We start from the raw sequence: 72089 nt of genomic DNA on the forward strand, positions 1-72089 counted from the left end.
AATCCGAGGAGTGACAGAAGACGATGCAGCAGATTATTACTGTCAGCAGAGTAATAGCTATCCTCTCACACAGTGATACAGAGCCGCACAAAAACCTCCTTCCTCATTGTGATTACAGTAGTTGTCCTCGTACATGAAGAATAAAGTTAACGTTGCGTTCAGTGGTTACAGACATTACAGCTTCTTTCTAGTGTGATGATGTTATATAATCTATAAATAACGGCGGGTGAAGGGGATTTATGTTCTTCGGTAAATAAAGCGGAATCATTGTAGGATGAAAAGTTATTGTAATGGTGGGGGTAGGGAAACAGACAGTTGTACCCCTAGGCGACGGGGTACAACTGGGCGACGGTCCCTACGCTCAGTAAGTGCACGACAGACAAAAAGACAAGGGTACACAAGGCTAAGGGAAATGGGGAAGTTGCCAAAGGCAACACTGTGAGCAACAAGAGTGGTGAACGAGTCGAGTCACACCAGGAGTGTACGAGGTACCAAACGCTGAGCGGGAGAGTAGTGAACAAGCCGAGTCAAACCAGGAGTGTACGAGGTACCAAACGCAGAGCAGAAGAGTAGTCAGTAAGCCAGGGTCAGTATGAAGCAGGGTCAAATAGTTCAGAAGCTGCAGCAGGGCCAGGAAACCACATGAGAAGAATCACAAGCAAGGAGGAACCGGAAAGGCAGGTATAAATAGACAGAGGGCGGGAGCTAGCTCCGTCTGGCCAGGCTGTGATAGGCTCTCCCACTCCTAAGCCTGCCATCCTGAGTGGTGGAAGATGGAGTCAGTCTCACAGACATAGAAGCAGGTGCAGACTGATTACCTATGGGCGTATACACAGAAGCTGTGCCTGGCAGATCCTTTACAGTTAGGCAGCTTTCTAACATACTTTGTGCTTCAATTCACCAGGATCACTGTTTGCGGTCTGTGAACGGGAACATTTTTCTGTTTATATCCAGAGGCTTAAATGCTTTTTAGGCAGCACCAGATTTACATTTCAGGAGGTTGTAGGCTCCAAAATATCTTGCGTCTTAAACTCTGCTCAGTCATGTACGGCGTAAAAATGTGCGGTGAGAACATTGATCTGCGCTCCTCATGACATCGAGCACCGTCTACAGCAGGGGTCTCAAGCATGCGGGCCGCATGCGGCCCTTGAGGCTGTCATCTGCGGCCCGCGAGACACAGAGCCGCTAGTATCGGCTCTGCTCCGGGACTCTGTGAAATCCCTGTCATCGCTGTCCATGAATGGACATGCGATGTCAGGGTCTTCCCCAGAGCAGAGTCTCCGGTGGAGCGATAGCATAGGCTCTGCTCCGGGACTCTGGAATCCCCTGACATCGCTGTCCACATATGGACAGCGATGTCTAGGGCTTCCCCAGAGCTGGACAGTGATGTCAGGAGCACAGCTGGAGTCCCAGTAGGAGCGCTACTAGCGCTCTGCTCGGGACTCCAGCTCTGGGGTTGCCCCTGACATCTCTGTCCATATATGAACAGTGATGTCAGGAGCAGAGCTGGAATCCCAGGCAAAGTGCTAGAAGCGGCTCTGCTATGGGACTCCAGCTCTGGGCAAGCCCCTGACATCACTGTCCATATATGAACACTGATGTCAGTTGCTTCCCCAGAGTTCCGGAGCAGAGCCTATAATAGTGCTCCGCTCTGGGACTCCGGCTATAGGGTTGCCCCTGACATCACATTTCGGTCCAGGAGGATACCCTGACGTTACTGTGTATGAACAGTGACATCAGGGGCTAATCCAGCAGAGGAATTCCTGGCCAAAGCGTCGGCAACGCTCTGGCTGGAGATTCCACTCCTAGAGGGAGCCTCAATTGAGCTATCTACTGGGGGTGTCTGTGGCACTATCTACTGGGGGTGTCTGTGGCACTATCTACAAGGGGTGTGTGTGGCATTATCTACAGAGGGCACTGTGACAGCATCTACAGAGGGCACTGTGACAGCATCTACAGAGGACACTGTGACAGCATCTACAGAGGGCACTGTGGCAGCATCTACAGAGGGCACTGTGGCAACATCTACAGAGGGCACTGTGGCAGCTTATTTAGAGGGCATGGTGGCATTATCTACAGAGGGCACTGGCATTATCTACAGAGGGCACTGTGGCATTCTCTACAGAGGGCACTCTGGCATTATCTACAGAGGGCACTGTGGCATTATCTACAGAGGGCACTGTGGCATTATCTACAGAGGGCACTGTGGCAGTATCTACAGAGGGCACTGTAGCATTATCTACAGAGGGCACTGTGGCAGTATCTACAGAGGGTACTGTGGCAGTATCTACAGAGGGCACTGTGGCAGTATCTACAGAGGGCACTGTGGCAGTATCTATGGAGGGCTATGTGGCACGATCTAAAAAGGGGCTGCCTAATTTTGACATTTGTGTGTCTGCCAAACGCTACAAACTGAGCCGCCGGACTGCATTTAGCGACACTTAAACTGTAAAATTGGATTGTTGAAATAAGCACATGGAGAACTCTTGCAAATTTCCGGTAAGTTTAAACCTAGCGCTATTATTATAGTAATATAGTGTTATTATAGTAATGTAGTGTTATAGTAATATAGTGTTATTATAGTAATATAGTGTTATTATAGTAATGTAGTGTTATAGTAATATAGTGTTATTATAGTAATATAGTGTTATTATAGTAATGTAGTGTTATAGCAGTTCAGATAACTAATTAATTAACAATAATTTTGTAATGTATCAAATTTGAAAGTAATGTGGCCCGTCAACTTCACATTTTTTCTATATGTGGCCCACTTACCCGGCCAAGTTTGAGACCCCTGGTCTACAGCCTCTTGCTTATCCCTCCAAGGTGTTCTCCTCTCACTCACAAAGCTCAGTGACTACCCAATTAATACGTTGTAAGGTGGGGGGTGGCTGTGGAACGATGGTGAAGCCGCCGCGGGAATATCCCAGAAAAAGATGAAACTAAGCAGGAATATAGCGTAACCACTTTAACTTTTACTTTCAGATTAACAATATGTACTGTTTGTTTGCAGTCTCTGATTGTGCACTTGGCCAAGATATTATATACACTAGCAATAAAACCCATTGTGTGAAAAAATATAACGGGCTCTAGAAAAGCCTGCCCCCTATAATGTAATTCTCAGTGTGAGGGGTACATCACGTAGTTACAACTGTATACAGGTGGAGCAGGCTGGCGAGAGAGCTGACATGATTTTCTGTGTGAGTAGCAGAGTTAGCATAGATTTCTGCTATAATTTACATCAAGTTTTTTCTGTGTAAATTACGGTTAATTTGCTGGGCATGCGGGTGGCCCAAACCTCTTTCGCTAAGAAACTAGCTACTTTACATTACGGAATGGAACAAGGATACATTTTTGCTGTGGGTGATACCCAAGACCAAAGGCCAATACTCCAATATTTTTGAAGTGTTAGAATCCGGCCAATTACTATCTGGTGCACTGGCAAATGTGCCAACAGCCCGTCATCTACATGACTGTTAGACCTTCCTAAGGTAAAATGCTAGGAAGAAAAAGTTCAATAGAATTCTCGACTTTATGGCATCATTTATGGTTAGAGCAGCTCAAGGATATCTCAGAGCTTCCTCTCCTAAGACAAAAAGGAAGAAGGTGTATACTAGACGTAGTGGAGGAGGGAAAAATTAAATCATGGGAGCAACTTTCAGTGGTTTTTGATCTATCCTCAAAGGAAAAATTTATCTATTGTCAATTAAAACACGCCCTTGATCACTTGGACAATAAAAAGCTTATTTATAAGGATGTTACAAATGGCTTATATTCAAGACTTTTCACCCAAGAAGTCGGGGTTAAGGCCCTATTTATAAAACATTGCTAGAGGTTAATTCAGACCAATTCGAATTTAGGAGTATTGAAAAATGGGAAAATGACCTCAAATGTGTAGGGAAGCTAAAATGGGATATTATATATAAAACTATCAGCAGAGCCTCATTAACAGGGATCACCAATTCATAAATTTTTATAGTTCACAGACTTTCTTACACTCCGGTGTTTCTGAATAGAATCTATAAAAAAAAAGTCATCTAACTGTCCCAGATGTGGGTTGTGGAGGCCGACTATATGCACATCCTTCGGAGCTGCTCGGCAGTTGTAAAATTCTGGGATGCAATTTAAAAAAAATCTTGGACCGTCTGGAAGAGAATTTCTTTTCTCTCCCCAATTAGAATTACTGTGAGATGATTCTGCTTCAAATGTACCTGGGCAGTCCGGCTCCAGGTTTGTGTGGGCCCTTGGGCAACACAGACTTAGAGGGCCCCTTTGCAGGGGAACTCACTTAAAGTTGCAGTAAAATGGCAGTTTGTGCCCCCATATAGAAGTTAGGCCTCCAGTCTGTGCCCCATATAAAAGTTAGGCCTTATTTATGTCCCCATATAGAGGTTAGGCACCCAGTTTATGCCCCGATATATACAGTGCTCTATGTAGATAATGCCATACAGCCCCCTGTAGATAATTCCACACACCCCTCTGTAGATAATGCCACACAGCCCCCTGTAGATAATGCCACACACACACATCCCCTGTAGATAATGCCGCACACACATCCCCTATAGATAATGCCACATACAGCCCCTTGTAGATAATGCCACACACTGCTCCCTGTAGATAATGCCACACCCCCCTGTAGATAATGCCACACACATACTGCCTGCAGATAATGCCACACACACCCTGTAACGAATCGGGGTAGGGAGACGGACAGGTGAGCCGTAATCTACCCGCAACTCAGTCCCTGCCTACTTGCACGGCCTGTCCTAAGTGACGGCGTACAACTGGGTGACGGTCCCTATGCTCAATAAGGGAAAGATAGACAACACAAGAGAAGGGCACACAGAAGCAAAGGGGGAAGTAGGGGCAGTTGCCCACGGAACACCGTGAGCAACAGGCAGTGGTGAATGAGCCGAGTCAAACCAGGAGAGTACGTAGTAACAAAATCAGAGCAGGAGAAGAGTCAGTCAAGCCAGGGTCAAAAAATAACAGCGGTCAATAATGTAAATAGCAGGAATCGCAGAGCCAGGAAACAAGACAATCACAGGCAAGGAACAACTGCAAGTGAGGGTATAAATAGACCAAGGGCGGGAGCAGAACCGTCAGCCCAGGCTGTGATAGGTTCTCCCTCTCCTCAGCCTGCGAGCCTGAGTGGTAACAGATCGCGTCACTCTAGCAGACCCTAGAGCTGATGAAGGCTGATTAAACCTGGGCGTCGACACAGAACCTGTGTCTGGCAAATCCATTACAGTACCCCCCTTTTATGAGGGGCCACTGGACCCTTCCTAGGTGGACCTGGCTTGTTGGGGAACCGAAGAAAGAACTTCCTGAGCAATATACCGGCGGGAACATCCCGGGCGGGTACCCAAGTCCTCTCCTCAGGCCCGTATCCTCTCCAATGGACCTGGTACTGGAGGGAGCCTTGCACCATCCTGCTGTCCACAATCTTGGCTACCTCGAATTCTACCCCATCAGGAGTGAGAACAGGGACCGGAGGTTTCCTCGATGTAGCCAAGGACAGGGAGCAGCTTTTCAAGAGGGAGGCATGGAACACGTTGTGTATCTGAAAAGACGGGGGTAACTCCAGCCGGAAGGAGACAGGGTTGAGGACCTCAATGATTTTGTACGGCCCTATATACCGGGGAGCAAATTTCTTGGACGGAACTTTAAGGCACAAATTTTTAGAAGACAGCCACACCAGATCCCCGACCACAAACAGGGGGTTAGTTAAACGTCTTTTATCTGCCTGAGTCTTTTGGATGCTCTGGGACGCCTCAAGGTTCTTCTGAACCTGGGCCCAGACTGTGCACAGTTCCCGATGAATGACATCTACCTCGGGATTGTTGGAAACACCAGGTGATATGGAGGAGAACCGTGGATTAAACCCAAAATAACAGAAGAAGGGAGAGACCCACAATGAGTTACTGACCCAGTTATTAAGGGAAAATTCGGCAAGGGAAATGAAGGAGACCCAATCATTTTGACAGTCTGAGATAAAACACCTTAAGTATTGTTCTAGAGACTGATTAGTCCTCTCAGTTTGGCCATTAGTTTCAGGATGGAAGGCCGAGTAAAAGGACAGATCAATCTCCAGTTTCTTACAGAAAGCTATCCAAAACAATGAAACTAATTGTAGCCTTCTGTCAGAAACAATATTGACCGGAACCCCATGGAGACGCAGGATGTGTTTGACAAACAAGATAGCTAACATCTTGGCATTGGGTAGTTTCTTGAGGGGTACAAAGTGGCACATCTTACTGAAGCGGTCTACTACAACCCCCACCACCGACTTGCCTTGGGATGGAGGCAGATCGGTGATAAAATCCATGGAGATATGGGTCCAAGGTCTCTGGGGAATGGGCAAAGAACATAGTAAGCCCGCAGGTCGGGACCTGGGAGTTTTGGACCTAGCACAAATTTCACAAGCGGCGACGTAGGCCTTAATGTCTTTAAGCAACCCAGGGCACCAATAGGTTCTAGAAATGAGGTGCTAGGTACCCAGGATGCCTGGATGGCCAGATAGTGTGGAGTCATGATTCTCCCTGAGCAACCTTAGCCGGAATTGCAGGGGAACAAACAGCTTGTTCTCAGGAAGGTTCTCGGGAGCAGAACCTTGATCAGCCGAAATTTCGGAGACTAAGTCTGAATCTACAGAGGATATGATTATACCTGGGGGCAAAATACAAGTGGGATCCACCTCAGGAGGAGGGCTGGCCATGAAGCTACGCGACAGAGCATCAGCTTTAATATTTTTAGACCCAGCCCTATAGGTAACCACAAAGTTGAATCTCATAAAAAACAACGGCCATCGAGCTTGTCTCGGGTTTAGCCTCCGGGCAGATACTAGGAAAACCAGATTCTTGTGATCAGTAAGGACCGTTACCTGGTGCCTAGCCCCCTCCAGGAAGTGGCGCCACTCTTCAAATGCCCATTTAATGGCTAAGAGTTCGCGGTTGCCAACGTCATAGTTTCTCTCAGTGGAGGAGAACTTCCTGGAGAAGTAGGCACAGGGACGGAGATGGGTGAGAGACCTAGTACCCTGGGACAAGACAGCACCCACTCCCACCTCGGAGGCATCAACCTCCACGATGAATGGCTCCATTTGGTTAGGCTGAATCAGCACTGGGGCAGAGACAAAGCACCTCTTAAGGATCTCAAAAGCCTGGACCGCCTCCGGAGGCCAGTGGAGGAGATCAGCACCTTTACGAGTTAGGTCCATAAGAGGCTTAGCGATGACCAAGAAATTAGCAATAAATCTCCTGTAATAATTAGCAAACCCCAGGAAACACTGTAAGGCCTTCAGGGAGGCAGGGCGGACCCATTCTGCCACAGCCTGAACCTTGGCAGGGTCCATGCGGAATTCGTTAGGAGTGAGGATTTGACCCAAAAATGGCATCTCCTGCACCCCAAACACACATTTTTCGGTTTTTGCAAAGAGTTTGTTTTTCCGAATGGCCTGGAGCACCTTCCTGACATGCTCAATGTGGGAGGACCAGTCCTTAGAAAACACTAGGATGTCATCAAGGTACACTACAAGAAATACCCCCAGGTAGTTTCTTAAAATCTCATTTATGAAATTCTGGAAGACCGCGGGAGCATTACACAACCCAAAGGGCATGACGAGATATTCAAAATGACCTTCGGGTGTATTAAACGCAGTCTTCCACTCATCCCCCTCTCTGATCCGGATAAGGTTATAAGCCCCCCGAAGATCGAACTTCGAGAAAAATTGGGCCCCCTGAACCTGATTGAAGAGATCAGGAATCAAAGGAAGGGGATACTGGTTCCTTACAGTGACCTTATTCAAGCTCCGGTAATCGATGCACGGCCTAAGACCACCATCCTTCTTCCCTACGAAGAAGAAGCCAGCACCTACCGGAGAAGTAGAGGGGCGAATGTAACCCTTGGCCAGGCATTCCTGGATATACTCTCTCATGGCTTCACGTTCGGGACAAGAGAGATTAAATATCCTACCCTTAGGGAGCTTAGCTCCTGGTACCAAATCGATTGCGCAATCGTATTCTCTATGAGGAGGTAACTCTTCGGAGGCCTTTTTAGAAAAGACATCAGCGAAGTCCTGAATAAACTCAGGTAGAGTGTTCACCTCCTAAGGGGGAGAAATAGAATTAACAGGAAAACATGACGTCAAGCATTCATTACCCCATTTGGTAAGATCCCCAGTATTCCAGTTAAAAGTGGGATTATGCGCCTACAACCAAGGAAGGCCTAAAACCAAATCGGACGATAATCCCCGCATCACCAGTACAGAACACTGCTCCAAATGCATGGAGCCAACAATGGAGCCAAAAACAGGGGTATGCTGTGTAAAATAACCATTAGCAAGTGGAGTGGAGTCGATACCCACTACCGGGACAGGTTTAGGCAAACCAATTAATGGCATAGCTAGAGACATAGCAAATTCAACAGACATAATATTAGCAGCAGACCCTGAATCCACGAAGGCACTTCCAGTGGCAGACCTACCACCAAACAAGACCTGAAAGGGGAGCAAGATTTTATTAGGCTTTTGACACTTTTACTTAATAAAACTACTTTTCGGGCAAAAAAAGTAGTTTTATTTGATTTTGACTGTAATTTTTTTTTTTTTTTCAGAAAACTTTATTTAACTGATTTACATTTTTTTTTTTAGTCCCACCAGGGGACTTCACTATGCTGGTCACATATATAATGCTTTGGTATGCTTAGTATATCAAAGCATTATTGCCTGTCAGTGTAAAACTGACAGGCAATCTATTAGGTCATGCCTCCGGCATCGCCTAACAGGCATTTGCTGAAGACAGACCTGGGGGTCTTTGTTAGGCCCCCGGCTGCCATGGAAACCCGACGGCGACCCGCGATTTCTTTGCAGGGGCGCCGATGGGTTGACATAGGGAGCTCCCTCCCTCTGTCAAACATATTAGATGTCGCTGTCACTATTGACAGCGGCATATAATGGGTTAAACTGCCGGAATCGGAACGCGCTTCGATTCCGGCAGTTGCAGCAGGAGCCAGGCTGTGTATAACAGCCGTGCTCCTGCCGCTGATCGCGTGGGTACAGTGGCAGTACCCGCACCATCACAGGACGGATATATCCGTCCTCCTGCGCGAACTAGCAGCTGCTGAGGATGGATATATCCGTCCTTCGGCGTTAAGGGGCTAAACTGGTTTCTGCTGGTTCTGCCCTCTGGAACTTCTAACTCCTCCCACAGAGCTAGCTGATTGGCTTCAAGTAGAAACATGTGACCATGTATTTTGCTCCTGTACAAAGTGAGAATATATTAACCCTTGCACGACATCACCTTTAGGTATACATGAGATTTGCAGCAGATAAAAGGAAATGCATATTGTTACACACTTGGAACTCCTGGTCCCCAGAAAATGCACAGGGATTACATAGAGAGAACTCCTCAGCCACCCGACCACTTACATACAGCAGCTGGGAGACTGTACCGGGACACTGCAGGGTGACTGACAGGACGTAAAGACAAATACTTGCCCCATGATCACCACTTTGTCTCATATCTGTACCGAGCACACGTTATACAGCGCAGCTGCGGGGTCTTCTATTATTTACCTAGAAAATCATCAATTCTGCCCCCACAGGTCTTACCCTAAGGCCTCATTTACACGAGCGTGTGCGTTTTGCGCACGCAAAAAAACGCTGCGTTTTGCGTGCGCAAAAGGCAATTGACAGCTCCGTGTGTCATCCGTGTATGATGCGCGGCTGCGTGATTTTCGCGCAGCCGCCATCATAGAGATGAGGTAGTCGACGGCCGTCACTGTCCAAGGTGCTGAAAGAGCTAACTGATCGGCAGTAACTCTTTCAGCACCCTCGACAGTGAATGCCGATCACAATCTACACCAACCTGTGAATAAAAAAAGACGTTCACACTTACCATGAACTGCCTGCTTCCTCCAGTCCGGTCTCCCGGCCGTTGCCTTGGTGACGCGTCCCTCTCTTGTCATCCGGCCCCACCTCCCAGGATGACGCGGCAGGCCATGAGACCGCTGCAGCCTGTGATTGGCTGCAGCCTGTGCTTGGCCTGTGATTGGCTGCAGCTGTCACTTGGCCTGAATTGTCATCCCGGGAGGTCGGACTGGAGGAAGAAGCCGGGAGTTATTGGTAAGTCAGAACTTCTTTTTTTTTTTACACGTATATGTATATTGTGATCGAAAGTCACTGTCCATGGTGCTGAAACAGTTTAAGTCTTTCAGCACCGTGGGCAGTGACTGTCTCCTGACGTCGCGTACCCGAACATTTTTTGCCGGGTTCGGTTAAAACGAGTTCGGCCGAACCCGGTGAAGTTCGGTGCGCTCATCTCTAATTTGACACTCCGTTTGGATGTTTGTAACCAGAAAAGCACGTGGTGCTTTTCTGTTTACATTCATCCTTTTGACAGCTCTTGCGTGATTTTCGCGCATGCAACGCAGGACCGTCAGTGTGGCATGCGTTGTTTTCACGCACCCATTGAAGTCAATGGGTGCGTGTTGCGTGAAAAACGCAAGAATATAGAACATGTCGTGAGTTTTACGCAACGCACTCACGCTGCGCAAAATTCATGCATCGTCTAAACAGCCCCATAGACTATTATAGGTGCGTACGACACGCGTGAAAAGCACGCGCGTCGCACGCGCGTATAATACGCTCGTGTAAATGAGGCCTAAGAGACAGTTCCCCCGTCCTCTAATTTCACTGCTCAGCTGAACACTTCATCCAGATCATCACATTAAAGACTCAAATAAACCACATCCATCAAATCCGAAAATAATGCAGAGTCAACAAACCATTATGTAAATGAGGATAATTTTCTACTTGCCGTCCGTATTTACAGTAAATAGTTCTTGCTTGTGTCACAATATATATAATAGCTTCTACAATCACAGACTTTAATATGCTTGTCTTAAAGGGACAGTACTTTAATGCCATAAATAGATTTAAAGGGTCCAAGCCCTATTTGCCATATTGCCAAGTACAGATCTAAAAAAGTAAAATTTGTCATCAAGAATGTTCTGTGGCGAATCTTCCTCATAAATAAATTAGAAATTAAATACTGAGAACAAAGTAAATAAAATACAACAGGACGGAAGGTCAATTCCCAAAGACAAGCACAATACCTACCCCCCTTACTGCAAACTTTGACCATGGGTCATGAGTAGAGATGAGCAAACTTATCAAAAGTTCGGTTCGGCTAATTCGCCGAATTTCACGAAAAAGTTTGATTCGGACCGAACTAGTTCGGACCGAACCTGTAATTTCCGTGCGCCGAGCATGCTACTGTCCAGGGTGCTGATAGAGTTAATGGGCTGCACTAACTCTTTCAGCAAACTTGACAGTACATGCTCGGCGCACAGAAAATACATTTTTTTTATGTAATAAAAAAATAATAATAATACGTTCGTACTTACTTTCCTCCTGTCCGGCCTCCAGCGATGACGTTTCATCCCTTTCGCCGCTGCAGCCAATCACAGGCTGTAGTGGCGGTCACGCACGTCAAGATGACGTCAGAAGGCCGGCCTCCAGGGATGACGCTTCATCCCACGTGACCGCCTCTGCAGCCAATCACAGGCTGCAGCGGCGACATGGTTGAAACGTCATCGCTGGAGGCCAGACAGGAGGAAAGTAAGTATGAACGTATTATTTTTATTTTTTTGGCATGTATGTATGTTGGCATGTATGTATGTATGTATGTATGTATGTATGTATGTATATATGTGCATGTTTGTATGTATATTTGCATGCATATATTTGCATGTATGTATGTATGTTTGCATTTATGTATGTTTGCATGTATGTATGTTTGCATGTATGTATGTATGTATGTATGTTGTCTTGTATGTATGTATGTATATATGTGCATGTATGCTTGCATGTATGTTGGCATGCATGTATATATGTGCATGTTTGTATGTATATTTGCATGTATATATTTTAATGTATGTATGTATGTATGTATGTATGTTTGCATGTATGTATGTTGTCATGTATGTATGTATGTATGTATGTATGTATGTATATATGTGCATGTATGTTTGCATGTATGTTGGCATGTATGTATGTATGTATGTGCATGTTTGTAATTATATTATAATGAACGTATTATTTTTATTTTTTTGGCATGTATGTATGTTGGCATGTATGTATGTATGTATGTATGTATGTATGTATATATGTGCATGTTTGTAATTATATTTGCATGTATATATTTGCATGTATGTATGTTTGCATGTATGTATGTTTGCATGTATGTATGTTTGCATGTATGTATGTTGTCATGTATGTATGTATGTATGGTGTCATGTATGTATGTATGTATGTATGTATGTATGTTGTCTTGTATGTATGTATGTATGTATGTTTGCATGTATGTATGTTTGCATGTATGTATGTTTGCATGTATGTATGTTGTCATGTATGTATGTATGTATGTATGTATGTATGTATGTATATATGTGCATGTATGTTTGCATGTATGTTGGCATGTATGTATGTATGTATGTGCATGTTTGTAATTATATTTGCATGTATATATTTGCATGTATGTATGTTTGCATGTATGTATGTTTGCATGTATGTATGTTTGCATGTATGTATGTTTGCATGTATGTATGTATTTATGTTGTCATGTATGTATGTATGTATGTATGTATGTATGTATGTATGTATGTTGTCTTGTATGTATGTATGTATATATGTGCATGTATGTTTGCATGTATGTTGACATGTATGTATATATGTGCATGTTTGCATGTATATATTTGCATGTATATATTTGCATGTATGTATGTTTGCATGTATGTATGTTTGTATGTATGTTTGCATGTATGTATGTTTGCATGTATGTATGTTGGCATGTATGTATGTTGGCATGTATGTATGTATATATGTGCATGTATGTATGTTTGCATGTTTTTATTTTTGCATGTATGTTTGCATGTATGTTTATATATATGTGCATATATGTAATTATGTTTGCAAATGCATTTATGTTTGCATGTATATTTGTGCATGCTTGTATATATGTATGTATGTATCTTTGCATGTTTGTATGTATGTATGTTTTCATGTGTGTGTGTATGCATGTATGTATGTATGATAGTTTGCATGTATGTATGTATATGTGTGTATGTTTGCATGTATATATTTGCATGTATGTATGTTTGCATGTATGTATGTTTGCATGTATGTATGTTTGCATGTATGTATGTATGTTTGTATGTATGTTTGCATGTATGTATGTTTGCATGTTTTTATTTTAGCATGTATGTTTGCATGTATGTTTATATATATGTGCATGTATGTAATTATGTTTGCATGTATTTATGTTTGCATGTATATTTGTGCATGCTTGTATATATGTATGTATGTATCTATCTTTGCATGTTTGTTTGTATGTATGTATGTATGTTTTCATGTGTGTGTATGCATGTATGTATGTATGATAGTTTGCATGTATGTATGTATATATGTGTGTATGTTTGCATGTATGTATATTTGCATGTATATATGTGCATGCTTGTATATATGTATGTATGTATGTTTGTATATATGTATGTATGTATGTATGTATGTATGTTTGCATGTATGTTTGTTTGTATATATGTCTGTATGGCCATGTATGATACTGTCTGCTGGCGCCCTGTATCTAAGTCAACTTTGCAGCAGGCTTCTATACATGGTATAACAGTCAGTATCACACATTAAACTGAATCTAAGCCTACAACATGTTTTATTTCATTTTTTTTTTATTTATTTTTTTTACAGGTTTGGTGTTTGGACTACGTCGGTTTCGAGTACTACTTAGATGACGGTTTTTTTTCTACAATAAAATGGTTAATGAGGGTTGTGTTGGGGGTGCTTTATTTCAATAAAATATTTTATCTATATCTTTGTCATTCTTTTCAAATGTTATTACTACCACTTTAGTAATGGCCGCTGTCTGAGTGACAACATCCATTACTAAGGGGAGGCTTAGTGTTAGCCGGTACAGAGGCTAACACTAACCACCATTATTACCGCGGTACCCACCACCACCAGGGGTGCCGGGAAGAGCCAGGTACGATGCAGTACCCGGCCATATATTATGAGGCTGGGAAGGGCCAAAAACAGTGGACCTTCCCACCCTTGTAATGCTAGGCTGCTGCTGCTGCTGTGTTGTATCTGGCTGATTATAAATTGGGGGGGACCCCACGTCATTTTTGTAAATTATTTATTAATTTTTTATTTAAAAAAAAAAAGACATGGGGTTCCACCCAATTTATCATAACCAGCCACATACAACACAGTGTTATTAGCCTGGGAATGGACAAAACCAGTGGCCCTTCCAACCCATGTAATGCCAGGCTGCTGCGGCCTTGTATATGGCTGGTTATTAAAAATGTGGGGGACCCGTCTATTGTTAAATTTGTTCAATTCAAAAAAAAAAAACGACGTGGGGGTCCCCCCCATTTTTATAACCAGCCCGATACAACACAGCAGCAGCAGCTTAGCATTACAAGGGTGGGAAGGTCCACTGTTTTTGGCCCTTCCCAACCTCATAATACCAGCCTACGGCCGCCCCAGTACCCGCCCATCACAACAGATGGTCGGGTACTGGATCGTACCAAGCTCTTCCCGGCACCCCTGGTGGTGGTGGGTACCGGGGTAATAATGGGTGGTTAGTGCTAGCCTCTGCACCGGCTAACACTAAGCCTCGCCTTAATAATGGACGCTGTCAATCAGCCAACTGCCATTATCTAGGCACTAATAAAGTTTGAAAAAAAAAACACAAAAACAATTCTTTTTTATTGAAATAAGAAATCCCCAACAAAACCCTCGTTAACCATTTTACTAAAATTTGAAAAAACGTAGATCTACGCAGTAGTCCAACGAATCGAAGATGTAGTCCAATCGGTACATCAAAATCTGCAACAACATAAAAAAACATTTATCAATGTGAACAATAACAATACTTCTACTCACCTACACACATATATACACGCACACACAAACAAACAACCATACACAAACACACACATATATACACAAACACAACAAGATATACACACACACACACACACACACACACACACACACATAAACAGACAAACACACACACACACACATATACACGAACTCACACATATACAAACAAAAACACACATATCCAAACACACACATATACACGAACACACACACATACACACACACACACACACACATATACACAAACACATATACACAGTTATACACAAACACAACAAGATATACACAAACACACACACAAAGACAAACACACACACACACACACGCGAACTAACACATATACACAAACACATATACAAACAAAAACACACATACCCAAACACACACATATACACAAACACTCACATATACACAAACACACACATATACACAAGCACACACATATACACAAACACACACATATACACAAACACACACATATACACAAACACATGTACACAAATAGACCCATATATACACAAACACACACATATACACACAAACACACACAAACATATACACACACACATATAAACAAACACACCCATATATACACACAAACACACACACACACACATAAACACACAAACACACACCCATATTCACACATATACACAAACACACATATACAAAAACACACACACAAACTGTAATGGCAGGAAGGAGGTGAAGGGAAAGTGAGCCCTAATCTACCCACCGCCCTGTCCCTGCCTACTTGCAACGACCCGCCCTAGGCGACGGGGTACAACTGGGCGGCGGTCCCTACGCTGTCTAAGTGCACGGGAGAACAAACAGGGAACACGCAAGGGAAGGGGCAGTAGCCCACGGAACGGTGAATGAGTTGTCAGGACCAGGATGAAGTGGAGTATACCCAAGTGAGCACGGAGGAGGAAGCAAGCCGGAGGCAAAGCAAAGCGGGTTAAGCAGAACAGCAGCAAGGCAGAAGCACGGCAGAAGCAGGCTGGAGCAAGCAGCAGTGGGGCCAGGAATCCAAAAGAATTACAAGCACTGAGGAGGAGAACACAGCAGGTAATAAAGGACAGGGGGCGGAGCTAACTCTGACTGACCAGGCCGCGATAGGCTCTCCCACTCCTGAGCCTGCCACCCTGGTTGGTGGGAGATGGTGTCAGTCGAACAGGTCTGGCCTCAGGTGTGGATTGATTAATCCCAGGAGTATACCTAGATGTAGTACCTGGCAGATCCCTAACAGTACTCCCCCTTTTATGAGGGGCCACCGGACCCTTACTAAGAGGACCCGGTTTAGTAGGGAAGAGAAGGTGGAACCTCCTGATCAATACCCCAGCGTGAACATCACGGGCAGGTACCCAAGTCCTCTCCTCCGGCCCGTACCCTCTCCAATGGACCAGGTACTGGAGGGAGCCCTGGACCATCCTACTGTCAATAATCTTGGCCACCTCGAATTCCACCCCCTCAGGGGTGAGAACGGGAACAGGAGGTATCCTCGAGGGGGACCAGGACGGGGAGCAGCGTTTAAGGAGGGAGGCATGGAAGACGTCATGTATGCGAAAGGATGGGGGGAGCTCCAGACGGAAGGATACAGGGTTGAGGACTTCAATGATCTTATAAGGTCCAATAAATCGGGGAGCAAACTTCCTGGACGGGACCTTAAGGCGCAAGTTCCTGGACGACAACCAGACCAAATCCCCGACGACAAACCGGGGGTTAGCAGAACGTCTACTATCCGCCTGAATCTTTTGTGCGCTTTGGGATGCCTCTAGGTTCTTCTGAACCTGGGCCCAGACAGTGCACAGTTCCCGATGAACATCCTCTACCTCAGGATTATTGGAACAACCAGGGGAAACAGAGGAGAACCTTGGGTTAAACCCGAAATTACAGAAAAACGGGGAGACCCCTGACGAGTTACTGACCCGGTTATTCAGGGAAAATTCAGCAAGGGGAAGGAATGAGACCCAATCGAATTGACAGTCAGAGATGAAACACCTTAAATATTGTTCCAGGGACTGGTTAGTCCTCTCCGTTTGGCCATTAGTTTCGGGATGGAAGGCGGAGGAGAAGGACAGATCAATCTCCAACTTTTTACAAAAGGCTCTCCAAAATAAGGAAACAAATTGTACCCCTCTGTCAGAAACGATATTGACTCGGGCCCCATGGAGACGCAGGATGTGTTTCACAAACAAAGAAGCTAACGTCTTGGCGTTAGGTAGCTTCTTAAGGGGCACAAAGTGGCACATCTTGCTGAAGCGGTCTACTACCACCCACACCACCGACTTACCCTGAGATGGAGGCAAATCGGTGATAAAATCCATGGAGATATGGGTCCAAGGTCTCTGGGGAATGGGCAAGGAACGTAGTAGGCCCGCAGGTTGGGACCTAGGGGTTTTGGACCTAGCGCAAACCTCACAAGCGGCGACGTAAGCCCTAACGTCTTTAGGCAACCCAGGCCACCAATAGTTTCTGGTAATGAGGTGTTTGGTGCCCAAGATGCCAGGATGACCAGATAGAGCGGAGTCATGGTTTTCCCTGAGTACCCTTAGCCGGTATTGCAGGGGAACAAACAGTTTGTCCCCAGGGACGTTCCCGGGAGCTGCACCCTGATCAGCCGCGATATCAGAAGCTAAATCAGAATCCGTGGCAGAAACGATTATACCAGGGGGTAAAATACAAGCAGGATCCTTCTCGGAAGGAGGATTGGCCATGAAACTACGTGACAGGGCATCAGCCTTAATATTCTTGGACCCAGCCCTATAGGTAACCAAGAAATTAAATCTGGTAAAGAATAGTGCCCACCGAGCTTGTCTAGGATTAAGCCTCCGGCAGATTCTAGGAAAACCAGATTCTTGTGATCTGTAAGGACCGTTACCTGGTGTCTGGCCCCCTCCAGGAAGTGTCGCCACTCTTCAAAAGCACATTTAATGGCTAGAAGTTCGCGGTTGCCAATATCATAGTTACTCTCCGTTGGCGAAAACTTCCTAGAGAAGTAAGCACAGGGGCGGAGATGGGTGAGGGAGCTGGTACCCTGGGACAAGACGGCCCCAACTCCCACCTCGGATGCGTCAACCTCCACAATAAATGGCTCCTCTTGGTTGCGCTCAATCAGCACGGGGGCCGAGATAAAGCACTTCTTGAGGGTCTCAAAGGCCTGGACGGCCTCAGGGGGCCAATGGAGGACATCAGCACCCTTGCGAGTAAGGTCCGTAAGAGGCTTAGCGACGACCAAGAAGTTGGCAATAAATCTCCTGTAATAGTTCGCGAACCCTAAAAAACACTGTAACGCCTTAAGGGAGGCAGGTTGGACCCATTCCGCCACAGCCTGAACCTTGGCAGGGTCCATGCGGAATTCATGAGGAGTGAGGATTTGCCCTAAAAATGGTATCTCCTGTACCCCAAAGACACATTTTTCAGTCTTAGCAAACAGATTATTCTCCCGAAGGACCTGGAGCACCTTCCTGACATGCTCCACGTGGGAGGACCAGTCCTTGGAAAACACCAGTATGTCATCAAGGTACACAACAAGAAAATTACCCAGGTAATCTCTCAGGATTTCATTAATAAAATTCTGGAAGACAGCAGGAGCATTACACAACCCAAAGGGCATGACCAGGTATTCAAAATGACCCTCGGGTGTGTTGAACGCAGTTTTCCACTCATCCCCCTCTTTGATGCGGATAAGGTTATATGCCCCCCGTAGATCGAACTTAGAAAACCATTGGGCTCCCTGAACCTGATTAAAAAGATCCGGAATCAAAGGAAGTGGGTACTGGTTCCTTACGGTGACCTTATTCAGGTTACGATAATCAATGCACGGCCTAAGACCACCATCCTTCTTCCCCACGAAGAAGAAGCCAGCACCTACAGGAGAAGTCGAGGGGCGAATGAAACCCTTGACCAGGCATTCTTGGATATACACCCTCATAGCTTCACGTTCAGGACATGAAAGATTAAATATCCTACCCTTAGGAAGCTTGGCACCAGGCACCAAATCGATGGCGCAATCGTAATCTCTATGGGGGGGCAACACCTCGGAGGCCTCCTTAGAAAACACATCGGCGAAGTCCTGAACAAACTCAGGAAGCGTGTTTACCTCCTCCCGGGGAGAAATAGAGTTAACAGAAAGACATGACATAAGACATTCATTACCCCATTTGGTAAGCTCCCCAGTATTCCAATCAAACGTGGGATTATGCAACTGCAACCAGGGAAGACCTAATACCAGATCAGACGATAATCCCTGCATCACCAGTACAGAGCACTGCTCCAAATGCATGGAGCCAACCAGGAGTTCAAAAACAGGAGTATGCTGAGTAAAATAACCATTAGCAAGGGGAGTTGAGTCGATACCTACTACAGGGATAGGATAAGGTAAATCAATAAAAGGCATTTTTAGAGACCTAGCAAATTCCACAGACATGATATTAGCAGATGAGCCAGAATCCACGAAAGCACTGCCAGTGGCAGACCGGCCAGCAAACGAGACCTGAAAGGGAAGCAAAATTTTATTGCGTTTCACATTAACGGGAAATACCTGTGCGCCCAAGTGACCTCCCCGATGATCACTTAGGCGCGGAAGTTTTCCGGCTTTTTATTCTTGCGCCTGGGACAGGTGTTCAGAAGATGCTTGTCGTCCCCACAGTAGAAGCAGAGACCATTCATTCTGTGAAACTCCCTACGTTGTCGAGGGGACATGGAGGCCCCGAGTTGTATAGGTACCTCCGAGTCCTCCGTGGAGGGGCGAGGAGACGGGACCTCGGGGGGAATCGCAGAAAGGTCAGAGGGGAGCACATTGAAGCGTTCAAGCTGATGTTCCCTGAGACGTCGGTCAAGTCGTACTGCTAGGGCCATAACCTGGTCAAGGGAGTCAGAAGAGGGGTAACTAACCAGCAGATCCTTCAGGGCGTCAGATAATCCTAACCTAAACTGGCACCTTAGGGCCGGATCGTTCCACCGAGAAGCTACGCACCACTTTCTAAAATCAGAACAGTACTCCTAAACCGGTCTGCTACCCTGACGTAAGGTCACCAGCTGACTCTCGGCTAAAGCAGTCCTGTCAGTCTCGTCGTAAATGAGTCCGAGGGCAGAGAAAAAGCGATCAACAGAGGAAAGTTCAGGGGCGTCAGGAGCCAAGGAGAAGGCCCACTCTTGGGGCCCTTCCTGGAGTCGGGATATGATGATACCCACCCGCTGGTTCTCGGAACCTGAGGAGTGGGGTTTAAGGCGGAAATACAGTCTGCAACTCTCCCGGAAGGAGAGAAACGTCTTACGGTCCCCTGAGAACCGGTCAGGTAACTTGAGGTCGGGTTCTAGAGGTGAGGTGAGGGGAACTACTACGGCAGCGTCACCCTGGTTGACCCTCTGGGCCAGGGCCTGGACCTGTAGGGAGAGGCCCTGCATCTGCTGGGTCAGGGTCTCAAGGGGGTCCATGATAGCGTCAACGTAGGGGAAATGGAAGACTAGGTAAGGGGCTTGTAATTATGTAATGGCAGGAAGGAGGTGAAGGGAAAGTGAGCCCTAATCTACCCACCGCCCTGTCCCTGCCTACTTGCAACGACCCGCCCTAGGCGACGGGGTACAACTGGGCGGCGGTCCCTACGCTGTCTAAGTGCATGGGAGAACAAACAGGGAACACGCAAGGGAAGGGGCAGTAGCCCACGGAACGGTGAATGAGTTGTCAGGACCAGGATGAAGTGGAGTATACGCAAGTGAGCACGGAGGAGGAAGCAAGCCGGAGGCAAAGCAAAGCGGGTTAAGCAGAACAGCAGCAAGGCAGAAGCACGGCAGAAGCAGGCTGGAGCAAGCAGCAGTGGGGCCAGGAATCCAAAAGAATTACAAGCACTGAGGAGGAGAACACAGCAGGTAATAAAGGACAGGGGGCGGAGCTAACTCCGACTGACCAGGCCGCGATAGGCTCTCCCACTCCTGAGCCTGCCACCCTGGTTGGTGGGAGATGGTGTCAGTCGAACAGGTCTGGCCTCAGGTGTGGATTGATTAATCCCAGGAGTATACCTAGATGTAGTACCTGGCAGATCCCTAACACAAACATCTACACACACACACACACACACACACACACACACACACACACAGTTCACAGCAGCACAGAGTATTTCAGGAGATGAGCGTGCAGATCTTGTGCGGGGTGGTGACTTGCCAATCATGTGAAGGTGTTATTGAGGACAGGAGTGGAGGAGAGGTAACAGACTGAGCTACGTAATGGTAAGAGCAGAGTTCACAGCAGCACAGAGTATTTCAGGAGAGGAGCGTGCAGATTTTGTGCTGCTGTGAACTCTGCTCTTACCATTACGTAGCTCAGTTGTACCTCTCCTCCACTCCTGTCCTCAATAACACCTTCACATGATTGGCAAGTCACCACCCCGCACAAGATCCGCACGCTCATCTCCTGAAATACTCTGTGCTGCTGTGAACTCTGTTCTTACCATTACGTGGTGACTTGCCAATCATGTGAAGGTGTTATTGAGGACAGGAGTGGAGGAGAGGTACAACTGAGCTACGTAATGGTAAGAGCAGAGTTCACAGCAGCACTGAATCTGCACGCTCATCTCCTGAAATACTCTGTGCTGCCTTAAACTCTATGGACAGGTCAGGATCCTGTTTCTTTTAAATGCTGCACTGTAGCGCAGCCTTATATAGTGGATCGAGGGGGTTCCCCAGCAGCATTTAAAAGAAACTCCTGATCCTGACCTGTTCACAGAGTTTAAGGCAGCACAGAGTATTTAAGGAGATGAGCACGGCCGGCCACGGGCAGCCGGTCGTTTTTCCGAGCCGTGCTCCCATTATAAAATATATTACCCGTAATGACGGGTGGCTACATGTGTGCACCCGTCATTACGGCAGTGTTGCTAGGCGACGTCAGTAAATAGTCACTGTCCAGGGTGCTGAAAGAGTTAACTGATCGGCAGTCCCTGTTTCAGCACCCTGGACAGTGACTACCGATCAGAATATAGAGTAACCTGTAAAAAAAAAAGATGTTCATACTTACCGAGAACTTTCTGCTTCCTCCAGTCCGGTCTCCTGGCCGTTGCCTTGGTGACGCGTACCTCTCGACATCCGGCCCGACCTTCCTGGATGACGATACAGCCCATGTGACGCTGCAGCCAATCACAGGCTGCAGAGGCCTCTGCAGCCAATCACAGGCTGCCGCGTCAGAAAAGAAGGTCGGACTGGAGGAAAAAGAGGGACTCGTCACCAAGACAACGACTGGGTACGTATGAAATGTTTTTTATTTTATTTTTAATCAGCAGCCTCTTTCCTCTATCAGTGATTGATAGAGACAAGTGGCTGCCGATTTGTATAATATTTTTGACCAGCTTCGGTCAAAACGGGTTCGGCCAAACCCGGTGAAGTTCGGATTCGCTGCGAACCGAACTTTTCCGGATGTTCGGACCGAAACCGGGTTCGGTTGTCCCGGTTCGCTCATCTCTAGTCATGAGGTCCTGGGATCACCATGTTCTGGTAGAAAAAGTTTGAAAAGCCCTGAAATAGAGAAACGTAATAACTCACCCCTTCACGTGCAGAGCTATAGGGGTGCAGCGGTAGCAGTGGCACCAACCCCTAGTGCCTGAGGAGGCCCAAAGACTCCTCTGCCATACAAGAAGACACCAGTATTATAAATAGCACATGGTAGATGAGGTCCCTCTTACAGACTTTGCATTGGGGACCAGGAGCTTGAAGTTAACCTTCTGAACCCATTTGGTCACAGTATAGCAGCCGAGCTGCGGTATACAGAGCCAACTGCTTCCAACACCGGCCACTGCATAACATCCGGTACCCAGAGGCAGCAGGAATAGCCGCGGGGTCCAGGTGTCGGACCCCCACCAATCATACACTTAGGACCTATCCTATGGATAGGTCATCAGAATAAAAAACGACAACCCCTTTAAAACCTGGAAAAGATAGCAAAAAACTAAATTAAAAACTCAAAGTTTTCTAAAAATGAGACAGAGAGGCCGGAGCCTTTCATACCACAGTTATCTCCATATTTTGACTTTAGTGCCAAAGAGGATGGGCTTAGCGATGTGGCTTAGTTTTGTTTGGTCAATTACAGTCAGATCTGTAGGGCAGTTTCTACAGAGGGAGACAAAGTAGATGCCCCCAGAAAAAAAAACAATTGTAGAAAAAATCTGACTTTTATATAAGTAGAACATATGTTTCAGCTAAGCTCACACAATGCTGGGAGTCGTAGTCTTGGTACATCTGGATAGCCAATGGTTGGGGACTACTGCTTTATAGTATCGGGACCTAGACAAGAATGCCCTGTTGCTTTTACACATTTTAAGATCTATTCCCTGTCACACACCACACGCACCACACACACCACACGCACCACATACACCACATACACCACACACACCACACACACCACACACACCACATACACCACATACACCACATGCACCACGTACACCACACACACCACATACACCACATACACCACACATACCACACACACCACACACACCACACATACCACATACACCACACACACCACATACACCACATACACCACATACACCACACATACCACATACACCACACACACCACACACACCACATACACCACATACACCACACATACCACATACACCACACACACCACACACACCACACACACCACATACACCACACATACCACATACACCACACACACCACGTACACCACGTGCACCACATGCACCACACGCACCACGTGCACCACGTACACCACACGCACCACACGCACCACACACACCACATACACCACACACACCCCATACACCACACACACCCCATACACTACACGCACCACACGCACCACACGCGCCACACGCGCCACACGCGCCACACGCGCCACACGCGCCACACGCGCCACACACACCACACACACCACACACACCACATGCTACCATGCTATACATTGTCTTTTTATCCCTTATTCATTATGAATATTCATCATCAGTGATATAAATCCTGCCTGACACTGACTGCAGAGCCGGGTACATTTCATCTCTCAGTAAAATATTTCTCTTACATTATACGACCGGTAATAAAGTTTACGAGTCTCATTTGTCAAAGCCGTTATGTTTTGAAACATTAAAAATAAATAGCAATGAATGAATCTGTTCCTCCGGACAGAATATACTAGACATGAAAACAGAGAGGAATTAGGATTTCGGGTTTTTTAGGGAATACAGAGTTAATAGTGGGGTCCCCCTTTCAGGACTCTCATCTATAGGCCGGAGCAGAGAGCAGCTACAAAGAGATTCTCCACCTCTGGAGGACCCGGCATTTCCATGTATTACACAGACAGCCCATTCTAAAATAACAAAAATATATAAAAAACAGTAATAATAAATGACAACAAATACATTACAAATCGTAGAAATCAGTGCAATGGAATTAGACTAAAGAAAAACACAAATGTAAAACAAGTATAATAATATTGAAGCTGCCGCAAGTCATAAAACAGAAGTTGTCGTAAGAAGGCGGAAAGTTTTCTTCTGTATTCAGCCGGTTAAAGCCGATCCAGTCCATCGTCCAAGTTCCCCAGATTGTTCATGTTAAAAAAATACCATATTTTTTTTGTGATTTACTCTGACTGAGAAATGTCATATTATAATAATCTGTTTATTACTTTATTATTTTTTATAATGGAGTGTATTGTCTGTTATGTAGCCGCACGCTTATACACCCCCCCCCCCCAAGACACACACATGGTCCAATGCAAACACACACTACCCAGTCACAGTCAGTGTCAATATAGCCCATGTAAAGGATCCAGCCACAGTGCCCCCATATCAGCACCAGCCACTGTCCCCCCATATCAGCACCAGCCACTGTCCCCCCATATCAGCACCAGCCACTGTCCCCCAATATCAGCACCAGCCACTGTCCTCCCATATCAGCACCAGCCACTGTCCCCCCATATCAGCACCAGCCACTGTCCCCCCATATCAGCACCAGCCACTGTCCCCCCATATCAGCACCAGCCACTGTCCCCCCATATCAGCACCAGCCACTGTCCCCCCATATCAGCACCAGCCACTGCCCCCCCATATCAGCACCAGCCACTGTCCCCCCATATCAGCACCAGCCACTGTCCCCATATATCAGCACCAGCCACAGTCCCCCCATATCAGCACCAGCCACTGTCCCCCCATATCAGCACCAGCCACTGTCCCCCCATATCAGCACCAGCCACTGTCCCCCCATATCAGCACCAGCCACTGTCCCCCCATATCAGCACCAGCCACTGTCCCCCCATATCAGCACCAGCCAGTGTCCCCCCATATCAGCACCAGCCACTGCCCCCCCATATCAGCACCAGCCACTGTCCCCCCATATCAGCACCAGCCACTGTCCCCCCATATCAGCACCGGCCACTGTCCCCATATATCAGCACCAGCCACAACGCCCCCATATCAGCACCAGCCACTGTCCCCCCATATCCGTACCGGCCACAGGACGTGCTGATCATCAGCAGCCACAGTGCCCCCATAACAGCATTATCCACAGCTCACCTATATTAGCATTAGCCATACTGCCCACTTTTCAGCACCAGAAACAGTGCCCCATACCAGCATTACCCTCAGTGCCCCTTTATCAGCAGCAGCCACAGTGTACCCATATCAGCAGCAGACACAGCGTACCTATATTAGCACCAGCCACATTACAGGGCCAGGCGCACGCCTCCATTGTAGTACACATGCCCACAGAACTAGCCAACCACTTGCCTCCGATTCCCGTCATTCTGAGTCAACAATATACTAATGACGGTACTTAAGAGAGCAGAGCGCCCCCTATGGTGGTTTATATGCATGCAGCCTGGGATCCTGGACACCCAGTGCAGTTGACCCCATACTCATCCTTGTGGACACCCTCGTTACTGAAAAGTAATATCTGAAGTAAAAAAATAAGTGCAAAAGTATAGGACTAGCGCAGGACTTTTCTCTCCACTGCTTTTCACGGAATCTGTGACGGAGGCCCCGGGTGTAGCCCCCAACGCAGATGAGAACAAGCCCTTATAGGCAACCCACCGACCCTGTGGTTGCAGGAAATTTCGCTATTGATGACCTTTACTCGCCCTCAATATCAGATCAGTGTTGGTGAAACACCCGGCAGCGCCGCAGATCAGCTGCTTCGTTGTAGCTCCGGCACCGGGACAATTGTACAGCTCTCTGGCGGTGTTGTGCGGTTCCAACATCGATCGGATATTGAGTGTCTTTTCTGAGGATAATTTATCAATTTCTAATACCGGGACATAATCCCCCAACCAGACCACAACCCAAAACAAGTCCCTTATATATGACAGCAGACATTCTTGTTTTAAGAACATTTATATTCAATAAACAAAATAAACAAGTATCACCGACATGGGGCAAAAATGACATTTACAACAGCCCAGACCTGAGCAGAACAATCACATGAGGAAAAGAAGATCACATGTCAAACAGTTCAGCGCTCAGAGAGGTCGACGCTGCTGGAGGTCCTGAGCTGCACTCTGCATGTCCAGGTACAGTCTGAGCTGGTGGGTATGGGCCACTGTGTGATTGGCCAGTGGGTGGGGGGCCGTGGTATTCAGATTGATAGTCCCCGTCCTGCTGAGACAGGGTTGGAGGACTGTTATACGGCTGGTAATGGTCGGGGTGTTGTGATGGTCCAGCTGTGTAATGTGTCGGGGTAGAAGGACACGCCACCCGCCATCTGTGCTGCTCCACATGCTGATACAGGTCCCACGGGTCGTTTGGAGCAACAAAGATCTCCACCCCTGCAATCAGCATGTTCTACCAGTGTAGCTGTCGGTCTTCTGGCACATGTCGTAGATGGGCCGCGAGACTGTGAAGGATGACGGCCCCTGGACATTTGTAGCTTCTTCGGGTCAGATAGTTGGCACACTGGTGTTAATCATGGATTGGTTGTGGGTGCCGGGTCGCCACGCCCCATAATACACCGCGGTGCAGGCCGACTTGGCCGCGTGTCTGCAGCCACTCACGATGCTGCCAGAATGTTGCCCTATTCAGGGGTTTGTTGCTGGGCGGTGCTGGTGCTACTATCAGATGATTTCTATACTGGTGCCTCAATTTGGGTTTTATCAGAATCCTCCTGTGGATCATCCCGACTGTCAACGGTTCTAGAATGGAAAAGGAAATCATAAACCCAATAATAATAAAAATAAATAGTATAAAGTGACATATGGAAGAATGGCCCTCACCCTTGGCCTATGTGGTACATGCCATACTTCCATGCTGCCACTTTCAGGACAGCAAGACTACTTTCTTCTGGAAGTGATGTATGGAAGTATGGGGGGCACCACAGGGGTCTGGGGGACATACTATACTTCCATATGTAACTTCCAGACACAATGAGTCTTGCTATCTGGACCAGTGCCAGCATGGCACACACCACAGAGGCCTGGCATTGCATGGCAGTCTTTTTCATGAACTATATGGCACTGTATAGTAGTATTCTGCGTATACTGGATGACATTGTTATGTGAGCAATGTATGGCAGTATTATTTAGGCACTGTGTTGGGTACTCGGTGGGCTCTGTATGGCACTACTATCTAGGCAATGTATAGTGGTATTACTATTATATAACGGAGCGGTTATGGCGGGGACAACGTCTGACTATTGTGAACTGCACATTTCTCCTCCAATGATCTGTAAATCTGCACATGATACGGGGAAGTTGGATTTCGCTGGTTTGCTTGTTGGAATTTATACAAATAAAGTGAAGTTAAACGTTTTACAAACTTCTGACATCTCATAGTGACAGGTCAGAAGTTTGGATTGGTGGGGGTCCGAGCACTGAGACCCCCACCAATCTCTAGAATGAAGCAACTGAAGGTCTCGTGTGACGCTCAGCCGTTCCTGTCTGTTCTGGTATTTCTGGAAATAAATGTATCTGTGTGCGGAGTCAATAGAAAGTCTATGAGCCCGTCCTCCGCTACATCGGCTTTCCGGAAAAAGCCGAACAGACACGAAGCAGCTGAGCGATCACACGAGACCTTCAGCTGCTTCATTCTAGAGATTGGTGGGGGTCTCAGTGCTCGGACCCACCAATCCAAACTTCTGACATCTCTCTATGACCGGTCAGAAGTTTGTCAGACGTTTAGCTGCACTTTATAGATAAATGTCATGTTCTTCATATAAAGCTCCAGTTCTCACTATTGCTCTTCACATAGACTGATCTTTGATTCTTCTAAGGCTGAATTCAGATGAATGTAGAGAACGTCCATGTGACGGCCGTTATAACAACCGTGTGAAGGGATCCGGTATAAAATAGAACATGTCCTATTCTCTTCCGTTTTCACAGATTCCTCAATAGACTCAAGTCTCTGGGATCCGTGAAAACAGAACTCGCACGGGGGCACCTCGGATGTGAAGAACGTCACGTTTTTCAGGTCCGAGTTCCCCCACGTTGGTGTGAATCCGGCCTTATGTAGTAATTCCCATTATGAAATATCAGAAGATGGAGTTTTTCTAATTCTATAATGACATCAGCTGGAAATGTTCACCTCACTATAGGGGTTCTGCGTGGATCAGCCGTGTGACTCCCCCAAGAATAACACAACTTCATGTCACTTCATGTCTTCAGCTCCTCATGGGCCGGAGAGAATGATATTATATCGTCTTGTCAGTTTTGCCGCAACCGCATGAATAATGAGCTCAGAGTTCGGTTCCCAAATCCTTGTGCTGTGAAAAGGAGATTTTCAGTTAGATTTGGAGGCAATGTTACCAGGAAAAGGCGACACGCCGCTGCTCTCTACCCCCCGCAGCCTGGAAAATGGGAAATAAGATCTGAAACTTCAGCGTGAAAAGCCATTGGCCGCCAACCAATAAACTGCTCCGGAACCTGTTTCCCGTAGTGAAAACTGCATTAAAAAGTACTCATCAGTGGATACTAGAATTTCACAAGGAATAACAATTCTGTAGAATCTTTTCTTAGAACTCTGCGTTGTGCCGTTCCTCTGTTATTCCTCCTGAAAATGTATGAATAAATTGACAACTGGGTGTTACCATTCTCCTTGTCAATAGGGTGTGGCTCTGCACTGCCTGATATTTTCAGCACTGATTGGACAGTTTCAGAGTCTGTAGAAACACGCCCCTATGACACGGGGAATGATAACAGCCAGTTGTTGATTTATTCATACATTTCCAGGAGGAATAACAGAGGAACGACGCAACGTAGAGTTCTAAGAAAAGATTCTCCAGAATTGTTATTTAATGGGGAATACAAATATCTACTGATAAGTCCTTTTTAAAGCAGTTTATACCTATAGCACGTGTGTGTGTGTGTGTGCGTGTGTGTGTGTGTGTGTGTGTGTGTATGTGTGTGTGTGTGTGTTTGTGTGTGTGTATGTGTGTGTGTGTGTGTGTGTGTGTTTGTGTGTGCGTGTGCGTGTGTGTCTGTGTGTGTATGTGTGTGTGTGTGTGTGTATGTGTGTGTGTGTGTGTGTGTGTGTGTTTGTGTGTGTGTGTGTTTGTGTGTGCGTGTGTGTGTGTGTCGTCCAGACATCACAATTTGGCCCTTGCCAATGTGGCTCAGATTCTTACACTTGCCCATTTTTCCTGCATCCAAGACATCAACTCCAAGAACTGACTGTTCACTTACTGCATAATAAGGGCTTGTTCACACACAATGGAATTGCTGCAGAAATTCGAGCTGAAAAATGCAGACATTCCGCTGCAGCAAAAACGCACCATTTCCTGAGTTTTATTAGGCAGAAAATGGTGCGTAATTTGCTGCGTTTTTCACAATGTTGGGAGATGGAGACGTCTCCTCTGAAAAACGCAGCAATTCCGGACACTTTCCGCAGCAGGAATTGACATGCGACGGTCCGAAAAATACGCACCGCAGGCCAAACTCTGCTCGGAATATTTCTGCAGCGTGTGGAGGAGATTTGTTAGATCCCATCCTCTTTGCTGCTACTGTATTCTGCTGCGTTTTTTCCGTCCAAAATTCAGTCCAGGAAAAACGCAGCAATTCCGCAGCGTGTGGAAGAGCCCTATATCCCCCCCCCCCCTTGTCAGACGCCGTTGTAACCAGATCATTAATGTTATTCCATTTACCGGTCAGTGGTTATAATGTTATGGCTGATCGGTGTATATACAATATCTGTCCAATAATCCAGACAGTTGATAATCCGGCGTTCATCAAGTCCAGCGATGTCGGTTAAATTCACTGTTTGATGTCTTTTTCTCTATAAACTGAATATAGAATTTATTATTAGATAATATATATGTAATCTCTATATGTTCTGCATTGTATTATGACTTGTTTGGCTCCTGATCCCCGGGATCCACTAACTCTGGGAGAACATCACGTCCTTTACACATTGATCTCCTGATCCCGGGGATCCACTAACTCTGGGGGAACATCACATCCTTTACACATTGATCTCCTGATCCCCGGGATCCACTAACTCTGGGAGAACATCACATCCTTTACACATTGATCTCCTGATCCCCGGGATCCACTAACTCTGGGAGAACATCACATCCTTTACACATTGATCTCCTGATCCCCGGGATCCACTACCTCTGGGAGAACATCACATCCTTTACACATTGATCTCCTGATCCCCGGGATCCACTATCTCTGGGAGAACATCACATCCTTTACACATTGATCTCCTGATCCCCGGGATCCACTACCTCTGGGAGAACATCACATCCTTTACACATTGATCTCCTGATCCCTGGGATCCACTATCTCTGGGGGAACATCACATCCTTTACACATTGATCTCCTGATCCCCGGGATCCACTACCTCTGGGAGAACATCACATCCTTTACACATTGATCTCCTGATCCCTGGGATCCACTACCTCTGGGAGAACATCACATCCTTTACACATTGATCTCCTGATCCCTCCGCTGCTTTCTGTCATTACCTGAGATGGATGGTGATAAAATGTGTAAATCACTGGTATATAAAACATAAGGGGCACAACGGGAAGAGACCGGGATTTCTGCGCCTGGAAAGATATTGAAATACAATGAGATTTATGTGGAGTCGCTGTGACTTACATTACAATCTCAGCGTCCAATGAAAACCCAAATCTGACTGAATTCTGCAATATTACATTTTACTAAATAAAATAATCTGAATGTAAATATTCCCAAGTCAATACAAAAATAATATACAGTCCATGAAAGTCAATTTATGGGGACCGTAATATTACACCCACTAAACGGCTCCTGAAGGGCTGAACTGGGGGGACCCACAAACAAGATCTGTGTCTGCAATCTATAGGGGCCTTATGGACAGTGATTTAATGTGGTTGTATCAGTCAGACATCCCTTTTCTATATGTACTATTAGGGTATACGGATGTCATAGTGGAGCATCTCTTGTCAGGAACCCCCTCTAGTACACGGCCATTTTAACACATTGGTGGGCCCAGTGCAGGGGCTTCATGAGTGCCCCCTCCTTATTATCTTAGGCTATGTTCCCACGGGTCAGAATATGCTGTGTAAAAGTATACAGCGTATCCGACCTAAAACCCGCAGGGAATTCCGCCCAGAAAACTGCACCAAATTGTGGTGCAGTTTTTCGGGTGCAATCTCCGCTACAAGAAAAATAATAAATTGTATCCTTACCGCTGACCAGTCCGGCCTCCGGGGATGATGCTGCGGCCCATGTGACTGCTGCAGCCTGTCATTGGCTGCAGTAGTCACATGTGATGAAAAGTCATCCCAGGAGGCCGACCTAGACGGAAAACAGAAGAATGCGTCGCTATGACAAGTAATAGCTTTTTTATTAAATTTTAAAAAAAAAGGTTTCTTTTTATTTAATTAGTGATTTTTTAGCGGCGGAATTGCAGCGTTTCCACCGCAAAAGTAACAGCACTTGCAATTTGCTGCGGATTTAACATCCCCATTGTATTCAATGGGGAAAACCCGCAACAAAAGAGCAGCGAATCTGCAGCATTAATTGACATGATTTAAACTTCACACTGCAGGTCAATTTATGAAAGGTTTTCGCTGCAGATTTTTTCTACAGCGGGTGCATGAGATTTGTTCAAATCTCATTCACTTTTCTGCTACTGTAAATACTGTGGAATTTCCACACATAATTTCATTCGGAAATTCTGCAACGTTTACTCTACGTAGGAACCCGGCCTCACAAGGTCTACAGATTCATTGAAACATCATAAGAACAGTTCTATTTAGAGGCAATTTTTTAGACACATTAGTGGGAAAGATTTGGACTCACTGGTGACGTCTTCTATGATTGGAGTCGTTCTCTTTCAGTTTTCTTCTCTAACCGTCCTAAATCGCCATGAGGACTTCTTCCAGACACAACACAATACTGCCCCTAAAAACAATAGTGCCAGATAGTGACCCCAACAGTTATAATGGCCAAGACGGTAATAATGTCCTGCAGAAGAGAAACTTGGCCCTTATATAATATACACAATTTACATTTCTTATGTTTGAGAACAATCCTGAGATTTATAGTGTTTTTTTTTCCTCCCAAGCGATCTGTAAAAATTTGCCAAATAACCGCGTACATGATGTCACCATAACAGAAAATGAGTCAGAAAATGTCTGGAATAGCAGTTACCAAGATGCCAAAGAGGAATATCATGGGTAAGTATATTGTCAGCAACTTCAAATCCCACCTGGGAGAAACATATATCGTCATACCCCTAGAAGTTATTTATGACAACTTTTAGTTTTATGCTAATTTGTTCTAAATGGCAAACTGGGCATTTTTTTTTACTTTTGACCAAGTGGGCGTTGTAAAGAGAAGTGTATGACGCTGACCAATCAGCATCATACATCTCTCTTCATACATGTCCAGCTATACTCACAGAACAGCGTGATCTCGCTAGATCACGCTGTGCCGTCACTTACTCTCACAGTAATTTTACCGGCGTGTCGGGAGAATGAAAAGACATCGCCTCCACTCCGGTAAAGTTACTGTGGGAGTGACGGCACAGCGTTATCTCACGAGATCACGCTGTGCTGGGAGTATAGCTGGATATGAATGAAGAGAAGTGTATGATGCTGATTGGTCAGTGTCATACACTTCTCTTTACAATGCCCACTTGGTCAAAAGTAAAAAAAAAAACGCCCAGTTGGGCATTAAGAACAAATTAGCATCTGTTTAGGATTAGGTAGGAGATAGGGCACTTATAAACTGGTGACAGAGCGGTTTAAATTACATGTTAACTTTATTATTTGGGTCTTTGCGGTCGCGGCGATACCATATATGTGCACTTTTATTTATTTTTTACACTTTTACTGAACAAAACCACTTTTTTATGGGAACATTTTTTTTTTATATTTTTCAACTGTAATCTTTATTAATAATTTTTAAGCTCTAATGCTTTGGTAACTTAGTCCACCAAAGAATTATTTCCTGTCAGTGTAAATCTGGCACATCCTAATAGGTATATAGCCAGGGCAGGCCTAGGGGCCTTTATTCGGCCCACGGCTGCCATGACACCCCATCGGAGGCCGGCGATTGCATTTGCGGGCCGCCGATGGGCGAGAGAGGGAGCTCCCTCCCCCTGTAAACAAGTTAAATGTCGTGGTCGCTATTGACTGCAGCATTTAACGGATTAAACGGCCGCAATCAAGGTAAACTTTGGTTGCTACTGTTGTCTAATGACCGCTGAGTTCCCGCTCCCGCCTGCAGGACCCCCGCGCAGGACTTAGACTCGGCTGCCATGAACAGGCGCATTGCTGGTCACTAAGGGGCTAAAGATAAAAATCTTCACTAGTTGATAATTAATGAACATTTCCCCCTCAAATTAAAATATTGCCTTTAAATCTAAGTTTTGAGTTGTCCTCTTGTGTGACGTCACTTATCATTCTCATTATTAGCTCCGGCTCCAGGTAGCGCTTCTGCCGTGGGGTTTGGCCACCATTTGCCACTGTATACCTAAACAGTGCGATACATTGCAGACTTCCGTCACAGGTTCACTGCAGAAGTCCTCCGGAAGGCTATAACGTAATGTGAACAGGGTCTAACTTTCAATGAAGCATCACATCAAAGTGTGTAGTTAAGGCTGTGTTCACACATTGCGGTCATATCACGGTTTTTGCAGCGATTTTCACTACTCAACAAGAACACAGCGGTTTTGCAAAGAAGCTGCATCTTTGCCATGGAATCTTGGCAAAAACATGTGACATGACTGCAACGTGTGAACACAGCCTAAAAGGTGAAGGTAAAACAATGAGAGTGGTGGTGTGAACATGTATTCAGACTACAGAATCCTGAAGAGACGTCATGTAACGAGTATTAGCACATCCTAAATTATCATCAGGGAAACAGTGAGTATTTAGACTTACCATCCCCGTCCAGCTACAGTCCAGTCATGATTGAGTTTCCAGGATTCTTCTTTTATGTTGGTGGTGACGGAGGTTCTCGGTGGTGATGGGACAGGAGTTTCCATTTCTCTCAGACTTTCAGAGCTGCGGCCCGTGTTGTGAAGACATAATGATGGAGGTTTTTGGACATTACTAGTTTGATGGGAATCTCCATTTGTAGGCAATGATCTCGATGTGATGATGAGATGATATAAAGTCGTCCAACTCTGGGGGGAGATTTTTCAGCTTTGGGGCCAGTGTTTTTTCTACGGTAGAGACATCTGGAGGCAGAAATCTCATGAAGTCGGTGACTTAGAGACCAAATCCAGGATTCCTCAAAGTCAATTGTGGTTGAGTAGGGATCGGTCTCTATGTCCAGAATTGTTTTTCTCCATTTCCTCATTTTTATTAATCAGTTCATTCTGTGATTTGGCAATGGTCTCCTGATTGGAGCAATTTCTTTTTTAGAGAGTGGACAATTTCTATTACATTCTCCTAGTTGCCTCCTTAACAGATGCTTCATAAACTCCTCACTCAGCAGAGGATTCAGGGATAAACAAGTCTACTCCATCAGCTGGAATACTGTGAGAGGGAAAGGATGCCTCGTCTATCTTTTTAGATTTAGTTATCTTAGTACTGAGGCCCAGAGAAGAGCCAATTACTAGAGTAAGTTGTCCCAGGGATAGGCATGGGCCCTTTAAGAGTCAGTTCACCAATATAGGACATTTCCATCTCCCATTGATCAGAGGAAGAGACATTAAAGTGTTATGACCAGTTTAGCACTCTGGATCTAGGCCAGACTGTTCATCAGCAGTCAGGATGTGTGGAACTGAGCATGCTCAGTGAGTGCCAGCCTAGAAACAAGGGGGGGCACAGTTACCCGTGTACTAGGAGGATACTCAGCGGATATAAAATGGGGACCCCAGGCAGCAGTGGAGAGCCCTGGTGAGGGATTTGCAGTCTGGTCTAGGGGTCACGACCTAAAGCACGTTCCATAGTGTAATGGTTAGCACTCTGGATCTCAGCCAGGCTATACACTAGCAGCATGGACACAAGGGTACTAAGGGTAATCAGGAGGGCTGGCCCTTAAAGCAGGGGGCACTCAAGGTACCCGTGTTCTAGGAGTAAACGGGGCATAAAAAGGGGACCCCAGGCAGTGGTGATTTGTGGTTTGGGACCCCTAGCCTCGTCTAGGGGTCACGACCTAAAGAAGGTTCCAATAGTGTAATGGTTAGCACTCTGGATATAGGCCAGACTGCCCGTAAGTAGCCAGGGTGCTCAGCCTAGAAAGCAGGTGGGCACTAAATATATTTTGCGGGGAGTGGACTGATAAGCAGCACAGCTGTGGCACTTGTGAAGCCGGAAGCAAACATAGTCAATACATGGCCAGGGTCAGGGCAGGCAGCATACAAGCATAGTCCATAAACAGGCCGAGGTCAGGGCAGGCAGCATACAAGCATAGTCCATAAACAGGCCGAGGTCAGGGCAGGCAGCAAACAAGCATAGTCCATAAACAGGCCGAAGTCAGGGCAGGCAGCAAACAAGCATAGTCCATAAACAGGCCGAGGTCAGGGCAGGCAGCATACAAGCATTGTCCATAAACAGGCAGAGGTCAGGGCAGGCGGCAGTCAAAAAGCATAGTCCAAAATTCAAGCCAAGGTCAAAACCGGAAAATCAAATCAATTGGATTAGCAGCTAGTGCACTAAGATGGTATTTGCACGCTGCAGGAGACTCCACCACTAGTCTCTTTTTAGGCGAAACGATATTTTGCCATGGTACTCCTTCTCCGGAAAGATGGTATCTCTGTGGAAGGTGTACCGGACATAGTCTCCCTCATCGCTGACAAACGAACTGCGATTATCCGCCAATGGGGTGTTCAGCATGGCCCTCATCATCCTGCGTGATGCACAACCCATAGGCTCCCCTAGTGGGCCGTCATACAGCTGTCTCGCAGTCACCTTAATGCGCGGTGGTAAGGCATATGGTGCACTGCGGACCCTAGATGTTCTTGCCACTGCTGACCTTCTCTGACTTGACAAGATCGATGACTGTCTTGCAAGGAAGCTCTCAAAGGCAGTTGGTCTCCTGGGCAATGGGGCAGTGGTCCGAACCTCACCTGATCTTTTGGTGGGTTTTGGTACCTGAGGAACGTGCCTTGCTGCGCAGGTGGTGGCTGCAGGTGTTGGTGGTGGAGATTTTAGTCTCAGGTATCGGCCCGACTCTTTTTGAGGTGTTGTGAACAGCTTTTTAATATATGGCACGATACTTAAAGCTGCTTTCAGATGTCCAAAAAGGCCAGTCTGCCTTTTTTTAGGCTCCCGGCTGTACGGGGTCTTCCCGGGACGATGGAGATATCTCCGGGGCTGGAACTTTCCACCAGCCCCCGGGGCAGCCATCTGGCTGTCTCTCCCTCCACACACTTGGAAGTGCGGGTCTGGAAGGACTAACAAAAATAAAAAAAAATAATAAACAAATAACAAAGATATAAAAACAAATTAGAACCCAGCTGGGACAATCTCAGTAGTGCTTAGCGCTCCGCTCTCCTCGATGCCGGCCTCGCACTGACCGTTCTTGCTGAGTATTCCATGACTGGGTGACGACGCTTCTGTGATGCTGTCCATGGCAACAAGGTCCTAAGTGGTGCAGCCCATGGCATCCAATCAGATTCTAGCTGTCACCGTACAAGTTGTAGGTTAGAAAATAAAAATGTGTATGGATTGGCATGGACAGATTGTACCCAATGTGTGTTTCTTCCACCTTCTCTGTTCAATGAGGAACCAATAGAGATGTTTTAAAAGTCTAAACACATCCATGTAGTTCATTTCCTTCTGGCAGTGGAGCATGCTGGGATCTGTAGTGCACATTACCTGCACTGCTGAGAGTTAAATAAAAAAAATCTGTTTGATGTTTTCAGTTGAGGGGGATGGGAGAGACGTGATAGCGCTGCCGGCAGTTATTTCTCACCGCCATATATACTGGACATAGGTTATAGGAGTTATGTGCACTGGGATCCTGTGAAGGCCGGGATATTGTATTGACAATCACATGTCGCTGGTCCCTGTATAACCACTGACAGGAACATGTCCCATCTTCTCTTCACTGATGCACAGACCACAAATATGGGGGTTATTATTGAGCTCTTACATGTCACACACGACGGGCAGCAAACAAAGTGTCCACTGTAATCTATATAATAATGTCAGGTGCCAACCTATCCCGACAGCTGCCCATATGTTGGAAGGCATCACCTTCACTCATAAGGAGACAGACATATTTAACACCCCAAATGTCTATGGCAAAATAACATTCACCTCAAATCTATAAAAGGATGGATAAGATCAGAATCTATGAATAGGGAAAATGATGATAAACATGAGATCTGTCCGCCAAAGCATTTATACAAAGATCCAATTATGGGGATGGAAAGATCCATTTACTATGATGTAAAGTCCCTGTAAGCCGGGGCGGGCGCTGATGAGGGACGATCTTATAGTAAAACAAATATAGACCCCCCCCCCTAGTGTGCAGTAAGACCCTCCTGTGCGCCTCGTGTCTTTCTCCTGGATGCATCTCCGGCTCCAGACAAGCAGCAATACAACACAGCGGAACATGTGGCAAAAAAATAGGCTCCACTGGCAGAATCCTCCTCCTTCAAGTGTCCATTCCAGAATTGAGAACAAGCACTTGGGAATTCCATGGGTAACAGGGAAGGTTTGGTGATAGAAATGTCAGTGCAGACATACCGGCAGTATACGGCTTTCTCAGGACCCGATATTACTAGGAAATGATTGAAAAGAAGATTTTTTAACAATCTGACGTAAGAGGAAAACTCAAGGACTTGTATCTATAGAAATGTTTCATTATTTAGGGTAAAATGGTTTTTAATGACTGGTTATTAAAACCATTTTAGCAACAACATGTCCCCTCCTATCTGTGTAAGAAACTATTGGAGTAGACCTAAGTGACGCTACAACCAGAATGTACAGTAGCCCGGGGGATGCAGCTCAATGCCAAGCTGCAGCAGACAAAGCAAATGAAAGCAACATGAATACTTCCAGCCCAATATCTTCATAAAAGATCAGACACTGCAGGAGCGCGGCCAATTCTTTTCTCCTCATTAAAGGGGTTTTTGTATCTTGGACATTTATGGCACGTCCTATAATTGTCCGGTAGATGCAGGTCCCACCACTGGGACCCACACCCTATTTCTACAAAAGGGCCCCCTGACCTCCGTCCTGCCTCTTCCAGCTCCTGATGAGGCCAGGTCACTGTTTGACGAAGTCGTAGGGAGCTACGGAAACAGCGGAGCACGGCGAGCTATGCTGTTTCCGTAACTCCCGACCACCTCGTCAGACAGTGGCGGGGAGCATTGGGAGATGGACAAGATAGGACGGGGGTCAGGGAGATAGGTGTGGGTCCCAGAGGTGGGACCTGCATGTATCGGGCATTTATGGCATAAATATGTGGATATGCCATAAATGTCCAAGGTGGGAAAACCCCTTAAAGGGTCGTCAAGGACAAGTAATAAAGTCTGTGAAGAAGAATATCACTTTTTCTGGAATGTTTATAGAGGAACGGTCACTGACCTTTACTTTGTAGTAATGAACACCACATGTCGGCAGAGATTCCACTATTTTCATGTCCCTGCAGGTGGGAACAGAGAAAGAAGAAACAAATGTTACGCCAAATAATGAAGATGTTACAATGTCCCCCATGCTTGTCATCACCACAGACGTTCGGTGCATCTACTGGCAACTCACGGCAGACAACTGCATTACTGACTATTCATAAGACTAGATATGGTGACTGGTGATACTGTGACGTCCATGCTGCTGTGGAGACAAGCAGAGGGTCTGGTGGGGGCACATACTGATGACCCCCCAGAAGTTCAGCCCCAGCATTTCTCCGGGGAAGTAAACCATTGGTCCCAACGCCGGACAGAAGAAATGATTTACATATAATATTCTGTATACCTGTTCTTTGTAGATGGATCTGCTGTTGATTGGGGGATGGGGACGGGTGAGGGGCAGGGAAATCAGGCAGGAGAGATTGTATCTCCTGTTGTCCTTATTCTTCAGGGACCAGTCTCATTATCTACATTTAGTTGGAGTTACCAGGCACAGGGACTGCTCAGAGGCGCTAGTCCCGGAGTGACTCCACAAATCTCTATGTATGGATACTGTACGTCATATAATACCACTGCCCCCCACATGTGCTATCAGGGTATATAATGTGAAAGAAATTATTTAATTCCACCATTTTGTCTTCTATTCTATATTTCCATTTTAACTTCAATATAAGAGTGATATTTTGAGAGAATGCATTTCTGTTTTTGCTGTGTTAAGGAATTGAATCAGCAAGAATAAAGGCTGAGGGAAAACTGATGACTCAAGACCCCACCCTCTACGCCCTCCTTACAGAATACAGAAGACGATAAGGACTTACCATTTTCTGACTTGATAGGAAAATATTGCAATGCTAAGAAAATATTGTGAATGTAATTTGTTTTGTGCAAACTCAAGAGAATATATTACAGCTGATGTAGTAAAAGTTCAGTCTAAAAAACTGTATATAAGCCCACTCATAATGTATGTAAAATGCCGTCTGCCATCACTTGCTGAGTGACATCATTATGACACTGCTGTGAAACCTTCTCATGAGGAAATAAATATGAATGAATCTGGAGCAACTGTTTGACTTTGAATTATCCACAACAATTTTGGTGCCGAAAAGTCCCGGGAACCGAAAGCGGCTGGAACGGAACCAGGACAGGAACCAAGGACAGGAGACCGAACTGGCGCCATTAAACAGGTGAGAAACTTTTTTCTCATTCGCTCTCTCTTCCTTTGGTCCCCAGTCCCTCTGTTCTCTGTCGTGAGTACGGTTGCCAAGAACCTCAAACAGTTGTTAAATGTACTAACCTCTTTTTGATATGTATGTGAATGAATGAATGAGGATGTTGGTGCACGCCACATCAGCGTGAAAGAGGCCTTTACGGCGGAGTGCTTGAAACTGCCTCAAGACGCACCTCTACGGAGAAGGCATGGTGGGGGCAGTGCTGTGATAAGTAAGAGGACCCTACCGTCCTCAGACACGATTGTTGTTCTATTTTTCTGTGTTTGTCAAGTAAATTGTTATTAACCACTGCCTGAGCAGCAGAAGGACAAAAAAGTGCGCGTGTCCTGAAGCTACTCCTGGCTTGTCTCCCTCATGAAAAATCATACTGCTTAGAAGATACCTTTCTTAGATTGTTTGATATAGATGATATAATGAGCAGATCCTGTGTGGGATTATTGTTTAGTTGGTTGTAATTTGGCTCAGTTGGAATATTTGTGTAGTGTATACAGGGTGTATACGGGTACGTAGGAGATACGTAGTGTGGGACTTTCCCTAACAGCCAATAGCCATAGTGTTTGTTAGTGAAAATAAAAACTGAGAGAGAAGGGTAGGAGTCCCCTCCATCATAGCAGGGCTATGGGCAACAGTCACGGCAAACGAGGGTCTGGCCGATCACCAGATCACAGAGTAGGGCGTCCGCAGGCTTCTCTGACCCCACAGGAGGAGATGAATTTGAAGTATGGCATATGGGTAAGCAAGCACCTGTTAAAATGGTGTAAGCTTACTAGGGGATTGGATTCAGGTATTCCAAAAAAAGGAACATATGAACTGACTCGCTGGGTCTGTTTCTATAAAAATTTTAAATCCAGAATCACTGAGCCAAATGAGAAAGCAGCTTGGAGTAGATGGATTGTAGAGTCTTTTAGAAAGCAACAAAAAGCCGAAGGTATATACACAGTAGGCATTAAAACAGGGTCTAGTCAGTCAGGTGAAGATAAGCAGGTTGAAGATGAGGAAGAGGGAGAGTTAATTTCAAATATAGAACAAATTGCAATGTCTCTAGTGGAGCCCACCGCAGCGGACTTAGAGGTCCCTGACTCGAGCACCCAGGGTATTCCAGTGGACACAGGGGCTAGATCTAAAAGCCCGCTTCAAGTGCCCACTAGCTCGGCTGCGTTGTACCCCACTGCAGACTTGTCACTTGCATATAGCTCTCCACCCCCAGTGTATATTGAACCTGAGGTCAGGGCCACTGCCCCTGAATTTATGTCTCCTCACTCTACCCCCACCCCATGGGAGAAAGTATCTGTCCCAGGGGGAGGAAAGGTTTTGTGCGGAGTACATGGGGAACTCCTGATCACCCCTAAAATAAACCAAAAAGAAGTAGACAGGATGACTGAGGAACAATTGTTGCCTTTGGCCTCAGCTTTCCCTGTCAGACAACAACTAATACCTGGTACAAATGGCCAGACAGAGAGGAGGATCACTCAACATGTCCCGTGGACACCTGGGGAAATGAAAGGATTCCTCTCATCAATCCCTAAACCACGGAACAATCCACATGGATTTGTAAATGAACTGTACAATGTCGCAGTGAGTTACAATCCTACTTGGAGGGACCTGTTGCAGATAATAAAGGCCACGGCTGGTCAAATAGATGCAGCAGCCATCTGCACCAGGCTCACCCTACCACAAAATCCATCGGAACGTGAAGACACTCCTCAAACGGCGTTGCAATATGTCACCCAGATCAAGGACAAGATTGGAGATGTCTTTCCTCCACAGTCCTGGATAAGGGTGACTAATATTCAACAAAGGGTTAAAGAACCAGTGGAGGATTATTTTGAAAGGTTTAGACAGGTTGTAAAAGAGGCAGGTGGGAATTTAGATGACCAAGGAATGGGAAAGATGCTGACTGCCACCTTAGTGTCTGGACTGAATAAGGATATCCATGATAAATTAATCTCAGCCCATGCCGATTGGCGTGATAAATCAGTCCCAGCACTAATGAGCCTAGCTAGCTCAATCCAGAGGAATATACAAGATGTACAGGAAAAAAGAGTTCAGAAGATAATGTTGGTAGATGTACCAGAGAGACAGATAGAAGGAGGTAAAAGCTGGGGAGGAAATAGATGGGATCGTAGCAAATTCAGATGTTACAATTGTGGAAAAATGGGTCACTTTTTAAGGGATTGCAGGGCCCCGAGGAAAGGGAGACAGGAGGATAATTGACGAGGAGGGCTTCCAGTGTTACCAGTGATCTCTGAGAGCAGGGGGGGTGATGCCTTTGTCCATTTGACCCTCTCTGAAATGCCTTTTTATACAGTAGAGTGCCTGGTGGACACTGGTGCAGCCCGCAGTGTTCTTAAAAGATCAGAAGCCCCAAATTTAGAAACTACCGGATTTATAGATGCTGTAGGACTGGGGGGTAAACCCATTACATTGAGGGAAACGGTAGAGACCCCTGTAAATATAGGTCCAATTAGCACCTCCCTTTCTTTTGTCATTAGTGAATCTGTTCCTTGCAGTTTGCTGGGGAGAGATGCACTGATGAAGTTGAAAGCAAACATCCAGTACACAGAGAATGGACCTATTGTGACATCATCGGTGGGATCAGATGACCATAACACTTTGGAAAGTCTGATTCCTCTGATGGTGGTCTGCAGTCTTCCAGAGCAGGATATCCCTCCTGATCTGAAAGATGTCCCCCAGGAGATCTGGGCTACAAAAGGAGGACCAGTGGGCCTGATAAAACAAGCAGACCCAGTGGTCATCAAGCTTAGACCTGGAGCTAACCTACCCCGAGTCCCTCAATATCCCCTCAGTCTGAAACAAATGAATGGCGTAAGAGACCAAATTAAATCTTTGGTGAATCAGGGCATCCTAGTTCCCATAAAGTCCCCGGTAAACACACCCCTGTATCCAGTGGCTAAGCCTGGGAAACAAGGCCAGTTCCGTTTGATCCATGACCTACGGGCGGTAAACAAAATTATCCAGGAAGACTCCCCACTTGTCCCAAATCCTCACACTATTCTAGGAGAGATCCCACCAAATGCCTCCTGGTTTAGTGTGATAGATTTAGTTGATGCTTTCTTCTGTGTGCCTGTGCACCCAGACTCTCAGTATCTGTTTGCCTTCACCTTTGAGGGACAACAGTATGCTTGGACAAGATTGCCACAGGGAATGATTTCTTCACCTTCTGAATTTGGTCAAACTATGAAACAGGTCCTCGATAGGTGGCGATCGCCACCAGAGGTCACTATTGTGCAGTATGTTGACGATCTATTGCTAACAGCCCCCTCAAAGGAGTTGTGCATTAGTGCAACTGCTTCTCTATTGTCCCACCTGAGTGCTGAGGGATGCAAAGTATCCCCTAGTAAGTTACAGTTTTGCCAGGAAAAAGTTACCTTCTTGGGACACTGTATTTCACAGGGCTCTAAACATATCACTACTGATAGAGTCTCTGTGATCCAGAGGGCACCATACCCACAGAGTGGCAAGCAAATTAGAGCCTTTTTGGGACTAGTTGGGTACTGTAGACAATGGATACCAAATATGTCTCAACACGCTGCTCCCCTTTATGCTCTGACGACTCAGGCTGGTCACTTAGAGTTGTCTGCAGAGGAAAAACAGGCAGGTCCGCAGACACACAGTAAATGGAGGAAGACAGGTTGTAAGCCAGATAATGGTGTTTGGAAACATGAGGATGGTCGATTGTGTGCCCCTCCAGCTATATATCAGTTTTTAACAAACTTATCTCATCTTCCATCTCATGTTTCCAAAGGAGGAATGGTTTCTATTGTAAGTAAATTTTGGTTTGCACCCGGATTCTCACAATTTGCAACACAATGGTGCAAGAAATGCATGATTTGTGCCAAGCACAATCCAGGTAAAATGACTAGGGTACAGATGAAACACCTTGTAAAACCTGATTACCCATTCCAGAGACTGCAGATAGACTACATTCAACTACCCAGATGTGGTGTCTATGAGTATGTCTTAGTATGTGTGGATATGTTCTCCTCTTGGGTAGAAGCATGGCCTGTTGCTAAGGCAACAGCTGTAGTGACAGCTAAGAAAATAATATCTGAGATTGTGTGCAGATACGGCCTACCTGAGACGGTAGAGTCTGACCGTGGGACACATTTCACGGGGCAGGTATTTGCAGAAATGTTGAAAGGGTTGCAAATTAATCAACAGCTCTGTACTCCATATCATCCACAGTCATCAGGGAAGTATGAGAGAGCAAATGGCATCTTAAAAAATAAGATAGCTAAAATCTGTGAGCAAACAAAACTTACTTGGGTACAAGCCCTACCGTTAGCTCTATTTGCAATGAGGCATACACCAAAGGGAATGCATGGACTTTCACCGTTCGAAGTGCTGTTTGGCAGGCCACCGCTGACTGGACTTTTCTTTCCACAGGAATTACATGGACAGTATGCTTCTCTAAGTGACTATGTTGTCCAGATCCATAAGCAGCTGACTAATTTGCATGGCTTAGTCTTTTCTTCTTTACCAGACCCAGAAGGCAAAACTGGAACTCACCACCTCCAACCTGGAGATTGGGTCGTGATAAGAAGATACGTGAGGAAACATCTGGAACCCAGATTTGATGGCCCATACCAAGTACTACTGACCACTTCTATCTCAGTGAAACTAGAGGGGAAACCCAACTGGATTCACGCTTCTCACTGTAAAAAGGTGAACTTTCAGGTCAGGTGACGCAGATCTGTGTAAAAAGGGTGAGGCCACTAGGAGACAGGAGGATTGACTATAGGAAAATGTCAAAAATGCATTTGCTGTTTTGCCTGTTCCTTTGTATCTTATGCTATTGTACACAGGGGAATGGAGAACGGCGGAAGAACTCTATTTGGCTTCTACATCAACAAACAGCCAAGCAGCTGAACATAACTGACTGTTGGATCTGTTCTCATGTTCCTGCAAATCATAAAGGAATCCCTTTAATTGGTGTGCCAATATCTATGAATGATCTCAATCTCACAGACTATAGCTATGATGTTGAAATAGATGTAAATCACACTGCTCACAATGCTCTCTCAGACCAAGGAACATATTTAGAAATTGCTGGCCTACTAAATACACCCACTATGTGCATAGGGCCTATGTATGCTGATCACATAGCCAGTATTAATGGGCGCAAAGTCAATTTACCTAAGGTACACGTTGGAGGAACAGATTGTAAAAATGCCACATTACTATTCAATATGAAGTATGAAGTAAACTGTGATGAGGTACATGGTAATTGTAATAACCAATGTTGGTGTGCAACTATGACAGCGTCTTGTGCCCCCAGGTGTTCCTGTCCTGACAAAGGAGATGATGATGAATGGGACTGTAAGACTAAAGTGCATGACAATATGAGATGGTTTCAAAGTTGGTTGGGGAATCATGGTAAAATAGTTCCTAGGGTAATAACACCAGGGCTATATTATATTTGTGGTAACAGAGCCTATTCGTGGCTTCCTATGGGAGCATGGGGTAATTGCACCATAGGAAGAGTTGTTCCAGCCATCAGACAACGTCCAAATATCTAAATTGCTGACATTTATGAAATGTATTCTAAGGAGACTAGATATAAACGAGAGTTGTTTACAGAAGCAGATAAAGCTTGGATGTGGTTCCCCTCTTGGACAGGCTGGGGAATAGAACTAGCGAATAAGTTAAACAAATATGCTAGTATTATGGATGGGATAATTAATGAGACCTCCAGTTCTATCCATGCTATCAATGAAGAGTTGGCCCAAGTTAGGAAAGTCGCCCTCCAAAATAGAATGGCTCTTGATTATCTGTTAGCAATAGAAGGTGGAACTTGTGCTATAATAGGTGAAGAATGTTGCACCTGGATTGAAGACTCACATGACCCCATAGAGGCACACATGAATAAGGTAAAGGAATTGCAGAAAAAAGCTAGAGATATATCTAAGGAGGGATGGAATCCCTTTTCTTGCATGGGATCTACTGGTGTTTGGTTTAATAATATGCTTTCTGGATTGCTGAAACCCATAGTGGTGGTGATAGGACTGATTTTAATGCTATTAATTGCCTGGAAATTATTAATGTGTTGTGTTTCTCGTTGCAGTAAAGATGTGGATACATCTATTCTCTAAACATGATGACAAAACAGCTACAGAGTTGATCGTCTGACAGCCAAGCTCGACTACCCGCCTCTCCTGAAGACCCCTCAGCTGTTTGAGAGTAGGGTGGAGGACATCATCTCTGAGAAGAGGGTCCCACAGATGCACCCCAGCAGTTTGAGCACCACCTTTAAAGAAGAGTTAATGATCTGAGAATGATTTCACCGGGGATTTCTCCGGGGTGGTCCTTGTGATGTGATGCATCTCTGGCCGGCTGTTGTCAACTACAATAGTTAGAAAAGAGTTTGTGTGTGTGTTTTGCTATCAATACAACATATGGACGATTTAGTGGAAATTGCTACCAAGAAACAGTCAAGAATAGATGTTTGACATCTCATGGTCTATGCAGCTTATCTGTATACTCTGTGAAGTACGGACTGTCTCGGGGGTGGTTTCCAGGATAGGAAGGATGATAGTTAGTTAGTGAGAATAATATATATATATGTGTGATAATGATATTATCAAAAGGGTGAAATGTGAAAGAAATTATTTAATTCCACCATTTTGTCTTCTATTCTATATTTCCATTTTAACTTCAATATAAGAGTGATATTTTGAGAGAATGCATTTCTGTTTTTGCTGTGTTAAGGAATTGAATCAGCAAGAATAAAGGCTGAGGGAAAACTGATGACTCAAGACCCCACCCTCTACGCCCTCCTTACAGAATACAGAAGACGATAAGGACTTACCATTTTCTGACTTGATAGGAAAATATTGCAATGCTAAGAAAATATTGTGAATGTAATTTGTTTTGTGCAAACTCAAGAGAATATATTACAGCTGATGTAGTAAAAGTTCAGTCTAAAAAACTGTATATAAGCCCACTCATAATGTATGTAAAATGCGGTCTGCCATCACTTGCTGAGTGACATCATTATGACACTGCTGTGAAACCTTCTCATGAGGAAATAAATATGAATGAATCTGGAGCAACTGTTTGACTTTGAATTATCCACAACAGCCTCAACGAAAGGGCAACGCTGATGTGAACAGGGCCTTAGGTCTTGTTCACACGGTGCTTAAGAAAAACGGAGTGTAAACGTGTCAAAAACGCTAGAGTTTTTTTTCTAAAGAGCTTTTTAAAATACAGCCATTTTTTACGAGATAAAGAATTGACCTGACGCTTCTTTTATTACACTACGCATTTTTTAAACACTCGTTTGTAAAAACGAACGTGTCGTACGCTCTAACAATGCGCTTTCCCAATGATGTCAACGGGAAGCGTAAATCCTGCTTTTTTGCGTAAAACGCGCCAAAAACTCGGTGAATACACGCCATGTGAACAGGGCCTAACACTGGAGCTAATAAGACAGGTAATGAGTATTCAGACGCTGCCCGGACAATAGGCAGCCCGGCATACAATCCAGCGACACGGCTACATAGCGTGATGCAGCTGCAGGTCCTGTTACTGAATGGCCCTATTGACCCCTCCGCCATATAAGAAGACTTTAGGCCATTATGATGATGATCCGGAAATCCTGGTAATATGTTATGTGACAAATAAAGTATCAAGCCTCATTAATAGCAAAATAAACTAATAGTCCAGCACGGCCACGAACTAAAAGTCCAGCACATCGGTCTGTGGGTCACTGGCGGCCAATCAGCGATAAGGGATTTATATCATTGGTGATGCTGAGTAATAAAGGTTCCAGCATGGGTAATGCAGTAATATCAAACTTGGCTTCCTAAATACAGACCACTTAACCCCTTAATGACCAGCCTATTTTAGACCTTAATGACAAGCCATTTTTTACGTTTTTCCATGGTCTCATTCCAAGAGCTATAACCTTTTTATTTTTGTGTCGACACAGCTGTATAAGGTCTTGTTTTTTGCGGGACAAGTTGTAATTTTTAATAGTACCATTTTGGGGTACATAGAATTTATTTATTAACTTGTATTAACTTTTTGGGGGGGGGGAATAGAAAAAAAAGCAATTTTGCGACACTTTTTTGCGTCCTAAATCTACGCCGCTTACCGTGTGGTAAAAATAACACAATAACTTTATTCAGTCTGTTGTTGCGATTGCAAAGATACCAAATTTGTATAGTTTTTGTATGTTTTACTACTTACACAGTGAAAACACTTTGTTCACTAATGGGTTAAACAAATATAGACCCTAGACCACACCCCCTAAACAAATACAGACCCCAGACCAGACCCCTAAAACAAATACAAACCCCCAGACCAGACCCCTTAAATACTAACTGTAGACCCCCTAAATAAATACATACCCCAGTACAGACACTTCTGCCTGTTCTTATGGGATTCCGGACGTCTCCCCTTTTCCCAGACATTGCAGGAGAGTTGGCAAGTATGACTAATATACATTGTTGGTTTGAGACAAAGGTCTAATGGAGTACTTAGCACCACAAAGTTATGGCTCCCTTATCATTGGCCGCCGGCCAGGGACCCACCCACAAGGAGCCTATCCGATTAATCAAAGAACAATTGCTACCAAAGGTGGCTAGATGTAGCAGAGTCGGTAATGTTCTAATAGAAAGATGTTGGTGGGAGGCTGGGTTCTTCCAAATCCACAGAGGGGTGAACAAGGAGCAGATGTTAATGGTGTGAGTTATCCACATCAAATTCTAGTTTCCCTGCCATGGAAGAAATCCAGGACCGGTGAAGTGACTACATCATATAGTACAGGCAGGGAAGCAAATCCAGGACCGGTAAGGTGACTACCATCATATAGTACAGGCAGGGAAGAAATCCAGGACCGGTGAGGTGACTACCATCATATAGTACAGGCAGGGAAGAAATCCAGGACCGGTGAGGTGACTACCATCATATAGTACAGGCAGGGAAGAAATCCAGGACCGGTGAGGTGACTACCATCATATAGTACAGGCAGGGAAGAAATCCAGGACCGGTGAGGTGACTACCATCATATAATACAGGCAGGGAAGAAATCCAGGACCGGTGAGGTGACTACCATCATATAGTACAGGCAGGGAAGCAAATCCAGGACCGGTGAGGTGACTACCATCATATAATACAGGCAGGGAAGCAAACCCAGGACCGGTGAGGTGACTACCATCATATAGTACAGTAAGGGAAGCAAATCGAGGACCGGTGAGGTGACTACCATCATATAGTACAGGCAGGGAAGCAAATCCAGGACCGGTGAGGTGACTACCATCATATAGTACAGGCAGGGAAGAAATCCAGGACCGGTGAGGTGACTACCATCATATAGTACAGGCAGGGAAGAAATCCAGGACCGGTGAGGTGACTACCATCACATAGTACAGGCAGGGAAGAAATCCAGGACCGGTGAGGTGACTACCATCATATAGTACAGGCAGGGAAGAAATCCAGGACCGGTGAGGTGACTACCATCATATAGTACAGGCAGGGAAGAAATCCAGGACCGGTGAGGTGACTACCATCATATAGTACAGGCAGGGAAGAAATCCAGGACCGGTGAGGTGACTACCATCATATAGTACAGGCAGGGAAGCAAACCCAGGACCGGTGAGGTGACTACCATCATATAGTACAGGCAGGGAAGCAAATCCAGGACCGGTGAAGTGACTACCATCATATAGTACAGGCAGGGAAGAAATCCAGGACCGGTGAGGTGACTACCATCATATAGTACAGGCAGGGAAGCAAATCCAGGACCGGTGAAGTGACTACCATCATATAGTACAGGCAGGGAAGCAAATCCAGGACCGGTGAGGTGACTACCATCATATAATACAGGCAGGGAAGGAAACCCAGGACCGGTGAGGTGACTACCATCACATAGTACAGGCAGGGAAGAAATCCAGCACCGGTGAGGTGACTACCATCATATAGTACAGGCAGGGAAGAAATCCAGGACCGGTGAGGTGACTACCATCATATAGTACAGGCAGGGAAGAAATCCAGGACCGGTGAGGTGACTACCATCATATAGTACAGGCAGGGAAGAAATCCAGGACCGGTGAGGTGACTACCATCATATAGTACAGGCAGGGAAGCAAACCCAGGACCGGTGAGGTGACTACCATCATATAGTACAGGCAGGGGAGCAAATCCAGGACCGGTGAGGTGACTACCATCATATAGTACAGGCAGGGGAGCAAACCCAGGACCGGTGAGGTGACTACCATCATATAGTACAGGCAGGGAAGCAAATCCAGGACCGGTGAGGTGACTACCATCATATAGTACAGGCAGGGAAGCAAATCCAGGACCGGTGAGGTGACTACCATCATATAGTACAGGCAGGGAAGCAAATCCAGGACCGGTGAGGTGACTACCATCATATAGTACAGGCAGGGAAGAAATCCAGGACCGGTGAGGTGACTACCATCATATAGTACAGGCAGGGAAGCAAATCCAGGACCGGTGAGGTGACTACCATCATATAGTACAGGCAGGCAAGCAAATCCAGAACCGGTGAGGTGACTACCATCATATAGTACAGGCAGGGAAGCAAATCCAGGACCGGTGAGGTGACTACCATCATATAATACAGGCAGGGAAGCAAACCCAGGACCGGTGAGGTGACTACCATCACATAGTACAGGCAGGGAAGAAATCCAGGACCGGTGAGGTGACTACCATCATATAGTACAGGCAGGGAAGAAATCCAGGACCGGTGAGGTGACTACCATCATATAGTACAGGCAGGGAAGAAATCCAGGACCGGTGAGGTGACTACCATCATATAGTACAGGCAGGGAAGAAATCCAGGACCGGTGAGGTGACTACCATCATATAGTACAGGCAGGGAAGCAAACCCAGGACCGGTGAGGTGACTACCATCATATAGTACAGGCAGGGGAGCAAATCCAGGACCGGTGAGGTGACTACCATCATATAGTACAGGCAGGGGAGCAAACCCAGGACCAGTGAGGTGACTACCATCATATAGTACAGGCAGGGAAGCAAATCCAGGACCGGTGAGGTGACTACCATCATATAGTACAGGCAGGGAAGCAAATCCAGGACCGGTGAGGTGACTACCATCATATAGTACAGGCAGGGGAGCAAATCCAGGACCGGTGAGGTGACTACCATCATATAGTACAGGCAGGGAAGCAAATCCAGGACCGGTGAGGTGACTACCATCATATAGTACAGGCAGGGAAGCAAATCCAGGACCGGTGAGGTGACTACCATCATATAGTACAGGCAGGGGAGCAAATCCAGGACCGGTGAGGTGACTACCATCATATAGTACATGCAGGGAAGCAAATCCAGGACCGGTGAGGTGACTACCATCATATATTACAGGCAGGGGAGCAAATCCAGGACCGGTGAGGTGACTACCATCATATAGTACAGGCAGGGAAGCAAATCCAGGACCGGTGAGGTGACTACCATCATATAATACAGGCAGGGAAGCAAACCCAGGACCGGTGAGGTGACTACCATCATATAGTACAGTAAGGGAAGCAAATCGAGGACCGGTGAGGTGACTACCATCATATAGTACAGGCAGGGAAGCAAATCCAGGACCGGTGAGGTGACTACCATCATATAGTACAGGCAGGGAAGAAATCCAGGACCGGTGAGGTGACTACCATCATATAGTACAGGCAGGGAAGAAATCCAGGACCGGTGAGGTGACTACCATCACATAGTACAGGCAGGGAAGAAATCCAGGACCGGTGAGGTGACTACCATCATATAGTACAGGCAGGGAAGAAATCCAGGACCGGTGAGGTGACTACCATCATATAGTACAGGCAGGGAAGAAATCCAGGACCGGTGAGGTGACTACCATCATATAGTACAGGCAGGGAAGAAATCCAGGACCGGTGAGGTGACTACCATCATATAGTACAGGCAGGGAAGCAAACCCAGGACCGGTGAGGTGACTACCATCATATAGTACAGGCAGGGAAGCAAATCCAGGACCGGTGAAGTGACTACCATCATATAGTACAGGCAGGGAAGAAATCCAGGACCGGTGAGGTGACTACCATCATATAGTACAGGCAGGGAAGCAAATCCAGGACCGGTGAAGTGACTACCATCATATAGTACAGGCAGGGAAGCAAATCCAGGACCGGTGAGGTGACTACCATCATATAATACAGGCAGGGAAGCAAACCCAGGACCGGTGAGGTGACTACCATCACATAGTACAGGCAGGGAAGAAATCCAGGACCGGTGAGGTGACTACCATCATATAGTACAGGCAGGGAAGAAATCCAGGACCGGTGAGGTGACTACCATCATATAGTACAGGCAGGGAAGAAATCCAGGACCGGTGAGGTGACTACCATCATATAGTACAGGCAGGGAAGAAATCCAGGACCGGTGAGGTGACTACCATCATATAGTACAGGAAGGGAAGCAAACCCAGGACCGGTGAGGTGACTACCATCATATAGTACAGTCAGGGGAGCAAATCCAGGACCGGTGAGGTGACTACCATCATATAGTACAGGCAGGGGAGCAAACCCAGGACCGGTGAGGTGACTACCATCATATAGTACAGGCAGGGAAGCAAATCCAGGACCGGTGAGGTGACTACCATCATATAGTACAGGCAGGGAAGCAAATCCAGGACCGGTGAGGTGACTACCATCATATAGTACAGGCAGGGAAGCAAATCCAGGACCGGTGAGGTGACTACCATCATATAGTACAGGCAGGGAAGAAATCCAGGACCGGTGAGGTGACTACCATCATATAGTACAGGCAGGGAAGCAAATCCAGGACCAGTGAGGTGACTACCATCATATAGTACAGGCAGGCGAGCAAATCCAGGACCGGTGAGGTGACTACCATCATATAGTACAGGCAGGGAAGCAAATCCAGGACCGGTGAGGTGACTACCATCATATAATACAGGCAGGGAAGCAAACCCAGGACCGGTGAGGGGACTACCATCACATAGTACAGGCAGGGAAGAAATCCAGGACCGGTGAGGTGACTACCATCATATAGTACAGGCAGGGAAGAAATCCAGGACCGGTGAGGTGACTACCATCATATAGTACAGGCAGGGAAGAAATCCAGGACCGGTGAGGTGACTACCATCACATAGTACAGGCAGGGAAGAAATCCAGGACCGGTGAGGTGACTACCATCATATAGTACAGGCAGGGAAGAAATCCAGGACCGGTGAGGTGACTACCATCATATAGTACAGGCAGGGAAGAAATCCAGGACCGGTGAGGTGACTACCATCATATAGTACAGGCAGGGAAGAAATCCAGGACCGGTGAGGTGACTACCATCATATAGTACAGGCAGGGAAGCAAACCCAGGACCGGTGAGGTGACTACCATCATATAGTACAGGCAGGGAAGCAAATCCAGGACCGGTGAAGTGACTACCATCATATAGTACAGGCAGGGAAGAAATCCAGGACCGGTGAGGTGACTACCATCATATAGTACAGGCAGGGAAGCAAATCCAGGACCGGTGAAGTGACTACCATCATATAGTACAGGCAGGGAAGCAAATCCAGGACCGGTGAGGTGACTACCATCATATAATACAGGCAGGGAAGCAAACCCAGGACCGGTGAGGTGACTACCATCACATAGTACAGGCAGGGAAGAAATCCAGGACCGGTGAGGTGACTACCATCATATAGTACAGGCAGGGAAGAAATCCAGGACCGGTGAGGTGACTACCATCATATAGTACAGGCAGGGAAGAAATCCAGGACCGGTGAGGTGACTACCATCATATAGTACAGGCAGGGAAGAAATCCAGGACCGGTGAGGTGACTACCATCATATAGTACAGGAAGGGAAGCAAACCCAGGACCGGTGAGGTGACTACCATCATATAGTACAGTCAGGGGAGCAAATCCAGGACCGGTGAGGTGACTACCATCATATAGTACAGGCAGGGGAGCAAACCCAGGACCGGTGAGGTGACTACCATCATATAGTACAGGCAGGGAAGCAAATCCAGGACCGGTGAGGTGACTACCATCATATAGTACAGGCAGGGAAGCAAATCCAGGACCGGTGAGGTGACTACCATCATATAGTACAGGCAGGGAAGCAAATCCAGGACCGGTGAGGTGACTACCATCATATAGTACAGGCAGGGAAGAAATCCAGGACCGGTGAGGTGACTACCATCATATAGTACAGGCAGGGAAGCAAATCCAGGACCAGTGAGGTGACTACCATCATATAGTACAGGCAGGCGAGCAAATCCAGGACCGGTGAGGTGACTACCATCATATAGTACAGGCAGGGAAGCAAATCCAGGACCGGTGAGGTGACTACCATCATATAATACAGGCAGGGAAGCAAACCCAGGACCGGTGAGGTGACTACCATCACATAGTACAGGCAGGGAAGAAATCCAGGACCGGTGAGGTGACTACCATCCTATAGTACAGGCAGGGAAGAAATCCAGGACCGGTGAGGTGACTACCATCATATAGTACAGGCAGGGAAGAAATCCAGGACCGGTGAGGTGACTACCATCATATAGTACAGGCAGGGAAGAAATCCAGGACCGGTGAGGTGACTACCATCATATAGTACAGGCAGGGAAGCAAACCCAGGACCGGTGAGGTGACTACCATCATATAGTACAGGCAGGGGAGCAAATCCAGGACCGGTGAGGTGACTACCATCATATAGTACAGGCAGGGGAGCAAACCCAGGACCGGTGAGGTGACTACCATCATATAGTACAGGGAGGGAAGCAAATCCAGGACCGGTGAGGTGACTACCATCATATAGTACAGGCAGGGAAGCAAATCCAGGACCGGTGAGGTGACTACCATCATATAGTACAGGCAGGGAAGCAAACCCAGGACCGGTGAGGTGACTACCATCATATATTACAGGCAGGGAAGCAAATCCAGGACCGGTGAGGTAACTACCATCATATAGTACAGGCAGGGAAGAAATCCAGGACCGGTGAGGTGACTACCATCATATAGTACAGGCAGGGAAGAAATCCAGGACCGGTGAGGTGACTACCATCATATAGTACAGGCAGGGAAGCAAATCCAGGACCGGTGAGGTGACTACCATCATATAGTACAGGCAGGGGAGCAAATCCATGACCTGCCTAGGTAGAGTCGTGTGTTAACCTTAGACCATACTATCCCCCCCACCCCCACTTAGTAAAGACACATGACACCGAGGTTGGATGTGAAATGGCCACAGCAGCCGTTTATTAATTTCACAGTTTTATAAAAACAATTTAAATCCGAAACATTCGGATAACTAGTTAGGAATCCACCAGAGAATTCCTCCTAATAATTCACATGACCCAACATGGGTCAGAATCATAAATAACAATTAAACGTTAACATTAACCCGAGCAGAGGAAGTCCTTGAAGCCCCTTCAGATGTTCCTTATTAAGAACACACCGAATTAGCCATCTGCAAACCACCAATTACCTCCAGCCGTAAACCAGCTCGGAAGCACCGTTCACCTCTGCAGATGGCTCCACCCACTAGAAGTCCACTTCAAGGGGATAACACCCGATGAAGCCCTCAAGTGATATACCGACCACTAGAAGTCCACTTCAAAGGGATAACACCCGATGAAGCCTTCAAGTGATATATCTTCTACCAGAAGACCACTTCAAAGGGATAACACCCGATGAAGTCTTCAACCATGTACCTTTTTTGGGGGACGCATACCCCCGATGCGACCCCCCCACCATTTTGTACTGACTGGCCTCAAGGACTCCCCCCGCCAGCTGCCATGACAACAGAACCTACTCCGGAAAAAAGAAAAACATGTTAGATAAGCACACAGATAAAACACAACGCTCATAGACGGACGTACATAAGACCTGAGGAATAACAAACCAAGGGTGGGAGGGTGGGAGCTTACTTGCTTCTTATGTTACTCCTCCCGCTGCTTCCGGCTCAATGCCGAGAAACAGCGGGAAGCGCAGTAACGGCCCCCCGTCCCCCTTAACTCCTCCCCGTCCCTCCTTCAGCTCTTTCCAACTCTCCCTCAACTAATTAACCCTTTCCCTACCAGGACGGTCATGTCGGCTTCCCTTCACCCTGCAGCTGCGTCCAGCCTCTTCTTGACCTGCCTAGGTAGAGTCGTGTGTTAACCTTAGACCATACTATCCCCCCCACCCCCACTTAGTAAAGACACATGACACCGAGGTTGGATGTGAAATGGCCACAGCAGCCGTTTATTAATTTCACAGTTTTATAAAAACAATTTAAATCCGAAACATTCGGATAACTAGTTAGGAATCCACCAGAGAATTCCTCCTAATAATTCACATGACCCAACATGGGTCAGAATCATAAATAACAATTAAACGTTAACATTAACCCGAGCAGAGGAAGTCCTTGAAGCCCCTTCAGATGTTCCTTATTAAGAACACACCGAATTAGCCATCTGCAAACCACCAATTACCTCCAGCCGTAAACCAGCTCGGAAGCACCGTTCACCTCTGCAGATGGCTCCACCCACTAGAAGTCCACTTCAAGGGGATAACACCCGATGAAGCCCTCAAGTGATATACCGACCACTAGAAGTCCACTTCAAAGGGATAACACCCGATGAAGCCTTCAAGTGATATACCTTCTACCAGAAGACCACTTCAAAGGGATAGCACCCGATGAAGTCTTCAACCATGTACCTTTTTTGGGGGACGCATACCCCCGATGCGACCCCCCCCCACCATTTTGTACTGACTGGCCTCAAGGACTCCCCCCGCCACCGCGAAACAGGCCTTGACCCCCTTAAGCCTGTGAGTTCCTCCACACCACCACCGCCCTTTCTATGCCTTCTGCTATCGCCAAGCTCCAAAGATCAATGCCAACCTCGGTCAGATGAACCCCATCACTTCTCCAGAAATTCCCCACTCCTGACTCCAAATCCCTATGCCTTACGCAAATGCCCCCGTTCTTTGCCACAAAACGGGACACCGCCCGGTTAACCTTTATGCGAGCCTTATTGACTCTCTCCACCGATCTCGCTAACCGCCAATGCTTTCTTGGGACTATGTCCGACCACACTACCACCAACTTGGGATAAGATACCCACAAACACAACATATCATGTTTGATATCCCGCACCAACTCACGAAAAGGGCGGACTCCTAAATCATTCCCACCCACGTGCAACACTAAAACCTCCGGAACCCTATCAAGCCGCGCATATGTCTGGAATTCCGCCAACACCCTGTTCCATGACATACCTCTAAAACCCAGCCAATGCACAACCGCATCCTGTCGCGGAATGCGCAACTGGCGACCATCCGGGCGGACGTCCGCCCTCAAAGCCCCCCAGTGCACGTACGACTGACCCATCAACCACACCAGACAAGGAGGCGAATCTGAAACGGAAAAAACAATTAGGCACCACCAATATAACATTTGTAAAGCGTAAACAACCCCAATCATAACATATGGGGGCGGACATAGGACTTAAACCTTTTAGACTCCCAACGACCAATACGCCTCACCCCTTCATCATCCAACCCCCAGCGCCCCGCTTCCGTTGCTGCGCCAATCCTGAAGGAATGAGATGAATATGAGCCTGCCGCAACACCAACCGCCGTCAAACATTTTTTAAATACAGCTCCAAACTGCAACCTGGACAAAAACGACCCGTCAACATGACGTAACAAAGGCAAATCTGGAGACCCCCCGTTTTGCGTAAAACCCCGCATGCACTCTACAGGGCACATGACCGACCCCGGGAGAGCGAACAAAACTATCAGCTTACCCTTCCCTACTTGGTCAGTTTTAGATCGACGCAACCATACCTCTAGCCGATCTGCAAGTAGGCTCACATCCCCAGATCTCAGCCCCCCTGCCCGTTTAGTACTTGGCGACACCAACTCACCTATTCTAAATGCTCCAAAGAACGCTAACGAAAAAGCCAATCGAAACAAATCCATTTCATCTGAAGAACGACATACCGATGCTAATGAACCGCCCAACGAGCCAAGCAAAGCAAACGACACCGGCCTTCTACTATCCGCCTCCACCCTACCTCGGCGCAACCCCTTCAAAGCCTGCGATACCAGAAATTCCTTCGATACATCCCGAAAGCCCCGCAACTTAAACCCGAACGCCACTGCAGATATGAACCGGTTCACCTTTGCTACTGAAAACCCCGCCTCCCAGGCGTCACCTAACCAGTACAAAAGTGCCACCAACCTGTCTCTATCCGTATTGACGTCACCCAACTCTCTTAACCACTCCTCCCACTGCCTCCAACAAGCAGCATACGCACTCCACGTCGCGCGCGCCAAAGACCTTTTTAACAGCTGCTCTACGGGACCGATACCAGATCCCACAGATGCTCCGGACACGCCAACCCGAGCCGTTCCGCTCCCGGTGCCAATTGCCGAAACCGGTCCCACTGCGAGCGAGAAAGAGCATCAGCGATACAATTCTGAACACCCGGGACATGCACCGCCACCACCCACGCGTTCAATGACAAACACACCAACACTAAATGTCGCAACAATTGAACTACTGGAGGAGAGGACGCCGTGATGTTATTAATGGCCAGCACCACCCCCATGTTGTCACAGTAAAAAACGGACCTTCTTATCCCTGAGCCTGTCCCCCCAAATGGTAGCCGCCACCACGATGGGAAACAGCTCGAGCAGGGCCAGATTCCGCGTGAGTCCACTGGACACCCAGCTAGCCGGCCATTGACCCGCGCACCACGGACCTCCCCCATAAGCTCCAAAACCACCCACCCCAGCCGCATCCGTAAAAATATTCAAATCACTCGTATCCTGCGCCGGAGCCATCCATAGCGAGCGACCATTGTACTGGCCCAAGAAGTCATCCCAAACCTGAAGATCAGCTCGGTGCTCCTCCTTGAGCCGCACAAAATGATGCGGCGCGCGCACTCCCGCCGTTGCCGCCGCCAACCTCCTACCAAACACCCTTCCCATTGGCATAATCCGGCAGGCGAAATTCAACTTCCCCAGCAGCGACTGAAGCTCCCTCAGCGCCATTTTCTTCATTCTACAAGCCCGTCGAACCTCCAGCCTCAAAGCACCCAACTTATCCGCCGGGAGCCGACACTCCATTGCCACCGAGTCAATTTCGATTCCCAAGAAACAAATCGTCGCTACCGGGCCCTCCGTTTTTTCCGGCGCCAAAGGGATCCCAAAATCCCTCGCCACCTTCTGTAGTGCATGAAGCAAATTACCGCAAACCGGCGAACCCCCCGGGCCAACGCACAAAAAATCATCTAAGTAATGGATCAACGAATCGACCCCGGATACTCCCCTCGTTACCCACTCCACGAAGCTACTAAACGCCTCGAAGTATGCACAAGAAAGAGAACACCCCATCGGAAGGCACCGATCCACGTAAAAGGCCCCGTTCCAAAAACAACCCAACAGCCGTTGGCTTTCTGGATGGACCGGCAACAACCTGAACGCCGCCTCGATGTCGGTTTTTGCTAGCAGCGCCCCCGGACCCGCAGCCCGCACTAACCCCACCGCCTTATCGAATGAGGTATAAACTACGGAGCACAACTCGTGATCAATCCCGTCATTTACCGACGAACCTTTGGGATACGATAAATGTTGAATCAAACGAAACTTTCCGGGCTCGCGTTTAGGGACAATACCCAAAGGGGACACAACTAAATCTTTTACCGGCGACTCAACAAATGGCCCCGACATGCGCCCCAACGAAACTTCTTTTAACAACTTTTCCGACACGACTTCCGCATGCAAGTAAGCCGATTTTAAATTCCTCCGCGTAACCGGAACCTCATAAGGAGGCGGAGGAATAACAAAACCAACCCGAAACCCTTCATAAAGCAACTTAGCTGCCGCCCTATCCGGATACTCACTTAGATAAGGGGCCATCCTTTCCACCCTCACCGGCGACACCCCCTTGACCAGCCCCGTGCTGGTTCCCTGACCTCTTTTTTCGCAGACATTTTGCCGCCCCGTGTGATGCACCATTACACTCGGAGCACACGTGCTTGAACTTGCACGTGGCCCCGAACTTGCACTGACCTTCATTAAATTGCCAGCAAAACCCCGCCTTTCCCCCGCCGCTTTGTCCACTCTGACTAGACTGGCCTCCCTGGCCACCGCTCCCGGGAAAGGGCTGCCTAACCGGAGCCGTAACCCGTAACCAGAGAGCAATATCCTTCTGGTCCAACCGAATCGCCGGCCGAACCGCCTTCCGCTGACGGAATTGCTCATCATAACGCAGCCACGCCTGACCCCCATACGCCCTATGAGCCTCCCCAATGGCATCAAAATAACAAAACAACGCCGAACAATTTTCCGGCGCCTTTTCCCCTATCACACTAGCCAATATGGCGAACGCCTGCGACCAATTGACGAACGTCTGCGGGATAAGCCTATACCGCCGCCGTTCCTCCTCGTCCTTTTTACTCTCGTCCCGCTTGCTCTTATCCAAATTAAATTTAGCCAGCGGCAAGAGAGAAAAAATTTCAACATACTCGTCTTTCCAGATCCGATCACGCACCTCCTGCTTTAAATGCGCCCCCAACGGACCCTCAAAACAAACATACACCTCCCCCCGAGCACGATCGTCCATACGCACTCGATCGCCGTCCTTCTGTGCCTCGGTCTGTACCGACACCGCGACCGCCTCTCTAACCGCCACCACAGGACGCGCCTGTAACGATCCCACGTCCCTGGGGCCTTCCCAAACTACCGCAGGAGACACTTCCGTTACTACCGGCGCCGCGGCCCTATCCAGGCGCCCCACCAGCTCCCATAAGCAACCCACTAAGTCTGCCAAACCCGCTCCGTCGCGTCCGCCCGCGCCACTACCGGCCCCCGATGCAACGCTAGCCGCCCCCCCGCCGACACCCGACATAAAAATCGCTGGATAAGACAATGATGGAGTTATACACTCACCGGGCTGCACAGGCGCTGTGTTCCCGTCAGCCGGACCATCCTGACCTCGACGATACACGTCCAGTTCACCTTCCTCCAGTTCTTCTCTCGCCGACGACTGTCCCTCCCAACGACATCTTCGGAACGGGGATGAGGACGCGCTGACCGATGGGCCGGCAACCTGCCGCCCGACCGCCGGGACCCAGACTTCCGACCGGACCTGTTGCCTCGACGTCGCTGCAGATCTAGGCGTCCGTCTAGACGATCCTGACGAAGCCTGCCCCCTGGCCGGAACATCACCATGCGGGGCGGCCGTACCTTGTTCTCCAAATCTTCCATCTGATGGGGGAGGGGTGACAGGGAGCCCAGCCTGCGACTCCCTGCTTACCGCCGGACCCCGTCGCGGCCTGGGATTCCTGCCAGGACGCAGGGCCTGGGAAGGGGCGGTCCTCCCAGCTGCCTGGCCTGCAGCGTCCGGGATCGGGCTCCCTCTGCGACGCCGTGTCCGCGGGACTACCTCCGGACTGAGGCACTCTGGAGGTCGGGACCGTCGAGAGGGACGGGTCGACCCAGCCTGCGTCGTCGTCACCCCTGGCACCGCTCTCTGCCTGCCCAGCGCAGGAGCGGTTGTAGCCGACTCCCCCCCCGCCGCCATAGCCATGCTCGTAAGGGGGCCGGGGGAGGGGAGCCTGTCCCTTTCAGCAGACCCCGAACGCCGTGCCCGACGTGGCGAAACGGCGTCCGGGATCCTCGTTATTGCAGCCACGGTCTCCTCTAGCCATCCGGGACCGTGGTGCACAGCAGCGGCACGCAGCCGCTCTAACATAAGGGCTTCTGCCATTTCTAAAAGCCGGGCAACGGGGAGCTTACTTGCTTCTTATGTTACTCCTCCCGCTGCTTCCGGCTCAATGCCGAGAAACAGCGGGAAGCGCAGTAACGGCCCCCCGTCCCCCTTAACTCCTCCCCGTCCCTCCTTCAGCTCTTTCCAACTCTCCCTCAACTAATTAACCCTTTCCCTACCAGGACGGTCATGTCGGCTTCCCTTCACCCTGCAGCTGCGTCCAGCCTCTTCTGGACCGGTGAGGTGACTACCATCATATAGTACAGGCAGGGAAGCAAATCCAGGACCGGTGAGGTGACTACCATCATATAGTACAGGCAGGGAAGCAAACCCAGGACAGTCCACCCTGACTGGGGATTTCTCGCTGACCAGACAAGTGTTAATATAATGTATTCAGGTATATTTTTGCTGTTATCATTAATGTCTATGGATAAAACAAATCACAAAAACTCCAAAAAGGCCAAACCATTTATTCATACAACTGTACTAGAATATTATCATTTATTGTCACAGAGTGAAATCAGAACAGAAAATGTTGTCATCAGACTCTCTCCGTACTGCAGCCTCAGGCTTTGGGCCTGTAACTTCAAACTTTTCAGCATCGATATTAACCCCTTGAGGACGCAGCCTGTTTTGGCCTTCTGGACGCAGGCGATTTTTTCAAATCTGACATGTGTTAGTTTATGTGGTAATAACTCCGGAATGCTTTTACCTATCCAAGCGATTCTGAGAATGTTTTCTCGTGACATATTGTACTTTACGTCATGGAAAAAATTTGGTCGATAAATTCAGTATTTATTTGTGAAAAACACCAAAATTTTTAGAAAATTTGCAAAAATTTAAATTTTTCTAAATTTGAATGTATCTGCTTGTAAAACAGATATTAATACCACACAATAGTGACTAGTTTACATTTTCCATATGTCTACTTTATATTTGCATCATTTTTTGAACGTCCTTGTATTTTTCTAGGACGTTACAAGGCTTATAAGTTTAGCAACAATTTCTCACAAGAAATTTCTAAAACCTATTTTTCATGGACCAGTTCATTTCTGAAGTGGCTTTGAGGGCCTTCTATATTAGAAACTCCCCATAAATCACCCCATTTTAAAAACTGCACCCCTGAAAGTATTCAAAACCGAATCAAGAAAGTTTCTTAACCCTTTAGGCATGTCACAGGAATTAAAGCAATGTAGAGGTGTAATTTACAAATTACATTTTTGTTGCAGAAATTCATTTGTAATAAAAAAATTGTGTAACACGGAAGGTTTTACATGAGAAAAGCAACTCAATATTTATTGCCCAGATTCTGCATTATTTAGAAATATTCCACCTGTGGCCCTAGTGTGATAATGGACTGAAGCACCCGCCTCAGAAGCAAAAGGAGCACCTAGTGGATTTTGGGGCCTCCTTTTTATTACAATATATTTTGGGCACCATGTCAGGTTTGAAGAGGTCTTGTGGTGCCAAAACAGTGGAAACTCCCAAAAGTGACCCCATTTTGGAAACTACACCCCTCAAGGAATTTATCTAGCTGTATAGTGGGCATTTTAACCCCACAGCTTTTTTACTGAATTTATTGGAATTAGTCTGTGAAAATGAAAATCGACAAATGAATGGGCAGATGTTTGCCGACGCTTTCAAGCAGTATTTTCGGCCGTAATTCCAGGCATAAAACGCCTGAATTACGTCCGTAAAAAGTGCGTTTGAACATACCCTAACACTGCAATACCCAAAAAATCCCTTCAACCAATCCCTAATAACCTCCTTTGCCCCTCTTCCCCTTGAGAGCTACCCATCCTCTTTTGCTGCAATGATCTCCCTAGACATCTCAAAAAGTAGACAAACCTTTCCTTTCCCCAACACTTCCTGGCACAAGTGTGAGTAGATAGAGGTCAGCAAACATGTAGAAGTGTCCTGGCCCCAAACTTTCACCCTTCTTTCCACTAAAGGATTGGCTTTTAGTATTGTGCCTCCTTGTCTTTACCTTTTTCCCTCATCATGTTTGAACATTTTTTACAGCACCTTCAACAGCTTGCCCATCACCCCTTCTAACCTCAACATCAGACCACTCATAATCATCTGACAGATCAGAATCAGACCCAACAGTTGCTGTTATCTTCTTCCTCCATTGCTTCACTTTTAGTCATATTGACATCTTGTCCTTCCGGTGGTCCCCATAGTGACTTGCCTTCTCTGCTGCTCTTTACGTGCTGCTCCTGTAATTACAAACATCGTGCCAGTGCCCTCCTTGTGTAGTAAACATTTTGGCCCCATGTTCGGATTATGAGGCCCCCCCTGGGATCATTCTGCCCTCACCCACCCAGGAACGCTGTGCAAGGGCCCTGGCACTTGGCCCATCATCATGTGATATTCCCTAAAAAAAATTCTATGCTGACACCATTGAGGATAGCTGCCTTGCTTCCACGATGCAAGGACACTTACTTTCAGCCACCACATCTAAACAGTCCATTACACCCCAAGTCCCGGTCCTTGTGCTGCATGACTTGTGGGAGCTCTATAGGTGGCGATATCCTGGCCCCTTCCACTGCTTTCCGCTTGAGTCCTGTAAATATAAAAACATTTTGCCAGTATCCATTGTCACCTATGCCTGCAGACCATATTGGGTAATGCAACTCAATCAAGTCCTTGTCTACTGCATCATATTGGTACGGCCGCCTCCAGTTTCACACTAAAATAGTAGGCCTAAATTAGGCCTATCGAACTTCCAGTCTGTGGCGCCGTGAGATCGAACGCATTAATGTGCCCGCTGCAAGGAACTGCAGCAACTGCCGGCACCGTAGTTCCCACGCTACCTCCCTGAAGCCCTTGTAGATAATTTTACCAGGTCTTGACGTGTCACAAATGTTCTTGGCAGGGCAGCTCTGCCTAAAATCCCCCTTCACTACCCCCAATCTCCTCACCCAATTACCTTACACCTACGTTCAGGCCCAAACCGGGCCATGTGGCCAGAATTTTAGGCAAAGAAACCCCTAACTTTCACTATGCCTATTCCTACCAAAGTATCCAAAGTTCCCCTCTACTATCCTTGTGTTGACATTTTGCCTGCTCGTCACTCTTTCAGTGTAGAGAGCTACTGGTGGGTACTGTATATAGTAACTAATGATGGACATACCTCATATAGATGAAATATGACTTCAGAGAGTCCCCCTGGCAGCAGGCAGCCGATCACAGCAATATCTGGAACAGAAAATGTAAATTGTGCAGATATTATGAGGTGCGCTTAGTATGGGCCATCATATCAACAAATATATGTTCAGCCTATTGACAACATTGCGGAATTTGTTCCCGCAGCCTCGCTTGTCATGTGTCTCTATAGGAACATTCTGGATGACATCACATTATAGGATTTCTATAGGTTGTTATTTTCTATAATACTTACATATATACGGGTGGATCTTCTAGCATGTCGGCTGTCACTGGGGCCGCATATTCACATGTTTTATATGTCTGTAATATACATAATGGCTTTACTGCATATACATAAAATAACCCCATATCTATAATGTATAATAATATATTTACTGTCACACATGTCATTTCCTATCACAGGGCGAGTCCAATACCCCCTCTGCCACAGAAATAACGCCAGCAGTATAACGGCACATGAGAATTGGATGGCGCTGGTATAGATGTTGTGTGAGGGCCCAGGAGCTTATAGTTATTCTCCTATATAAACTTATCCTTAATAAAATACATCTAATTTATTTCTTGTTTAGTCTTTTGGGCTGGAGTAGAGAGAGTAGAAAATGGGAAATTAGATTTCTGGTTTCAGATACCAGAGAAATTATTCATTAAAGATTTTTTCTGACAGTTTTAAAACTTGAGTATAAGCCGCATATGTCTATAAATAACAGACAGTCACTACTCATCCTCCATATTCCCTGTGGCTCCTGCGCTGGTGGTTCTGATGTCTTTGGTTACTAGGCCACAGCGGTCATGTCAGTGTGGACGGCTGTCACTGCTGCAGCTATTATGTCACATCCAGGGCCGGCCTCAGGTTGATTGGTGCCCTGTGCTGTACCTTCTATGGACTCCCTCCCCCCTTATGATGTACTATGTAGTGGCCCATTAATATAATCATACAGCGCCCAATAACATCACCTAGTCATTAGGCTATGAAATGTATCTTTCTGTCTTTCCACAGGTTTGGGCACCAAGTGCTGGATTGGGAGTACAAGCTGTGGGGGCTCAGGACATCTATGGTGGTGGCGCCCCCTTCAGTATTGACCAGTAATGCGCCCTGTGCGATCGTGTAGAGATGCAGGAAATAAAATACACCGACCTTGGACTCTCCTACTGAATACGTCCGGCTGAATGTAGGACGTTGTGTGATGGTGAGGTGGAGGGCTCTGCTTATTCTGTGATCTGCCCTCCTGGGACGTGTGGTTCTCATCAGCTCTTATGAGGAATTAATACTAGGAGTAAGAAAGACAAAGTATTAGGAGAAATCCCAATCAATGGAAACATTTTCATGTAGAACAGAGACCAGTCCCCAACATTGTATTTTATAGCTTTAGGTGTATTATATATTATCTCATTTTTATGCTTCTACAATGTGTCTCTTATCAGTGAGTTATTATAATGAACTATATTCTTATTACATCACAACAGTAACTATTATGGGGTTTCTGAGCGGGTTCATACAAATATTCACACAGACACTTTATTAGGAGTCCTGCCACCCCTCCCCCTACAATGCTGCAGATAAACGCTGTGGACGTCAGAGTGACAGGCGGCATGGACAGGTCCGCTCCCGGCCGCCCGCTTTTATTACTTGTAGTAATGATAACAGTAAGGTAAGCAGCGTCTCCCCTGACTGCTAGTAAAGTTTGGGGTCCATGTCTGGGATACATGGCACAAGTGCCCAGCGGTGAGACACCAAGTAGTAGAGATGACTCCTGATCCCTGCACCTTTCCTTCACCACGACATTACAATATACAATATTATATAATACAACCCCTCAGCAGTTACATGACATGGAATCAGTGGCTATTACAAGATGTTTGCCCATTTGGCCTAAGTATTTAGCCGGTCAGGGGGCTTCTCCCATATGACTTTCTCACATAAATCAGGGGCGGACGTACCATATGTGAGATCTGTGCAGTTACTTTGGGGCCAAGCAATTTTTTTCTATTCTTCCATCTACCACCCCCTATTGTGCCCTTACCTGTCCCCCCTAGACTACATGGCACCGCCAGTCATGTGGCCATCTTCATACTATACAAAGAAACCCATTACCTACACGATCCCTATATATAGTAACTAATGATGGACATACCTCATATAGATGAAATATGACTTCAGAGAGTCCCCCTGGCAGCAGGCAGCCGATCACAACAATATCTGGAACAGAAAATGTAAATTGTGCAGATATTATGAGGTGAGCTTAGTATGGGTCATCATATCAACAAATATATGTTCAGCCTATTGACAACATTGGGGAATTTGTTCCCGCAGCCTCGCTGGTCATGTGTCTCTATAGGAACATTCTGGATGACATCACATTATAGGATTTCTATAGGTTGTTATTTTCTATAATACTTACATATATACGGTGGGTCTTCTAGCATGTCGGCTGTCACTGGGGCCGCATATTCACATGTCTTATATGTCTGTAATATACATAATGGGTTTACTGCATATACATAAAATAACCCCATATCTATAATGTATAATAATATATTTACTGTCACACGTGTCATTTCCTATCACAGGGCGAGTCAGACATTGAACATTTTGTAATGTAACGTAGACCCAGGGAACATAACTATAGGGGTGAAGAGGTTGTAGTCACACACAGGCCCTGGTGTCCATGACTGGCATAAGGGGGTCACAATCTGAACAAATCCCCAATTCTGCCATCACCTGGAGGAATCCTGACACATGTAATGAATATTCTGGGCATGCACCGGGTTACCTGACAATATATAAGTTTAGGTGGCAGCTTAGTCTGGATGCCATAGTTCACCACACCGGGTTTCCAGGCTCTTGGTCTCTGATCCTAATATATTACAGGTTTGTAGCTTGTCAGTAATAAGCGGTCACTACATTTTGTGAGGGACATTTTTTTCTATTCTTCCATCTACCACCCCCAGCATTGAAGCGAGGAATATTAGGAAGAACAACCTTGTTTTCTGAGGGACAATGTGAGAAAACTGAAATTGGGCTCTTGGAGAAAATCTCCATTATTGCTATAAACCCTCCAGCCAGTAAATATGTGATATAACGTGTGTAGAGGTAAAGAAATATTCGGCACTTACCTTGGACTCTCCTACTTTATATGCTGGACATTAGTTGGGCGCTCTCCTTAGTTTTTGAGCCGCCCCCCTACACCTGGACCTGAGACCATCACAGAGATCTTCATTGGGCTGTTACTTTTTTATTACTCCTGGAAATATAAGAAGAAATTGACAGCTGGGTGATGCTATTCCCTTTTCTCAATGGCCATGGTCTGATACTATACAATGAGTTCTGACAGTTTCATAATGTTTAGGGACACGGCTTATAGACAAGAGATATTGTATCCCCCATATGTAAATATTTCCAGGAGGACTTATAGAGGAATGGCGCAATGCAGAGTCCTAAGAAGAGATGCTCCAGTATTATAATTTTATGGGAAATACAATGATTTACTTGTAATAAGAACAGACAAGTCCAGAACATATGACCAGTATTATATACATAGAAGAGATAATACATCATCCCTGGGATTGGAGGTTAATTGTAATTAAATATTATAATATAAGATTACACTTCATGGAAAATACAATCTGTCAGTTATAGATTTAGGCAGCGGTGGATTTGGGGTCACTATATAGCAGGTAATGGAGTTGGTCCTCTCCTCTTTGCGGCTGGGTGGTGACAACCTGCGCAGGACTCCGCTCTCCAGAGGAACTACATTGGCAGCAGAAAAGCGGTGGAGAATTGTCCCAAAGGTCATGAGAAGGGAATGGAGAGGTAAACAAACATCACACCCGTCTGTCCTCAGTAGCTACATTGTGGCCCCATAATGGAGGGCCCGGTTTGATCTTCGCTATGAGGACCCCTGTCTTCTATGTCCGGCTCTATATCCAGGAGTAAGATTATGTGACTGGTGAACTTCTTGGTGTCAGTAGAATAAAGAGTGTTCATGATAACTATAACGGCCGCCACGTGTCAGGGATCTATCTGCCTATGTGACATGGAGGAATGGCTTCAGTCATACACAACAGTGACGTCTGTTTTCTGACCTGATAATTTGGGACGTGTGTGACTAATATGCAGGAAAGGTAAATTACAGGAAAGAGAGATCAATACCTGAGCGCTGTATTCAGGACACTGTCCCGGCAGCAACAGATATGGGACTAATCAAGGGATCTGTTTAGACAAGATCTAAGAAAAAAATACAAAACCTCTGATCACAGGATAGATACAAGAATAGTTGTCATGTTACCAGAAGTTACACAAGAAACAGAGGAAAAGGATCCAGCGCTGAGACCATATGAGTCTATAAAAAATGGAAACTTCTTCCAAGTTTTATTGGACAAACGAAGTTAAAAATAGGATAGTCCGTGTATCTTTGGTATCCGTGGTTCATTGGGATGAATAAGCAGGTGCCTACGCGTTTCAGATGCGGTCTGCGTCCTTAATCATGGCTTTCCGTGAGAACTCTGTCAAATGTCAATGGATTTTATATCCGGTCAAGCAGGTGAATTTGATTGCGGTCCACACAGATTACTTTGCTGGAACGCTTCGCCATTATTTAGTTCTGACGGCTGATCTGATAGATATGAAGTCCAGGAATCGGGAGCGGCTAATTCAGGTATAGTATTTCTTGTCTTCATTTTGTTTGGAATTTACAAGTACTTTAGATTGTGCCGCAGCCTTTAATTGTTGGTTCATGAAGGTGACATGAATATGGCCAGAGTTCAATTGACTAATAGACGGATTGGGTTCAAATACATCTATGTGAGAAAAGTGTTAGATAAAAACGTGTTGCGTTGTTGCTGGAGATATCAAAAATGTTTAAGATGTTAGTAGGATGTGTTTTGTATATATCGCTTTTTAATTATTTTTGGTATTATTAGCTGGTTTATTTGTTTACTTCTTAACTGGGGAATGTCCTGAACACGTATTATGGTTCATGTCATTTTGATGATGTTATACCCCTATTGTATATTTTATTGTTTTTTATTTTGCTTTGATGGGGTGTTTCTTCCTGGTAATATTTCTATGGATTTGGATATTAACACAACTTGTCGTTTTCTACTTGAATGATGAGAATTTAATGACAAACACGTTTGTTTGGCGTTATATCATTACGTTTTTCTAATTCTATCATGTGTTCTGGCGGCCAATCATATTGCTATTTACTTAAATATTTATGTTTTGTTGATTCCCGTTAATTGCCTTGAATTGGTTCATTTAGCTATTGGCATTGATTTGGAAGATAGGACTTGGATGATATTGTTTGCATTCAATTATTCTCAACTTGTTATATATTTTGATCGATACAGGAAAAACGTTGGCTCCTTATTCCTTTTAGGGATCATTATGCACCCATATTTATTGTCTGGAAGTCTGATGTGTTTTTCTTGTGCACGTTCGTGCATATAATAGCGATCTCTCATTTTAGGACATTGTAATGTATTGGTTTATGTACTAATGGTATTGAACTTGTATAATAGGAATTTAATGATAAACTCATTTGTTGTAATGATAATAATTTTATCGGCATACATTGCGTATGTGTATTATATATTTATGATGCTCGAATTATAAAATAATTTATTAATGTATTTTTAGTTATTTGTGTTAGTAATGTTTTGGGGGGAAAGATAATGCAGTTATGTGTTTATTCCCGTTGGTAAGCTTGAATTCGTTATTTTAGTTCCTTGCATTATCTAGACAGCGATGCTAGAATGATTCGTTTGAATTAACTGTTATCACTTTCTTGTGTATTATAGTCAAAAATTCCAAAAATCAATAATGGAACATCAATTCCTTCCTCTTTTGTAACCTAAAAATCCAATATGCCTCTCTTGTACGTGTCTTATGTATAATATCTCCCCCTCTTTTTGGAGTATGAATTTTTTCAATGACATAGCATTTGAAATAGTTGGTCAATCTGTTGTGTTGATGGATAAAATGTTTAGCGACATTTGAGATGTTGACAATATTCGGATTACGTATGTATCCTAGATGTTCTAGCATTCTTGTTTTAAATTTACGGTTGGTGCATCCTATGTATTTGAGGTTACACTGGGTGCATTCAATAATGTAGATTACTGATTCTGTATTGCAGTTGGTGTAATTATTAATGGTGAAGACGTTTGTATTATTTGTATTGTGGAACACTTTTTTTGGAAGTGCAAAGAGGCAGACTTTACATGGGTTGTTCCCACATTTGTAAAAGCCTTTCTGTTCCAGCCAGGTGGTTTTAGTTATTTTAGAATTGAAGAAGGATGGTGAAAGGAAGCTACCTAGAGACGGTGCTTTCCGGGCTACAATTCTACACCCGTCTTTGAGGATGTCTTCCAAACTGTCATCTTCCATCAGCATGAGAAAACGTGATCTTTTTTATATCGTTGTACTGATTGTTTTGTTGCAGGACCAGAGTTGGTTTGTTTGAATCCGATGCTGTGTGTAGGTTTTCTTTAAACAGTAGGATGTCTCTAGATTGTTTATGAATTACATCTTGCACCTTTTTCAAGGACCAATTGGGATATCCTCTACTGTGTAATCTTGTATGAATTTGTTTTTGTTCCACTTCGTAGTAGACTTCTGAACTGCAATTACGTTTTGCTCGGCTCATTTCTCCGATTGGGGTGGATTGGATTGTGTGCTTGGGGTGGTTGCTTGATGCATGTAGTATGGTATTTCCACTCAGAGGTTTTCGGAATGTTTTAGTGCAGATTCGAGTTCCTGCTTTTCCCATCAACTCGAGATCCAAAAATGTGATGTTGTCTTTGTTCCATGTGTGGGTGAATCCAAGATTTGATGTATTTGAATTTAGGAAAGTTATGAAGTGTGGGATGTCTGAGGTGTCCCCTTCCCAAATAAATAGGAGGTCGTCTATGTACCTTCCATACCAGTTGATATTACCTGCAAAAGGATTGTTTATTGAAAAAATCGATATTTCTTCCCACCACGCCATCACTAAGTTAGCTAGGGAGGGGA

General features: G+C 46.1%; 3 long non-coding RNA genes across 3 annotated transcripts; all 3 read right to left on the reverse strand.

Moving 5' to 3' along the window:
* Positions 1–26291: 26291 nt before the first annotated feature.
* Positions 26292–28617, reverse strand: LOC142719264 (uncharacterized). The gene is made up of 2 exons (XR_012872728.1): positions 28492–28617; positions 26292–27104 (listed from the first exon to the last, which is right to left on the reverse strand). It is a non-coding gene; the product is annotated as an uncharacterized LOC142719264 (long non-coding RNA).
* Positions 28618–28625: 8 nt separating this feature from the next.
* Positions 28626–32293, reverse strand: LOC142719153 (uncharacterized). Its single transcript, XR_012872653.1, has 4 exons — positions 32196–32293; positions 30872–30955; positions 30047–30184; positions 28626–28669 (listed from the first exon to the last, which is right to left on the reverse strand). It is a non-coding gene; the product is annotated as an uncharacterized LOC142719153 (long non-coding RNA).
* Positions 32294–65320: 33027 nt separating this feature from the next.
* Positions 65321–67266, reverse strand: LOC142748907 (uncharacterized). Its single transcript, XR_012882336.1, has 3 exons — positions 67210–67266; positions 66213–66345; positions 65321–65377 (listed from the first exon to the last, which is right to left on the reverse strand). It is a non-coding gene; the product is annotated as an uncharacterized LOC142748907 (long non-coding RNA).
* Between the last annotated feature and the right edge of the window lie 4823 nt (positions 67267–72089).

This window comes from Rhinoderma darwinii, chromosome 1, assembly GCF_050947455.1.
Source record: "Rhinoderma darwinii isolate aRhiDar2 chromosome 1, aRhiDar2.hap1, whole genome shotgun sequence".
Taxonomy (NCBI): domain Eukaryota; kingdom Metazoa; phylum Chordata; class Amphibia; order Anura; family Rhinodermatidae; genus Rhinoderma; species Rhinoderma darwinii.